This window comes from Telopea speciosissima, chromosome 11 (assembly GCF_018873765.1).
Source record: "Telopea speciosissima isolate NSW1024214 ecotype Mountain lineage chromosome 11, Tspe_v1, whole genome shotgun sequence".
In the NCBI taxonomy this organism is placed as follows: Eukaryota; Viridiplantae; Streptophyta; class Magnoliopsida; order Proteales; family Proteaceae; genus Telopea; species Telopea speciosissima.
In genome coordinates, this window is record NC_057926.1 from 36,636,012 (window position 1) to 36,708,100 (window position 72,089).

Genomic DNA, 72,089 nt, shown 5'->3' on the forward strand with positions numbered 1-72,089 from the left:
GAGTTTGGGTCAATAAGCTCAAGGCCAAACAGACCCTAGGAGGGAGACTTGTTTTACTATCAAAACTTAACCCTCAAACCTCATTACTTCTCTATCTACCCAAAACGTGGAGCTGAGGGAGCATTGAAGGCTTGGAGAATAAGGGGTTTGAGAGGCTGTGGAGGTGGTAAACATCGATTGGTTCAACCTTAAGGTAATGACCTCACCTATCTCTTCCTCTCTTCTATTTCTGGGTTGGAAATCCTATGAAGATCGATTCCGAGCATGAGGGTTCTCTTGAGAGTTCTTGGAACCTCATTGATTTCTCCCTTTTGAACCTCTAGTCCCCATCTTTAGTGCATTTATGACTTTTGAATGACCCAATGATGTTCAAGCATTCTAAACCTAGCATAGGTTTGAAAGAAACCTTGAGAATGGATCTAACCCATTAAACCCTATGTGATTCTTGTTGGATTTCGTGTGGTAGACCACCAACAAAGGTCTGAGCTCACCTTCTTTACCCCAAAACCCTATTGGGTTCATAAATGAAGGGCTGGAAGTGTTGCTCTTCCCTACTGAGCAAAAGAGGAGCAGCGGACGAACGACCCGACTCACTGTCTTGTATCTGTTCGTTAGTCCGTTCAGCCTATTACGGCTTTCCCCTCGGGTAGAGTTACGAGCGGACCCACCTAAGATGAATCTGCTCGAAACCCAGAATCCTAAATTGTTCTCGGGCGTGTCTCAGGGTTGGAACGGATCTACGAGCGGACTCATGTTCTGCATCCGCCCGTGAGTCCGGTCCATACATTTTCTGGGCATGACCTGGGCGGATCCACGAACGGATTCACCCATCTGGCTCCGTTCCTTCATCCGTTCTTGCTGTCTTGGCCCAAATCACATTCTTTGTTGGGATCTTTTGTGGAATCCATCTATACACTCCTAACATTATTTCCACGCATTCTCAGACATTGGATTATATACGCGGTTGCATGCACCTGACCAAACTTCACCAAACAACAATCAAACAATCGGTGAGTGGGCTTTGGGTGATGTTTGGGATTGGCATATACATCTATAGGAATGCATTTATTAAATTTAAATATTGATTTCCATGTTTATACTCATTCTTGCCATATTACATCTTGCATGTGAAATCTGTGATTATGAATTGATGAAATGTGAGCATGATGTTTTATGTTGTGATATTGGATTTCGGTGCCGGCCACGCTGGTATCAGAACCCTATTACTTTTATATAAATATAATGATTCCATGATTGCCATCCTGGTCTGTATGCGCCATGCCGTGCTGGTATCCGGGTACTAGATGGAATGAGACGTTGATGCACCCGGAATACCTCTCGGGACGATAGGAATTGCGTATAGTATAACTATGGTTAGGATGCTTGTTCCCTATGCTACGACCCTTGCCAACAGGGGTCTAGGTATTGGATAGTCAGAGCACCTGTGGTCAGTGGAGGTGGGAGAGGCCAGGACAAGGGTAGTGATGGCTATTTGGGGTCTGCCACTGGGTGGTCATGACGGCTTCTACAGGCGCAGATCCCACGTGATAATTGAGGTTTCACTGGGGCGATAGAATAAGTGACCCTCAGTGTCCCCCGAGTTATCACAGTAGCATATGCCATGACTTAGATTGCTTGTTAAGGGGAAAATATGAATTTAATATTTCATGCATCATGGACTGTGTGTGATTGTATGTATGTATGTGTACTCTCCTTTCCCCTCATTGGCTTAGTGGAGCTAACCCCCTGTGTACACAACTTTTTAGATTTTGATGCAGGCGACAAATACTTAGCCGGCATGGATGTACAACCAATAGAGTATGATTGTATCTGGACAGAGGAACCTGGGTACGTGTCGGAAGGACACGGCGTTGGTTGCCCCTGTGATGACTATGCTTATGGGCACTGATATTTTAGGGATACTTTCCTAACTTTTGATTCTTTTGAGGCATTGTGCCTGTTTCAGACATTTTTTGTATTAACTTATTATAGTTTTGAGTAGTTATGTCATGGTCAGCTGACATCAGTACTATTACTATATTACCACCTAGAAGGCTGAACATACTATAACTGCGTAATTAATGCTTCCGCTCATTATAACTCTGATGATCATTGGAATGGTATTTCCTTTTTCTCAATGTAATTATTGGGTGGGGTCTTGGGTGATTATCATGCGTTAGAATACTGCATCGACGATCCTGGTAGGTTTTGGGGTGACGTGTACATCCCAATCACCCTCTTGACTGTGCTTGTGGCATGGGTTCGGGATAGGGGTGTGACATAACAAGCCTCCACAAATATTAACTTAAAACGAGGATCAAGAACAACAGCAATAATCAAGAAAATGTTGACTTTATCTGTGCTATCCCAATACTTTTTAAACTTTTTCATCATGGCCAATGCCATATTACAACACATGGGATCTTCACTTTTTAACCACTCCATCAATAATGATTCAATTGCATAAACTTAGAAAAATAATAATTTGATGTCATATTAAGAGACTCAGGCATTCTTGTGGTGGCATTGTAAAAAACCTCTAAAAAATTACAGAGAAATTTTTCCTTTTCCCAGTCTTGTTCACTTGAAACCATATGCGTGCAATCCATTACAATACTAAATTCCCTATCTTCTAAGCATTCAAAAGCCTTTTGAAACTCTAAAGCCGTTGGTAACATGAGATGTGTAGAATTTCAATGAGTAGGAACATCTAGACACAAGGCTTTCTTACATTGGATCTTTTCCTGCTCACATCACAATTTAAACTGTTGTGATCTTGCAAGTGAGCTCCTTACATATCTCACTACATAATGGACTTTAATTATGGAATCCCCACAAAATTTCAGACCTTCCTTTACAATTAAATTCAGAACATGTACATAACATCTCACGTGAAAGTAATCACCATTTAACAACAACTCATTTTTCTTAATCAACCTCCTCTTTAAAGTCCTAATTTTCACATCATTGTTACATGCATTATTCATAGTGATAGTACATAATTTCTCTAGCCCCAATCTAACAGATATAATTCAAGAGCATTACCAATAACTTCATCAGAGTGTGGTGATGGGACAACGAAAAAAATAATAATCCGCTTTTGTAACTTCCATTCTTGGTCAATGTAATATGCTGTTATGCACATGTAACCAAGGTTTTGGATTGAAGTCCACATGTCTGTAGTAATGCAAACCCGTTGATTACTTATCTTGAACATATCCTTCAACTTCTTCTTCTCGTCCACATACAATGCAAAACAATCTTTTGTCACAGTGGTAAGTGATAAAAGATTAAACTTAGATTGCAAAACCTTTAAAGACGTTTAAAAACATTCCCGCACTACAAATTTAAAATCCATAATAATCATACGAGCAAGCTCCTTTTGACAAAGTTCTTGGTCAAACTTTCAAGTTGAGAGAGTGAGGATGTTTCTTATCCTTTTGACTAGACGGATAAAGAAAACATCTCTCTAAGTGGCGCCTCAATGCGCTTGTCCCATGTTTAGTAGCACATGAAAATTGTTTATGACAGTAATTGCAAGTATATCTTTTAACTCTTGAAACATTGAAAGGTTTAATTTTGCCAAAGTGAATCCAAACACTGTTTGGTCTAATAAGGTTTGGTGAAATTGTAGCTAAGGTACCTAATGTTTGACATATTATGTTTGGGATACCCAAACCAAGATAACATTAACTAGATTAATCCATTTTTTTATTTCGAATTTTACCCTTATTTATCTTTGCTCTCACAAGCAAACATCCTCATCTCCCTCTTCATCATCCCTACCACTTGCCCTTGTCTCGCTTCCGCTGCTTACCACTGCAACTTCTCGACCATGCCTTGCCCTTGGCCACTGTCTCCACCCCCACCCACACCTACACCCTTGTCCCGCCACCCACACTTGCAATTCTACACCCTTGACCTTTGCCCCTGCAATTGATTTCTGCCTCCACCCCCACCCTCATCCCCAACCGTGCAAGTTGTAACACCCAGCTTTGTCCCTTCGAGCATGCATGTTTGGGGTCTGAATTCAGAAAAGCATTCAAAGTCATATAGTCAATTAAGCACTTAAAGCTACTAAGTAACCTCATTTACATGTATTGGTTTCTAAGATTGATGCCATTAGAATTCAAGATGTGTAGAATTTTCAGAAATTATACACCTAAAATAACAATTTGACCAGTTATGAAGATAAGTCTGGCATTTATAAATACTTACCAAAACTCCAAGTCTTTACAATTAAAACAGAAATAATGCCTCTACCCAGGCCCAATTGGTTTTATAGAACCTAATCTTTCTCTTTACTTTTCTCATCGTCAAGTTACAGTTTTCCACAAATCAAAATGTGGTTAAAGCCATTTACTAGTTCCCATACTGGAGATAAAAACCCATTAATTAAGACCCTCTTATCAATTGGTTCTAAAAACTCAAAGCCAGAGATTTTGCTGCCATGGCAAGACAAGTTTCTTCACAAAAGATCTTCATCGATTCCTCCATTATAATCATCATATCCTATGGATTCCATGTCCTCGACTTCGATTGGGATTCACCTATAAAAAAATGAAAGGAAAAGCAGCTGCAAAAGCTATTTCAAAATGGGAATCATCCATAAACGAATTAGATATGTCTAACATGGGTTTGCTCCTAGATCGAGTGGAGAACTTTACCAAAAAAAATTGAGTGGAGAACCGCCGTTGTTTACTACTCCTCTGTCATAGACTCAATGAGTTTTCTTGTTGACTCAATCCAAGACCCCAAACATGCATGCTCATAGGTGGGATTGGGTGTTACAACTTGCACATGTGGGGAGCGGAGGCAAAAGTCAAGGGCCAAAGGTAGGGGTCAAGGTTGGGGTTGGGGCATGGCTGCGGAATTGTAGGGGTTGGTGGTGGGACAAGGGTGAGAGTAGGAGCGGAGGTAGGGGTCAAGGATGCGACATGGCTGGGAAGTTGCAGTGATGGGCGGCGGAAGCGAGACAGGAACATGTTAGAGTTTATATGTTGTAGGGGTACTTTAGGAACTAGTTAGTTAATTAGTTGCCTTATATTGTATTTCTTCTGTTTTACCTTTTACTTCCCTAGGGAAGTGTATTTAATTTCTTTTTATTCATCAGTGAAGTAATATAGGTGTGGTGGAGTTTATTCTCCAACACACAACATTGCACCATTTTCTCTTCTTCTCTTCTTCTCCTTCTTCAACCTCCACCTCCATCTTTCCTTGTTCACTTGCTGTCTTTAACTTCCAACTGAGCAAGTGGTGAGGGTGGGGCTGGAACTGTGGTAAGTGACCGCAAGGTAGTTGCAGAAACTGGGGTCGGGGGCATGGGACGGGAAAGTGGTGAAGGTGTGGGCCTTGGGAGATTGGAGGGATTCGGCTCCAGAAACTTCCAAAACTGGTACTTCCATCCTACTTTCGTGAGCTCTCAATGTGCCACTTGGCCTAACAACCATCCAACAGTTGATATTAAAAATTTTCAAAATAATTTGAAAAGCACATAAGATCTGTTTGAACCATCTTAAACCCCAAACCAAACCCCACCCGACCGGTTCAAACACATCAAAGAAAAAAAAATTCCAAACCCAAACCCAATGTCGACACCTCATTTTGTCTTTTCCCCAGAGGTTTCCCATAACAATGATGAGCACCCTCCAAGGCCTAGAGTCGGTGTATCTACGGATGTAGCATTAGTGTGCACTGTTCGAATCCGTTCATCGATCATCAATTTTCCCTTACCGGAGCCCGAACCAGAGCCTCCAAGCCCTCCAAGAACCCCTGGGAAGGCTAGCCCAGACCCAAACCACTTGGAACCAGCCTGGCCTAGCATAAAACTTGACCCAAATAGCCCAAACCATCCCTGTCGACAATGAAACCCAGGTCGACAATTAAAGGCCGCGAGTCGACACCAAGACCACCTTCCATCGACATCAACATATTCCCTTTGACTGTCGGACAGAACATCCTTACTGTCTATCTTGCTTCGACATTCAGAAAATAATCTTAGGCATTCAAACACCATCTCTCGATGTCGAGTGCTGTTCATCAACAACCACTCAATATTGACTTTACCCCTTTTCGATGTCGACTCGGGCAATTTCACTATCGAATCTGTGCAAATCTGAGAAGCCAAAACTTGCCATTTTTTACTCCGATTTTCATTTCTTTTGCGACCAAGCCTATTTTGAGCACCTAAGATCCCAATCTTGGCTCCCTTAGGCCCCAATAAACCATTCCTAAGGTAACTAAACACTTATCCAACCCCATTGGCTCGTACCTTGACTTTACACCCTCTATTGATGCAAAGACCCCAACTGTGGATGATCCAGATCAACCTATGCATCCTTACATGAATTTGGGAGTGCATATACCCCTCTACATCTATAAATACGCCCCCCTCACATTAAGGAGGGTCCCTAGCCCAATTACCCATTGTTTGGAGCTTGCTCGCTTCAATCTTAACTCCCCCTATTCAAGAGCCTTGAGTCCTTAGCCCTTGGTCCCTCGTTTGGCCTTAGCCTATTGTCGTTCCCTCCTCTTGAGTGTCACAATCTAACTTGAAACTTCAAAATCAAAGCCTCAAGACATCCATCCGATGATCTCGGCTTGACAACAAAGTGTTGCTTACAAAGAGACAAGAGAAGCCTCCACAAGCGGCGATACTTGCTCAACGTACAAATCTCCTGAGTTACAAAAGAGAAAACTCTATACTTTTGTTTCGATCTTCTTCTACTAGGTAGGTTCTTCTTCATCTTTAAATCTTGTTTAACCTACGTTGTTTTAACTTTTACTTTACTTTGCGTCTTCGGAGGATCCCATCTAGAGAGATGGGTGATCACATATACTCCTTGTTGTCCTTATTGCTTTTATATTGTATCTTATCTCCATGCATGCATCTTTTCATGATCCCCATCCCTTGTAGTCTAAGACTCCCTCATCACGCATACTTGCCATGCACATATGCTTTCATTTTATTTACTCTCAAATTTCCATGCTTCTCCATGCACATGCATCGAATTGCCATCTTTTATTCTATATATTCATCTTATTATCTTGCTTAGCTTAGTGTCAACCATGCCTAGGTCCCATAGGTTTTTGAGTTCTTTCTCGCTTTTTCTGTATACTAACCCTTGCCATGCAGCCGAACCTCCGGGTATGTGTTTCTCCACCTTCCCTTGCATTTTACTTTTTTACAGTCTTTTGTTTTGTATGTTACGTCCTTTTCCAGAGCATGTTGTGACTTTACTCGCTTTTGCCTAGCACTAGAAAGACCGGCAATTTCGGATGGATTGGGGTGCCTGATACCGTCCGCGGACCGTAAGACCAACAGACCATTTGTCCCTAAAAGGACGTAACATGAGAGTCATTACATTTATATTTTCGGGTCCTAGACCCTCCTTTAGGTGGCGACTCCAAACATTCACTTTCGCCCCTCTCTTTTCTCCCCAAAGAAGTAATGAGGTGGAGGACACGTGGCAATCCCCTGCCATGTCATTGTCCTCACACCCAACCCATTTCACTTTCACCTGCGTCCAAGGGATTTTAAATCTTTTTGAAATCCCCCAATTCCCAAAACCTCGACCTTTCATGTCACAGGGACAGATGGGTTAGATTAGGATGGTGGGTTTCTTCATTGGGTCTGAAGAATGTTATTTTGCTCATGAAATTTGACCTGCATTTGTGATTTCATTGCACACTTTTGTCCATCACAGCTTATTTTGTAAGCTGACCCTGAAATGAAGAGGTCTTCAAAATTTTAGATGATGAGTTTTTCTTCATTGGTTCTGTAGAGGTGCCTCTGCATGTCAAACTCGACCTTCATTTGAGACTTGTTTTTTTTTGTTTTTGTTTCTGTCATTGATTAGCTTAAGAACTAAGCCCAGAGAGCAGAAGCTGAATAACCTTTGCACCAGTCTTTTCCATCATGGCTTCATTTTTAAGCTCGTCCTGAAATTGGAATCTTGTCCACTATTTCCCTCAGTCTTCAGATGCTTAGTAATGGTAATGTATGCCATGGAGGAAGAATATGTTAATTTTAAGATGACGGGTTTCCCTGGGTTTTCTTTATTGGCTCTGTAGGTTACTCTGCATTAAACTCAACCTATATTTGGGACTTCTTTTTCCTTTGTGATTTGCTTATTAGCCAAGGCCAGAGATCATTTGAATAGATGGGTTGTGTTGCTTCGAGGATCGATAAGGATGAGAGAGTGCAAAGATGCAAGGAGAGGAAGAGGCTGATGAAGCAATTAGTTGGGTTTCGTGAACAATTTGTTGTTGCCCAGATTGCTTATTTGGAGACTCTGAAGAACAGAAACACTAGGGTTGGAAAACGGCCAAAAAGAAAAACACAAGAAACCAGAAGGGAAGGGAAAGTGCCAAAAGAACAAGGGCCGAGTGAAAATGGGTTTGGTTTGATGATATTGAACCGGTCGGGTGGGCTTTCAAACAGATCTCATGTGGTTTTCAAATTATTTTAAATTTTTAACATCAGTTGTTGGATGGTTGTCAGTGGCACACTGAAAGCTGATGGAAGTACCAGCTTTGGAAGTAGAGGAGCCGAATCCGAGATTGGAGGGTGTTTGAGTAAGGACAAATAAGGGTAAAATTAGAAAAGGGTAAATTACACATCACCCCTTGGTTTTCAAATGAAACTCAGATCACCCCTTGATTTTTGAAAAAACTCAAATCACCATCTCTACAGTAACAGTGTTAGTCTACTATTAGTTATTGGTGTGAAAGGACTATTTTACCCTTGTACTAAAACATTAGAATTAAATTTACAATACTACCCTTCTTTCATCTTCAACATTGGTCAAGGGTAGTTTAGGGATTTAAATTTATTTAACTGGCTGGCATTATCACTTAACAACATAAAACTAACGGTATGGACTAATTTGTTATATCGGGGTCTAAACCAAAGGATGATTGGAGTTTTTTCAAAAACCATGAGATGATTTGAGTATCGTTTGAAAACCAGGGGGTGACGTGTAATTTTTTCAATTAGAAATTATTATTATTATTTTTTATTAATCCGATTAATGTTATCTTGGTTGGTCGTATGGGTACCATAAACATAACATGTCAAACATTAGGTATCTTAGATGTAATTTCACAAAATGTTATCCTAGGCGCCATTTATTCCTTTTTTTGCCAAGAAATTCATAATATCCATATCTTTCACAAAGTCTATTACTAATTTACTATAATAGGATCAACCATTGGATGCAATAATATCTTTTTCTTGGTAAAGTTGGATGGAATAATATCGCATAAGGAAATTCTACCCAAAAAAAAAATATCGCATACGGAAATGAAACAAGTGTTTGAGATCCTCTGCATCTGACTCGTGTCCATATTTCTTGCGCTGTTTCGCTTTTCGAGTACTGAAGAAGACGCAAGGCATACTCCTTGCAACACAACTTAAGTCGTCTGGTCTTTATCGCTGCTCCCTAGAGTCTATCTGAACTTCTGCTGGAAGAATTGAAAACTTGAAATGGGGAAGGAAACCGATATATGGGACGATTCAGCTCTCATCAATGCCTTCAATGACGCCATTTCTAAATACAAGGTTCTCTCCCTCTCTCTCTCACTGAGGCAATAGAAACAGAAAAGTTATTTCTTTAAACAGTTCGTAATCGAAGTTTTGAATTTCTGCAGTTATGGTTTAGTGTGCTTGTGTGTTTCGGCCTTTTTTGAATAAAAGTTATTTTGGGGGGTTGTTGGAAAAAAGTTAGGTTATCAGTAACTGTTCAGTGGTGTATGCGAGATTGGGAGTTTTTTTTGCATTGGTTTCGGTTACCTCTTTATTCACTCAGTTTAGGTTGGTTTTGACCTAATATACACGCCCTTCTCAAATATATTTTTTTTTTTTCGCGCTGTATGATTTTCTTTGTGTACTGGTTAAATTTTAGCGGGAATTTCCATGCAAGAATGCTCTTTGACCTGGCTCTGTTATTTATTTCTAGACGTTGAACCAGGATTTTATTGAACTTCCTTTCTGTGTTACAAGTTGAATGCATTTGTTATTTTCCAGAAATACATTAATGCATAGGTTTTTACTTACTCGCTGTTTGAAGTAGTATATTTATGTGAATTAGTGTCTCTGCTTGGGTTTAACATTTGCTACTCTTCCTTTCCACATGCCTTCTATGTCTCTCTCTGACAACACCCTCAATTTATCCTTCGACTACAACAATAAACAACAACAACTCAGCCTTATCCCAACTTAATGGGGTCTGCTACATGGATCCTTACCCTCCAATCAGCTATGTTTGAGGTCATATTTGATAAAAGGCCTAAGCTATGCATGTCTTTCCTCACCACTTCTCCTAAAGTCATTTATAGTTCTGAATGTATTGCTATTTTACGGATACTGTGCTTTGCTTGGTAACTTTTTGAAGTACTATTCTAATGTCAATTAGCCTTCCACACTTGCATTGCACATTGGCTTCTCCCCCGCCCCCCCCCCCTCCCCCCCTCTTTCATGTATACATCATCCAAGCTTCCCCTCTCACACCTACTGCAGTTTGGTTATTTTGAATAGTCTTCATGTGTGAATAATTTTATCCTTGTTTCCAGAAGATGCATAACAAAGGATATCAGGACAATTCAGCTGAGGGAGAGAAAGAGAGAAACACTGCTGAAAACGTGTCTGATCGAATTGATCAAAGTCATGACGATACTAGGTCAGTGGATTAACTTGTGCAGTTGGTTTGGTCCCACATCGGGTGTGTGAGTGTGGTGTGTGTTGTGTATATCCGCCATTCCACGGTCCTAAAAGTCGGTTAACCTTTTGGGATTGGTGTGTTTTATGTGTGATTACACTTTCATCAATAAAAAAATAAAATAAATAAATAAAAAATAAAATAAAATTGTGCAGTTTCCCTGGCCCAATCTGCACTATAATTCTTATCTTCTTTTGAGCACGTTTATTTTTATCTTAAATTCGTTTACTTCATTTGGAACTGAACAAATAGCATCTGGAACTAGATGTCACACTGTTCTTTTGGCAATGTTTGAGAAAGAGTTATTTTCTGATTCAATTGCTCAAGTCCTGAACTTTCATTTTGGTTAGTGATTGCTGGGAATTAGGCTTTTTTGTACAGATTAATATGGGGGGAAACTCATAAGATTTTCTCCTGACCATAAGAAAGACTCCACCGGAGTGGAAGCTTATTATCTTTAAAGATATATAACCTGAGCCCTTTGAGGAAATTGTTTCTGTTATAAATTTGCTTTCGTCCATTAGCCAAAATACCTGGTAGAGGTTCATAGCAGTACTTTATTGAGATGGTATATACTCTTAGGCATGCATTAGCCAATGAGAGAGAAACAATTTGTCTCTAGACTCTAAAAAATTCTGAGAGGGTGGACCTTGGCGCAACGGTAGGATTGCTCCATTGCGACCTACTAGTCGTGGGTTCTAGTCAGGAAACAGCCTCTCCGCCAAGCTGGGGTAAGGCTAGGTATCTTATGACCCTCCCCAGACCCTACAGTGGCGGGAGCCTCGTGCACTGGGTACGCTCTTTAGTCTAAAAAATTCAGAAGTCTGTAATGTATATATCCACAGAGATGCAGACATGATTATTTTACTCATGTTTTCTAGTTGGTTGTTTATATCTTTCTAGCTTATATCTTAAATTAAATGCATATCTTAAAGAAAGAATTCATACTAAAGATATACAAAGATTTCATCCAATATTTTATTTTATTCTTTATTACTTATGTGAATGGGGTGCACTGCATGGTTGGGACACTTGGCTTCCATTAGGTTAGTAAAAAAATCATGCCACGTGTAACGTCGTCAACAGTCAGAATCCATTCAGTTACCTTAAAGCTTTCAAGACTTGACCAAGAATCAGTTTAAGACCTTGAGTTGGGCATACGTTGGAGACCTAGTTGGAGTTCCCTTGCCTTGTCCTCTTCTTCTAGGGGCAAATTGGGTAACCAGAGCCCATGTCAACTGAATCTTTTGTTTCCTCTCTCTTCCCTATGATTATTTCTGTAATTTTTTATGTTTATACATTAAGATTTAAACTAAAAGATCATGATTTTACTTGTTTTGAGGATCACTTGAGTCAAGTTACAAATCCTGTTTTTCCAATAGAGTAGTTTGTGTTACATAAAGCGATTTAAACTTCAGCATTAACATCAACTGATGAAATGACACTAACTAGGTAGATACCCTTCTCAAAGTCATTGGTATTCTGATCTGTAATCAGTCTTCATAGTTTCTATATTAGATATATTAGATATCCTAATGTATAATTATATTCTAGGTATTCTATCTTCATATTTCACATTATAGGGGTATAATACTAAGCATTTTCTTTTGTCCTGTCTTTTATGTGAAGACAAATAGAGGTGCATGATGATGGCAATGCTGTATCAAACACTGGACCCGAAGCGGGAATAGCTAATGATCTTCCTCAAAGTCAGGAAAGTTATCATGCCAATTCACATGGTCAAGAGGCTTTCATGCAAACATCACATATTCCCCACACACAAAAGGTTCTTGATGGCTTCTCATATTCACAAGATGTAGGAGAGTATAATAAATTACTTAGCCAGTATTATGAACTCGAGGAGCAGCGGCAAAAAGTTCTACAGCAACTTCATGAAGCGGGTTACTGGAATTACCAAGGCATTGGCGAAGGTTCTGGTTCTTCTGCACAGTGGGGTGCATGTTCTACTTTTCAGGAACAACATCAAGTACCTATACATCAATCCTCTCTGCCAGGGGTGGTTTCTTCTTGCTGCCCATACGTTTGCCCTTGTTTGGTGGCTCCATGCTCTTCACTACCTTGTTGTGCTTCAAGTGGAAGTTGCGTCAGTAACATTGGCACTGATGTTAATACTGCTTCATGTATGATGGGTCCTCAAAAGTCCTCATCTTTTGAGGATGACATTGTTGTTAAAACCGGATTGGGAGCTGCAGAAAGAGCAATTTCTTCATTTAAGATGACGAAATCTAGTGCTTCAAATATCCATGAAGGTTAGCAGATATAATTAGTGAGGGAATTTTCATTATTATTTTTTTATTGTTATTACAGTTTATCGGCTCTGTAACATGGGAGAGGTTTTCATTTATATCAAAAAGAAAAATGCACAAGTATGAGAAACAAAAAGTACAAAGCTTTAGAGAAGGAACTGAAGTATAATGATTTTCATTGGACATGTGTTCTTGTGGATCTGATCCAGTTATTAATTGGATGATTTTATATCCAATCATTGATCCGATGGATCTGGACAACCTGATCCAGGTTCAAAACAAATTATTGATTGGATAATTGGGTCCGTATCTGGATCCTGCTTATCTTAGGACACTAATAATTTATAAGCATTATTTCTTTATATTTGTATTTCATTTACTTAAGATTTATTCATAACTAAGCAAATACCCACCTATTTGAATTCAATAAAAATAGTTAAAAAATAAAATTCCAAAAGGATAAAAAGTTAACCCCCAGTCCAAGAACAAAAACTGGATTTTTGGCGGTAGGTAAAATTTTCCACTTTCTAATGCTGGGTTTTTTCTCAAATTTAAAAATTCCATAAATCTTAATATGGTAAAACATTGCTAAAACCCCTAAGTGCGGTAAAATATTCATTTGTTTTGATATTTTAAAAAATATTTTCATTCAGAGTGATTTTGACAGCATTCGCGCACATCAAGTAAGGTTTTACCGGAACATAACTCCATCAATATAAATCAGATTTAAGCAATCTTGGATTTGTTGGAAAGCTGGTTTTGTGTTCTACTTAATACAAAAAGTCTTATGTAAAAATAAAATCATTTGATCAGTCAAACTTCTTAGAGAACAAGAACATTTCTCTAAATCGAGAGTAGTTTAATTACTTATTGATAAGATCATATTTTCTTAAGTTCTGCTGTCTTCTTGTTCTATGTTGTTTTTTGATGACTTTATGTGGTTTAATATTGATTTTCGATTACTTAATGTGACTTAATGTTGATTTTTGATGACTTGATGTTGCTTAATATTGATTTTTTATGATTTGATGTGGCTTAATGTTGATTTTGATGATATAAGGTACATATTGTAGTATATTAAATAATGTTAGAAAAGAGGAGAAATAAAAAATAACACTTGCGCGCCTCTACGGGTGCCTTGTCACCTAAGCGCTTAGGCACCCCTCCACCGCCTTAGGTTGCCTTGACAACTATGAATTTTACCCAAGAATACCCATCTTTTAGAAAAAAATTATATAGTTTTATACTACTGAACAAATAAGTATTGGCTCAGGTTGGAAGGCTAAGATCTGAAATAGATCAGGTTTTGGTTTAGGGGTAGCAAAGGGGTGCTACAGGGATGAGGAAAAATGATGAGTCGGGTGGAAGATGAAAGGTCGAATTCAAGAAGAGAAGAAGAAGATGATAGGTTGAAAGTTAAAAAAGATAAGGGGACGAAAATATGGGAGAGAGAGAGATGGTAGGAGAGAGAAAGAACTCACCAAAACTGAGGGAGGGAGGGGATGCTCAACGCATTACTTAGGCTTGCAAGGCTTCAGTTTCATTTCATCAATTCATTTTCAAGGCTGCTACAAATGTTGGATTACAATAGATATTTAAAGAAAATGTAACTCTTGACTAAATGAATGCCTAGAAACTAACTCCAAGAAAATTAATTCTTAGCACACAACTATTGGACTCCCTAGACTAATAACTCACCTAGAAACTAATATCAATAAAGAATTAAAGACTTAGACTTTAATTCCTAAACTACTAATCTAGGAATTTAAAAAGTTACATTAATACACGTAGGAATATGAAAAGACAAGTACTGAAAGAAAAGAAACGAGGACATAACTAGAGACTCTAAAATTTTGGAAGCTTCAAGGATTGGACCACATGGACCCCACAATCAAGGGAAACGTAGGGGTTGACCCTTAGCTAGCATACACAATGGCTGGGCTTGGTTTTTGGCCTGCGGATCTAGTTTTGATGTGGACCAAATCAGCATGAGGGATCTTCTTCAGGCTTGATACTACATCCATAGTTATCAAGGCGGCAAGGCGTTGGAGAGGGTCCAAAATAAGTCGACACGAACAAGTCGTCAAGGCAGGTGGCCTAGGTGCGCAAGGCGACCAAGGAGCCTGGACGCCTAGGCGTCACCTTGATAACTATGATTGGATCAATTCTCCCGTCATTAGAAAAAAACTAGTCTACGAGTTTGTAATGGAGGAGGTTCAAGATCACATGATTTGCATCGATGATCATGCCATAATCAACTTGTGAAAATTCCTTAATCTAAAGCTTTTTATCAAAGTAACCATCGGGAAGCACATAGTCAATCAGCTCATGGATCAACTTGTAAAAATCCCTTGATTTGAAGCTTTTTATCTAAGTAACCATCGGGAAGCACATAGTCTATCTGCTCATGGAAGAGATCCATTGTCAAGTTCTTCTGATGATTGTCGCCAAACGACGTCTCTGAGTGGAGGTCTTGACATCTTCAATTGGACCTTCAATCAATTTATCAAATTCAATCTCATTTAGCTGAGCTTCATCGTCCGACTCTTCGGGCAACTTCTGTTGTAGGCTCATGCGAGAGGGCTTCCTCTTCATATTGCATAAGAACTTCAAATACCTTCTTGTTGAATTTTTCAAGGCGTCTTCTAAAGTCCTTGCGATCAACACGTAGCTCTTCAATTTGAAAACTCAGACACTCTTGGTATTGAAGTAGTGAGTCATAGAGATGTTGCCTTGCTGCATCCATAGGAGAACTTCAAGCTTAGGCTGATTTGTGACAGCCCTGTCAGGTTAAGCTAACAACAAAGTGTAGGAACTTTCGGTTGTGATACCAATTTGGTGTAGGTTGGAAGGCTAAGATCTGAACATGTTCTGGTTTAGGGGTAGCAAAGGGATGCCGCAGGGATGAGGAAAGATGATGGGTCAAGTGGAAGATGAAGTGGAAGATGAAGGGTCAAATTCAAGAAGAGAAGAAGAAGATGATAGGTTGAAAGTTAAAGACGATAAGAGGGGAATAAAATATGGGAGAGAGAAAGAACTCACTAAAACGTGAGACAGGGAAGGGATGCTCAATACATTACTTGGGCCAGCAAGCAAGGCTTCAATTTCATTTCTTCAATTCATTTTCAAGGCTGCTACAAATGTTGAATTACAATAGGTATTTATTATTTAAACAAAATGTAATCCTTGACTAAATAGAGGGTTGTCGCTTGGTGCGATGGCAAAGTCTCGTTATGGCCAGCGCAGTGGCGCGGGTTCCTGGGAATCAGCCTCTCTATGAAGGGGCAAGGCTGCCTACCATCTACCTCTCCCAGACCCTGCGAATCGTGGGAGCCTTGTGCACTGGGTATGACCCTTTTTAACTCTTGACTAAATTAATGCGTAGAAACTAATTCCAAGAAAATTAATTCTTAGCACACAACTGTTGGACTCCCTAGACAAATAACTCACCTAGAAACTAATACCAATAAAGTATTAAAGACATAGACTTTAATTCTTAAACTCCTAGTCTAGGAATTTAAAAAGTTACATTAATACACCTAGGAATATGAAAAGACAAGTACCCAAAGAAAAGAAAAGACACATCACTTTCTAAAATTCTGGAAGCTTCAAGGATTGGACCACATGGGCCCCACAATCAAGGGAAATGTAGGGTTTGACCCCTGGCCATCACACACCACGGCTAGGCTTGGTTCTTAGCCTGCGGTTTGGGTCTAGTTCGGATGTGGGCCAAAACAGCATGAGGGATCTTCTTTAGGCTTGGCACTGCATCAAATATTGTTATATTTATAGTTATCAAGTATACAAAAAAAAAAACAAAAAATAAAATAAAGGACGTACCCAGTGCACGAGGCTCCCACCACTTTGGGGTTTGGGGAGGGTCATAACGTACGCAGCCTTAACCCTGCTTCGCCAAGAGGCTGTTTTCCGACTCCAACCAGTGACCACTAGGTCGCAATGGAGCAACCTTATCGTTGCGCCAAGGTCTGCCCTCTTGTAGTTATTAAGTATACGTTATATAAAATAGATCATATGAAGATTACATATTTTATATTATTTGTATTTCATATGTTGAGATATTTGTTTCATACATATAAACGGACTTGGATCTTAAACATAGTTGTCATGGCGTCGCCATATCGTCGCCATGGCCCCGCCATGAGTCCTGGCGCTGGAGAAATGTGCATATCGACCTACGCCATGGCGTCCTGTCTCTCTTTCCCTCTTCGATTTCTTCTTCTTTAATTTTTTGTTTCTTCCCCAACCTTAGATCCACTCCTTCTTTCCCTAAATCTCCTATTTTAGCCTTGGTTTTTGAGTTTTTTCTTTAAATAGTGTTATTGCAAGGTTGAAGAAGACATTTTAAGTCTTTGAAATTGCAAGTAAGGACAATTTGTATTAGTTAAACTAATCCCCCTGTATTCTCTATTGCTATTCTGTTTAGCCCATGTAGTGTTCTCTTTAACTCCATTAAATTACAGTTCTGCCACTCCTTTACAACTTCAGATTAATTAAAATTCTGCCATTGCTCTTATAAATCTTGATTTATCTACTAGTTTGCCATTCAACTTTGGATTTAATTACAATTCTGCCATGGTCGACATGTTGCCATGGCGGGCGACGTGTCGATATATCGATCAGACACCCCTTCACCGACTTAGATCGGTGTGACGCCGTGACAACTATGATCTTAAATGGATCAGATCCATCTAGATGCACCTCTTGTTTGACTAATAAATGGATTTGTCAATTGGGCTGGATCTTAAACAATGCTGACTTTATCCAATTCCAATCCACTATAAACGGACTGGATTCGGATAAGATCCTTGTTCAGATCCATTGACAGTTCTGCGGCTAGGTAATGGAGGGTAACAATAGCACTGGCCTTACTTAATGGCTTGTTTGAATTATTGCCTTCTCTTATGAGTGTAGATCCATTTGTAATTATATTTTTCTTTCTAAACCTAATTTTGTCGTAACTTTAGGAAAAAGAAACAGAAAAATGTGTGTTGGTATGTTAAATTTTATAAGAAGCCTCTCTGTTCACAAGGTCTTTAGGAGAAGAAGTTCATGCGCTTTAACTTACCGTTGGTAATACCTGAATTTACAAACATAAACACTTCTACTATGTGGAGGAATTGGAATGAATTTTGTATGAGTAGGGAGTTTATCTAAACTGTATATAGGTCCCCCAGCTGTGCAATGGAGGGGTGCATACTTTGGATGTATATTATGTTCTAAAAGCCTTTGTAATGGTTCAAAATACAATGCATTTAATAACTCTCCGCTCCCCCCCCCCCCCAAAAAAAGAGAGAGAGAGAGAGAGAGAGAGAGATGTGTCTTAGAATTTGATTTATGATATTTTTGCTTGATTGTTCTACTTTACTTGAACACATAAATAATTGTTCATAAATTCAGAACTGAGTTATATTTTTCAGTTTTACAGGCTTTCTTGTATTATTTTAAGATTGATCTTGATGCAGTTCAAAAGAACAAGATGGCCAGCAGCAAACCAGGCTATCAAAACTGGACCAAGAGTTGATTAACATGTTTAATGTTAACCGTTGAATGAGTTATATGGGCCACGGGTTTAATGTTTTTTGGGTTTACTATTTTAGGCCAATTCTGTATTTTTATTTTGAAGAAAACTCAAGTTGTGAGGGATTCTCCTGATCATACATAGGAGTTTCTTATTTTTCTTATTTCCTTGAAGTTATTAATACAGAGTAGGGGACTATACCCACTACCAACGGTAAAGGTTGCTTCATTGTGACCAAGTGGTCACGAGTTCGAGTCTGGAAACAGCCTCTCTGCGAAAGCAGGGGTAAGGCTGCGCACATTATGACCCTTCCCAGACCCTGCAGTGGGGGGCCTCGTGCACTGGGTATGCCCTTTTTCTATGCTTGCTCTTTCTGGTTTCTGTGAGATTCAGAACTTCTTTTGCAGTAAAACCCTTGGTGGGATGCCAAGTTGGACTGGTGAGATGTTAGTCAAGTTCTGGTGGGGGGTAGGTTGGAATAACTCTAAACCCCTCTCGGATAGGATCCCAAGTCAAAAATCCACTCTAATAGAAACCCGAAAACTGACTGAGAACTCAAATCCCTCAGAATAACACCAAACTCTAGGAAACAATAGTTAATAGGAAGAATAAGAACCCTTCAGAAGAATGAGTGGTTTGGGAGTAATTTGAGAGACAGTGATCTCACGGGCAGAGATCCCTGAGATGGAAAAAAGAATTTAAATTCAATCAGACCAACAAAATTCTGGAATCCAAAATTTGCCAGTTTTGGGTGATTTTAGATAGCAATCAAAATACTGATCTGATGCTCACCAAACTAAGGTCGAAGGTCACCTAGGAGATGCTCTTTGAAGTCCCAAAAGTTGGGGCTGAACAGATTACTAAATCTGATTTAATCAACAAATCAAACCAGGCTGAAATAGACAAAAACTAAGCATCTGCTGGTTGATTAAAACTGAAATTAAGTTTTGGTCTGACCTTACTTGATGTTAGAAATCTGATATAGATTGAAGAATAATATCTCCTCTTGAAATCAGAGATCAAATACAATCCAGCAGCCTTGGTAATCGACAGAACTCAAAACAGTATTCAGTTGCAGAAATACAGAGTATAAACAGGAAGAAGAAGGGAAGAAGAAGAAGATACCTATCTCAGGTGGAAAGAACCCTATCACGGCTCAGGGTATCTCACCGAATCTGACTCTCACTGATTCTCAAGGCTAAACAGCACTCAAAACTTCAATTAATCAAATCATGAATGGCTTTAGGAGCCTTACAATGTTTATATAGATTGAAATATAAAACTCCTGTAGAGATGACCCCATTTAGTTGGGATAAGGCTGAGTTTTTGTTGTATAAAACTCCTCTTTTAATTAGGAAAACTGAAAGCAAGCTCCTACTATGAATATGAGTATTAAAAAGCTATTACAACTTTGCTGGAAAAAAAAAAAACAACTAATAGCTAACTATTCCTACTTGAACTAGGAATGAAAATAAGCTACTACTAAGCCTAATCCCGTTGTGCCTACCTTGTACCCACATTTTAGGCCCATTAAAGTGGCCCATTACAAAGAAAACAGATGGGAAGCCTAGGTCATATCCCTCTTCTTTTATCTTCTATCATTTATCATCTATCTTCTTTTCCTTCTCTTCCAAAGGTCATATTTTTTTCTATTCTTCCGTTTAGCATCTTCTTCTCTTTTCCCTATTGATTCCTATCTTTGATAGCAGTATTATGCCATAGTTTAAACCTTGTGGAAACACAATTTTTTGCCTTGTTTCTAGTATTCCTGTTAGTTACTATTTTGCTCAACACTTGCTATTATGTTTGCATTACTTTCTAATTCCTTTCTCTAGTTTCTATATTGGTTCATTTTTGAGTTATTTATGCCGTTCTCTAGTTTCTATTTTCTATATTCATTTTCCATGTTGGTTCGCTAGTTACTAAATCCGTTCACTCACTTCCTATATTGGTTTCTCTTGCTATTCTACCTTCTAATTGCTGTTACACTTGGGGCCTTTTTGGTATCATTTTTCTTTTTGTTTATGTCCTATTTAAAAAAAATCATTAATAAAAATATTTGTTATAAAAAAACACAACTGTTTGTTAACCATTAGATATAACAGAGTATAGAACGAGAAATCGTTTGGTAACTATTTATGCATAAATAATTTTTATAGCTTTTTTTAAGAAATGGACCCAAAGTTTATATATTTTAATTGTTGTGAAGATATTCCCTCTTCACCCATCTTCCGAACTGCCTTTACGATCACTACACTGATGTCGCCAGCAAGCATCCAACCTTCCGTCTTCTCGTTCCCTCCAACAGCGAGCTCTTCGCTACAGATTCTTGAAACGTTGAACACATACTCAAAACAGCAAGGTATCCATCCCACCACCATGAAATCTTAGAAGATCTCTTTGGTCATGGTAACTTTAATGCTGAGGGCGATAAAAATGGTGTCAACAGAGGAAGATTGTGAGTTTCGAGTTCTCAACCAGAGTCCTCAGGTATTTCATCTGTGATGTCTTTAGAAGAAAATCTGCCAAATTGGTTGAGACCATTTTGGAGTTTGGAGATATGAATCAGACATTTGACATTCAACGAAGTATCCAAAAAAGCCATTGTTGCCGATTCATTGAATGGGAATATTGATGAAAACAGATTGTTTTTTCTATTCTTTTTTTTTTGGGTTTAGGACGGGTTAATGAGATGCTTTCTGGAATCCATATTCAAAGCAGGGGGTAGGGGCGGGTGGGGTGGTTTGGGTTGCAGCAAGGGGTAGGGGAGCATGTGGGGTTGTAGCAGAAAGAAGAAGAATAAGAATGAGGAGGCGGGTGGGGTGGTTTGGGTTGCAGCAAGGGATGAGGGTATGTGGGGTTGCAGCAGGAAGGAGGAGGAGGTGGATGATGTAGTTTGGGTTGCAGCAAGGGGTGGGCGGCGGGTGGGGTTGCAGTAAGAAGAAGATCAAACCCTTAGATTTCTAAATCTGATTCCAATTTTCCTGCAAGTTACTATTTTAGTAATCTCCTAATATGCTCAAACCCTTCCATTGGATCTGGTTTACACTTTTAAGGGTTTATTCTCTTTCCTTGTTAGGCCAGTCGACCCAGAATTCTGGCCACATCAGACTTGTCTTTTCTATATTTAATTAAATCTCAGTTGCTGGTTTTGGTTCCTACTCCCTACAATTCTGGATTTACATGAGGTTTTCTAGCCCTAATAGTTGATTAGAATACACCATTAGATTCTACTTATGATAAATAAGCATCTTGTTGGTTTGACCTAGTAAGAGTTCAAATTGTAGTTCTGATCTCCAGATAGTTCAAATGGTGTATACTTTAAAAAATTCCTGTCATCATTTTTGCACTGAATCGTATTACTACCTCTTGGAACCTATTTTGAAGTTGAGAATCTTCTCCACACAAAGCCTCTATGTAATTTGAAGGATGTGTAATTGAGATCCTTCCCGACTAATTTTAACACAATACCTTTCAGTATTGCTTATGTTTCTTGTGACTGAATGGGTTAATGGAATTATTGTCAGACTTGGCCAGTAGAGCTGTAGAATAACCATCTATAGATAGAAAATGAATGTTTTCTTTTCAGAGTTCAGACACTCACGTAGTCACGTTAGTTATTTTTTGTTAGGGTATATTTCCACAAGATTTTCTCATGGGGAAGAGGTTGAACTCTGGATGAAAAAGTGAACTTTGGAAACATACCCTGTTGGTAAGCATCTGAAGCATTTGAGAGGAAAGATTTTATAGGGCTGGAATATATAATTGGGAAATGCTCAAAATGGCCTCTTGAGTTAAAGGGAACACTAGTTATCTTCATGTGCATGTCATTTGACTATTGTTTAAAGAAGTGGAATAGGATCTGGAGTGTCTCCCTATCTACCAGTGGTGCAGCACTCATGGTTTGCCTCCTACCCCAAGAGGAACAAATTAGTGTGAATACTGCCGTTTTCAAATAGTTAGAGATTGTTTATTAAACTAATGTGTGTTTTAAGAAAGGTAAAATATCCTGATGGTCCAGTCTAGATAAGCTTTTCTTGGTGGTCTGCCTAGTTCTACCACGTGGACAGGATGATGTGGCGATTCTCACAATTGGATGATAGAGCAGTGTCTCGATTGGTCATGTGTTGGTACCTAAAATTTAGCCCATATCTTTTTCCTTTGTTTAAATATGGGTTACTGGGATGCAGATGATTAAACCCTGTGTAATATGTTTCCAGAAGATATAGCTTTGATCTTTGAGACTGAAGGGTTGAATGCAAATCATACGTATCACTCAGAATCAAATGGTCTGAAAATATGTCAGACCAAGATAATAAATACAACCTTAAATTTTGAAACTAGACAACAACAACAACAACAACGACAACAACCGTAGCCTTATTCCAACTAAATGGAGTCGACTACATGGATCCAATAGATGCTAAGCCAATAAAGGATGCAAGAGAGATAAAAAGGAAAAAAGGAAAATAAGTAAAGGTAGAAGTCGAAGCAATAGTCAAAGCAGCATCCGAGGAACATCCCCCTACAAAGGGTTGGCTATACGGATCCTTGACCTCCAAACAACTCTATCCGCAGTCATACTAGGGTCGAGCCCTACCACATGCATATCCTTTCTTACCACTTCACCAATAGTCATCTTAGGCCTGCCCCTACCCCTTTTAGCTCCATTAAGCTGAATCTGGTCACTTTTCCTTATTGGTGCGTCCATGGGTCTCCGTTGGACATGACCATACCACCGCAGGCGGCTCTCCCGGAGCTTGTCTTGGATTGGTGCAACTCCCAAACCAGTTTTAATACAATCGTTCTTTACTCTATCTCTCCTGGTCTTGCCGCACATCCACCTCAACATCCTCATCTCGGCTACACATCTTATTTAACTGCCCTACATTCCGCCCCATAAGTCATAGCTGGTCTTATAACTGTCTTGTAGAATTTTCCTTTAAGTTTAACAAGCATGCGTTTGTCACATAACACTCTCGATGCGCCTCTCCACTTCATCCATCCTACTTTAATTCTGTGGGAAACATCATCCTTTATATCACCCTCTTTGTTAATGATTGACCCCAGGTCTCGAAAGCGTTCACTTTGTGGTAGCTCTTGCTCCTCAAGTTTCACCACTTCATCCCCCCTCCTGGTCTGACTGAAGTTACACATCATATATTCTGTCTTTGTTCTGCTTAACTTAAACCCTCTTGATTCCAAGCTTGATCTCCATTATTCCAATTTTGCATTAATCCCTTCCACTGTCTCGTCTATCAAAACAATATCATCAACGAAAAGCATACACCAAGGAACCTCATTTTGAAACTAGACATAGAATAGAAATAAGGAATGCCTAAAAGCTAAAGGCTAATTTGAGTGACTTCTTGTTATGTTGGTTCTGTTCTTTCTAGGAGAGGAGAGGTGGAAGTGGCCATTGTCCATATGATTAGAGAACGGTGCTTAAGTGGAGAGGTGGTTTTGAAGTGTTGTATGACTGACATATTCTGTTCAAGTTGACTGAGAAAGTTTTATTAGTGGTTTAAATATGCCATCGTATGGGAAAGCCAACTTAAATGGTTTTTTCAGATGCAACAAAGACCAGTGCGTATGCATCAGTGAGGATTGACATGGTGGAAGTTGACATAAAAGATGAGGTAAAGTAGGCTGTGAATCTGATAAATATCTGATGGGCAACAGATCGCTGCTTGGTCGTGTCGCCCCTGCACCAGTGCTGGGCCAACGAGAGCACGCACAGGGTTATCTACATGGATGGGTTTTTGATTTCACAGGGGGCGGGATGGTAAAATTGCGCACTCCTGTGTTTAGGAGTAGGAACCATGCAAGCAGTGTTCTTTTTCCCATATCTGATGGATCAAAAGTTGGTGGATCTGTATTTGAATCTGTTCAGGTTTCAGATTGTCAAATTGGACTGATAGCTGATCAGTCCATTCAAAGTGTAAACTGTATAACTTTTTTTGAAAAAAAAGGGGAAGAAATCAAACAGATCATAAATGTACTTCCTGTCATTATCTCTCTGTGCCCCATCATTCTTCTACTCTTTTTATATCGTTCCTGTAATCTGAATTACTCTTTAACACTGTTCACCCATCCGCTTCTATTTTACCATGGCAGCCTAAGCTAATTTCTGTTGTGTCTTATTCCATAGCCCAGGTCCTTGCTGTCCCTAATCGAGTACCAAATTATAGAAGTGTAAACCTTAACTGAGTTTGATAATTCCATGAAACTACTTTGTTCTGACTGTATGCCTTGCACCCAAACACTTTGGTTCTTAACTCCTAGTATTTTTTGTTTTAAATCCATAAACAGTTCAGATTGCTTCTTTTAGCTCATGCTCAATGTAAATTATGTTTTTTCCCCCTCTGCAGAGAATTAAGTAATGCAATCTTGTCTTTTGAGGCAAACAACAGTTTTCTAGCCTGTTAAAATAAGTTTTGACCTGATTTTGGTCATATTAAATCCCTAACTAAATTCTTACTTGAAGTCTAAGAATTACTTATACCAGCAATGAACTTCCAGTTAATAATTAGCAATTTAACAGTAACCTGCAACAAGCTATAACCAATGGGGCTTCATCGAATGCATCCACGCAAGAGGGTCTGAGTGACCTCATCTAAGTATTTACTGTTTCCTGTGGTTTCTCAGTCATTAATAGGAGTGTGAGGTCAGATAGTTTAAGACTAGATCCATTGGTCTGTCGATTGGGAAGATAATGGGAGAAAGGTGTGTTCCTCGGTAGTTTATATATTTTAAGATATTTATAACAACAACAACTCAGCCTTATCCCAACTGAATGGGGTCGGCTACATGGATCCTTTCAAACCAGAGTTAAAAAAAAAAAGGCGAAATGAGAAAAGAAAAGAAAGTAAGAGGAAAGAGGCAGAATCCAAGAAGTCAGGAAAATCTCAGCTAGGTCGGGTCGGCAACATGGATCCTTGCCCTTCAATAGGCTCTATCTGAGTTTATACTTGGTACAAGACCCAAGTCACTCCTGTCATTCCTCACAACCTCTCCTATGGTCATTTTAGGCCGACCCTTGCTCTTCTAGCTCCTTCAATCGGGATCAAATCACTCCTCCATACTAAGGCATCCTCAGGCTGCCGTTGAACATGGCCATACCACCTCAAAGGACATTCTCGAAGTTTGTCATTGATTGGGGCAATTCCCATATCAGCTCTTATACGATCATTCCTTACTTTATTTTTCCTAGTTTTTCCGCACCTCCATCTTAACATCCTCATCTCTGCTACACATAGCTTTTCTATATGACACTTTTTAACTGCCCAACACTCTGCCCCATACATCATAGTCAGTTGAACAACAGTCTTATAGAACTTTCCTTAAGTTTAAAAGGAATACGTCGGTCACACAGTACTCCAGTTGCGCTTCTCCACTTCATCCATTCCCACTTTAATTCTCTTTGAAACATCATCATCTATGTCACCTTCCTTGTTTATGGGAATGAGCTGGGCTTACACAAGACGGGTGAACGATTATTGCTGGCCTGAGTCGCCTGACTACTCTTCTAAACTCCTCGCTCATCGGTGTACAAGCAAGAAAGGCTAAAAGTTTCAGCTTATCGGGCTTCTCTTCTCTTCTTGTTTATCATGTAGGGAGGGTCACTATCTTAGACGATTAATAAAAGAAAAGTACAAGCAACAAAATCAACAACTTCTTCGGAGCCTGATGTGAACAGTCGAAAGAAGAAACTGAAAATGCAAGGGTTTAATTATCACTCTCCACCTCACATTTGATAACCACTTCTAAGAGCAAGATCTATTACGAAAGAGAAGTGTAGGCCCTCTCCAATCCAAATAATATTGTTGAAAGGTTTAAGAAAAAAGATCGAATACTTTTGAAAAGGACAAGAGGTATATATTTTCCTGTTAAATCTATTGGTGGCTTGTTAATAATATATTATTCATTTATTCTTATCTATTTTTGATTGCATAGACATATTATGTCATTCCTTTAACATTATTTGTTGTCCAAGTTATTGATTTGATTGATAAGGTATAAAATTTTACTTATATCTTGTAATGTAGGGCGCACCTATGGAGTCATATTGGAATTCTTGTTGTGATTTCTTAGATTTATGACCTTTGCCTTCTTCGTTATGAAAAGCAGAAAGAGAGAAAGACGTGAAAAGCGGTTCAAGTTTGTCAGAAGATAAAATGGTGCAATGTATGAATTCGGATACAGATCTTGGTGTAGTTTTGCATGCTTGGTACTCTGCAGGCTTCTATACGGGAAAGTAAGGATCTCTTCATGCTTCTACTCTTAAGCATGCATAACTATTTATGATTCCTAGAAACATTAATAATTCATGCAACCTGTTTTTGTGTATTGAGCTCCTTCCTCTGAACTACAGCCTTCAAAATATCTTAATTTAACTTTCAAATAACATGGAGTAGAAAAGAGGTCTTATCTTGCCACATCTTGGATGGGAATTGGGTTGGAAGTTGTGAAAGAGATGATGAGGCTGGGGTAATTGTTGCATTCCAGCAGAAGAGATGAAGAAAATCTCCTGTGGTTTGGGTTGGTCTGGTTCAATATTGAACCATTTTTCTGGTTCAGAACCTGACCCATGGTGTAATATCTGGTTCACACCAGGCAGCCAAATCATGTGCTAGTTTTTAGGACTTTAATTACTTTATTTTATTTCTGTTTAGTTTGTCTAGACTAGCTCAGTAGCTGGGAAAGTAATAATTTAATTCTGGACCTGATTTAAATTTAGTTTCCTAATCTATTTCAGTTCCCTAGTCAGTGAGGAAAACTCCATCTTAGACCACACAAGGGGGAGATTTTTTTTTGTTTTTTTGGGCTTTATCTTTCAGTAATAGCAATCTTCTAAAAGCATGTACAGGCCATTGACCTCCCAAGATTTGATGAATAGATGATGGCTTTTGCCTTCTTTTTGGTTCTGTGAGATTCGAAGCAGCAGTACTGTGAGATGCAGTAAACCTTGGTGAGATTCCAAGGGTCGACTTTGGTGGGATGCCTGGTATATCCTGAATCACCTATCTTCTTCTTCTTCTTCCATCGAATCAGGTAAGTTCTGAAAGTTTCCTTTTCTTTCCTGCGCATGCTCTACTCTCCTTATATATTTGCTTGCTATACCTGTTACTAGGTTTCTATGTTATTGTTAGGGTTAAATATGCATGCACCCCCTAAGTCGTTCAAAAATTCCACATGCACCCCCTGCTCTTCTGACAATTCCACACGTACCCCGTAATAATTCCACGCGCATTCCCTGCTTTTCAAATTAATCTATATTTAAGTCCCTGCTGTTAATATCAGGCATTAAATGCTAACTGATCCGAAATTGTAGAATGTAATGTACAATTATACCCTCGTTTAGGGTTTGAAACTCATCTTCCCCAAATCGTTTCCCCAAAACCTGCAAGATGGATTTACCCTTTTCAGATGTCCTTAGTTTGTTTCCTGAGTTATCTTAAATCTGTTTTGGGTTCCTACCTCATGCGATTCTGGTTATAAGAGATTCTCTGAAGCCTAAACCCTTGGGTCTTTTAGAGTGCCATTAGTAATGCTTCCCTTTTGATAGATCCATCTTAGATCTGGCTTGGACTGTAGCATTCCATAAATCAGACTTGGGCTTGTTTCTACGTCCTGGCAAATGAAGGGGCTGACGTGGGCTTGGAGTTGGCTTTTATCAGTTATTAAGTTCAAGCCTGGTCCCTGAATAAGTGAAAATACGAATCTGAACTATGGAGTTAATGATCTGATTGACACGTTACTGTCCATGAGAACCTGAAGGAGGGGAATAGTTCAAGGAAAGAATAACATGGATATGGTACTAGCGATGACAGTTCCATAGCAATAAATGGCTATAGAGTACTTGTTTAATTTGACTTGAGTTGCATGTTAGACTGTCTTGTGTTTTTCACACCGGCAAATGCACTTGTAACGTGTTGATTCTTTTCTCTGTTAATATTAGGTATCTTGTAGAGCAGTCGATGAAGGGAAAGCAAGGGTAGCTGTTGTTTTCATCAATTCCATTAAACTGTGTACTCAAAATGGATTCACCGTGAACTGGAACAGTGGAGCACTACTACCTTGTGGCTTTTGTTTATGGAAACAGCACTTGGACTCCACAAACATAGAAGTTAGTTGGAAGTGATCCATGAGCGCCTCTACAGGGGCTGAAGTTATTCTTTGTCTTACCAGTGCATGGAATTTTTGGTTTTAGGCATTTTGTCATGACTCATGCAGTTGGCATCTATGGTTGAATGGAATTACCATTCAACTGAAAGTTAAATTTCAGGAGGTAGGCTTCACATTTATCACTTTGAGTAAAGAAATACATTTGTTGCTTGCTTGGTCATGTTAGATATGTGTGTTCGTCAAATCCAATTTAAAGTATGTTAAATAATATTAGGGAAAAAGATCTCTGTCTCGGAGTGTGGGCTATGCCAGCACTCCCATGAATCTATCTCTTTCCTCCCCATATGAAAAGACACCTCTGCCCCTTTGTTTTAAGGAGGAGAGAGATAGACACATGGGAATGCTGGCGTAGGCCACACTCTCGGATAGAAAACTGCTTCCCATAATATAAATTTGTATTTGAGTAAACTTCTTGTAGACCCCCAGAGGATTGTCCACCTATCATGTAGCCCCCAAATTTTTTAAAACCTTACAGACCCATAAAACGGATGGAATACATGTTTTCTTAGAGTCAATGGTTTAGTGCTGATGTCAGCAAGCCATAAATCAATAAATAGCAAAAATACCTTTTACATCGTTAATGAAATAACCAAAATGGAATTTACACTATTACCCTTATTGCATCCCCCAACCTTGAAATGGAGATATCGATCGTTGGAAAGAAGACTGTTGAAGTTGCAGAAGATGGAGCTCCAACACCATTAAAACTCCAGATCTTACCCTAAACAGGTCCATATCTTCCTCCCCTTTTGAAACGGAAGCTCCTGCACCTCTATGTTAGCCGATTGATAACTCCAGCTTCTCTCTCTACTTTCCGGCCACTGAAATTCCGGCGATTGAAGATCCTGTAAATTTAAGGTGAGTAAACTCCTGCAAATCTCACTCTTTTGCTTTTTTTTTTTTCTTCTGGTCATCAACCGTAAGGGAACCCTAGGTTATGATGCGTAACCAATATTAGTATACTGTAATGTGATTAGGTATTGTACTGAGTATTATGAAGAATTCTCCACCTTGAGTGTTTTTTTCCGATTTACTTTCTTCCCCTGTTTCCGATTTACTTTCTTTAGTTTCAACCTTTGTTTTCGACCCTATCTTCCTTCTTGCTGAGCACTTCTTCCAATATCAATCCTGGTTTTTAATGGCATCCGATTTCCCACCTGAACCAGGGAACATGCTATTAACCCTTCCACCACCCAACCCCATTCTGAACCATCTTTACCCCCACCACCCTTGGATGAAACACATCATCTCCAGATAACCCCTCTGACGTTTCTCTGATGAAGATTTCATTATCGACGAAGAGAAAGAGAGGAAAATAGCCTGGGAGACTATTCTGGTTGGCTACGTTCTTGAAGGCCGACCGTTTCGCAGGCAAGCTATTTCTGAGGATCTTCTGGCGGCATGGAACACTGGGCATAAAGTTGAATCCTCCCCCTTTGGTGAACGGCGTTTCCTCTTTCACTTTCACCATTCCATGGTATTGTCCATGTCATAGACTTAAATGTATTTAATGGGTTCCATCTTTGAGATCTGGCCAGCACACATGGTCTTATTTATTAGGCACAATCGAATTAAACCAGAAAGTCAACAGGACCTGCAAGATTAATGGATGCTTTCCCATTAACAGAACCTGCAAGTTGCAACATTAGAGGAAGAGAGAGACGCTCCTCCATTAATGGATATTTTCCCATTACCAGAAAGTTGAAACTTAAGCAAGTCTAATTTTTTTTCCACCTCACGGCAATGGCGGTGGTCCTTCATCACGGCAATGGCGACACTTGCGAGATGATGGCGGCAGAGGGTTGTTTGAGATGAAGAAGAGGAAAGAGGAAAGAGGAAAGAGGATCGATTTTGGTTTGATTTTAATAAGGGTACTTTTGATATTTCCTCATTTATGGCTTGCTGACCCATTTCCATCCGTTTTATGGGTCTGTATATAAGTAAGGTTTTAAAAAATTTGGGGGCTACACGAGAGGTGAATAAACCTCATGGGGTCTACAAGATGTTTACTCTTTGTATTATCATTTTATATGATGTGAACATTCATATTTTATGTGTTGGACGTGATCACAGTGAATCTTGTATGGATCAACGTTAGTTGATTATGCAACAAAGTTTTTTGATAGTCATTTTTGTCCACATACATGATAGGTCCTTACCATTTAAGTTATACTTCGTACGTCTTAGAGTTTTAATAGTTGATGCCTATACTGCTTATATATAGGTATGCTTGATTCACAATATGTTTTATAAATGGAGGAGATGCTCAACATGGAATCTATTTCCAGTTTTGCTTACTTTTGATTTGATTAAATTTCGAGTTTGGTGGTAGTTTTGTAAATTGTTTATAAATATATTTAAATATTTATATTGTTGTTATTCTTTAATAATGGATGGTTTTTATACACGATCGTGTATAAGAGGAATCTTTTACATTGGCTTTTAGTAACCGTCAGATTGAATTGTTTAATCTGAACCGTTCAAGAATAAAGTAATGATAGATACTTCTCCTATACTATACAGTTACCTTTCAGTTACTCTTTCATACGTCTGCAAGACTTTGTATTTATCAACAATGAATAAAAAAAAAGGAACAACAATGATTAGAAAAAACAAAAAACGAAACAACTTCCTTGTTTTGTTCTCGGCAACTCTTTTTTTTCAAATACTTTTGGCCTGCAACTCCCTTTTTCAAATAAATTCTCTCTTACACAGAACACTCTCTCTTCTTCAAACACCGGTTTCTTTCAGCAGTTACTACCATTAAAAAAAAATGAGAAAGCAATCACAAACCCAAATTGAGAGAAGAGAAAGAAATACTAAGAGAAGAGGTTAACATGGATGAGGATAGGAACCCAATATGAATGAACCACAATTACCACAAGCAAAAGTAGGAAAAGGGGAGGGGTTGGGGGAAGAGGCAAACCTCTCTGTGATTTATCTTTTCCCGTTGATTCTCCCTCTTCTTGCCACAGGTTTCCTCCTTTCAATGCAATCAATAGGGTTAGCATCGGTGACGAAATATATCCTCGGAGAGCACCAAACATCAGAAACAACAGCAACAGACATGGTGTTCGTCACCGTGGTGGGCGTCGTCAAGCCCTGCTGGTTCTTCTTCGTGTGTGGGTTCCGCTGCTTCAACCTTCCTCACCTTCTTAGCTTGCATCTTCATAGTAACTCAAGTCCAATAAATTATTTTTATCTATGCTTTATTTTCATGGATTCCTCCACGTATTTGAAAAAGGGGGATTCCTCCACGTCTTTGAAAAAGGGAGTTGCAGACGAAACAAAAGGAAGTTGTTTGAAGAGAGAACGTATTTGAAAAAGGGAGTTGCAGAGAACGAAACAAAGGAAGAAGGGAGTTGTTTCGGTTTTTTTTTTTTTTTTTTTTAAATTATTGTATTTTTTAATCATTGTTGATAAATACAAAAGTCTTTTACACGTATTTGAGAAAGTATTGAAAGGTAACCGTATAGGAGTTATCTACCATTACTTTATTCTTGGACGGTTCAAATTAAAACACTTTAATCTGACGGTTACTAAAAACCAGTGTAAAAGATTTCTCTTATACACGATCGTGCATGAAACTTTTAGCGTAATTATATTCTAGAAAGTTTTGCAAATATTTTTTGGAAAACAGTTTTCTGTCCGGGAGTGTGGCCTACGCCAGCACTCCCATATGTCTATCTCTCTTCTCCTTAAAACAAGGGGGTAGAGGTGTTTTTTCACAAGGAGAGGAGAGAGATAGACTCATGGAAGTGCTGGCGTAGGCCACACTCCCGGACAGTGATCTTTTTCCCATATTTTTTTTTTCGAATCTATGGTCGAAATCCTCTATTTTGGCTGTGATAACATATTAGAGCTTATGACAGTATCGCTTTCCATACCAGTAAATCTGTTATGCGATGTTGTTAAAAGTGGATGAACTTAAATGTAATAAATTTCACCTTTTTCTCCTTTGATCGTTCATGTATCTTGAAAGGGCCATTAACCTTATCATTAGTGGATGGTTCTCCTTCAAGGTCTGTCAAGGCAAGCTTACCTGTGAGAGAGAGAGAGAGAGAGAGAGAGAGAGCCGTGCAAGCTTGCAGGGTCGCTCAAGACCCTTGGATGAGAGTCGAAATGACCAAACCCCAGTATTCGAGGCACATCTTTTTTGGTTTCAAAAGTCATCTGTTTAAGGTGCTTATTAGAGTTTTTTCGTTCTCCTTGAATTAATTAAAAAGAAAAAAAAAAAGGATTTATTAGTTCATAGAAGAATATTATCAATCAATATTAGAAAAGATAGATAGATCAACACTAGCTTAATCAATCAATATAACTATGTAGAAGAAGAGTTCCTATTGCATGCATTTTGCAGAGTGATTGGTGGGTCTGTATATTTGCCGGTCGCAATTTGATCAACTACAAATTTATTAGCTGCCTCAGTGAAATGGCTTCCATCCCAACTAACTCGAACAGAAGGGTCTGCGCATGACCCTATGAATACAGGTTTGCCATCCACAACAACTGTTTGCCCACACCGTGCGGTATTGCTGTAGTTATACTTGCCTCCGAAGCCACAACAAGCTACGAGCGGTTGCTGAAATCCTACAAGAAGTAAGAATTCAGAAGAGCATCATTAATCATCTAATGGCACAATACATTTATTTACTAGTCTAACAAAGAATCTCTCTCTCTCTCTTTCAAATATTAGATGACTTTACCAAACTCTTGAGCTTGGCTTATGAGAAGATACTTGATTGAGTAAATGTCCACATAAGTGATGGCAGCCAAGGGAAGTTGCTTTCGCAGTTCAACAACAGCTTCCTTCAACTTCTGATTGAAGTATTGTGATACCTCATTATAAGGAGTAGCACAACCAGCTTTATCTATTTCAGATTCATTCACTGGAAAGTTTGTAAGAATATATGCAAGACAACCAATGGGAGCTGTGTTATGGATCCAGATTGATCTCCCTCGCAAATTGTACACTGCCTGCAAAATTAAAACCAAATCCATATGCTTAGCTCATGACAATCATAATATCTGAATTTGGCTTTTATTAATTAAGAAGGATTAATTAATATTAATTACCTGAACATTCTTGGAGAATTTGGTAATTACATCAGGAATGACAGCCTTAACTTCCTCTGGAGACTGGTTGGTGAAGAAACCCAAACCAATATCATTTTGACCCATATCAAATGTGTACAAAGCTTGATCAAATGACTCTTCCTTTGGTAGCAAATTTGAGTAGATCCCTCCTATTAAATAAACAACATACATGAGCCACTTAGATGAACCAGTATTTCTGAGTGTTTTTAATTAAGTAATTACCTTTGTTCCTGATCAACTGTGATCTGGTTTTGAATTGTTGGAATTGGGAGAGTTGCACATCCAAGTAGAAGGGGCTGGGCCCACCCCCGGTTCGGCTTTTATTCGACGGTCTGATTGTCGCCCCTGATACCGCAAAATTAGCACCGTGGACGAAGTTGGTGCCCAATGAATCGAGATACGCGCTGAGATAAGGTAATCCGATTCTTTCCGCTGATCAAAAAATATTTAGAGTCAATAATTGTCCCATTGATTTGGATTAACAGTAAGAATTGACTGGCAAAATAGGATTCATGTAGTCAATCCCATTTAATTGGATTAAGATGATATAGTTTAGTCATTAGGGAAGTTGAGTTGACTCAGTAATCAACAATAGTTGGATGGTTACCTACATGGAAACATCATGATACAATATCAATATCACAAAAGAAGAAAAAATGTTCCTTTAAGCCCATTATACCCATAACTCTGTTAAGAAAACAACGCCCAGATTGGCGATTTGCAGAAGAAAACGAAAAATAGAAAGAGTATACATAACGCACAAAACAAAGATTTACGTGGTTCATCTCTAAAATGGAAACTACGTCCACGGCCGAGCAGTAGAACAGGTTTCACTATTTCTCTAAAATGTTACAAAACCCTCATTAACCCTATCTCAAAGAGATCATAACAAATATATAAGAAAACCCTAACCCCAAAAAGTACACAAATGCCCCTAGCCCAAAAAATGCCAAAACACCTAGGCCAGACCAAAACATTACACATGGCCCAAAAGAACTCATTTCTAAGATCTTGACAAGCCCAACACATCTCTAGCCTTTGGCATAGAGCCCCGTCATTTTTCGGCATTCCAAGGTCGTTTCGAGGCCGAAACTGCCCTCCAAAGGCTTCAACTGCACCTTCTGGACCAAATCAGGCTTCACCAACAACAAACTCATACTATCTGATCTATCCAAATACTCTTTAAATCTTAAGCCCATAGCCCATAGCCCATAGCCCATTTGAATCCCCCAACCCAAATGGCTGAAAAAAAGAACTACAAGTTTGAAGGGCAAATGAGGGTCGAATCGGGCAGTGCCGAGTCCAATCCAAATCAGCCAGAATCGTTCAGAATCAGCCAGAAACATAGAAGAATCAGCGAGGAGCAATCACTTCCTATACTGATCCGAATCGTCCGATTTACCAGTCCGATTCCCGATCCTTGACACCATGGGATCTTAGGAATGGCAATGGGGTGGGTTAAATGAGAGACCCAACCCTCCCAACCTTTAATCATATCAGATTTTTAAAACCCTGATCTATAGGCCTCCACCCTATTGCCTTGTAAAATTAAAATTAGTACACTCATATTTGTGACTTAGAAACCAAAGCAAAAACTAAGTTAATAATCAATCAAACAAAAATTTGAATATTTTCTTTCTACCCATGAAATCAATGGTGAGCCTTCCATCTGAAGGCCTTCCAGCCGGCATGTGAAAAAAGGTCTCCCCATTGGGTTGGGTGATAAGAGAGAAGGCAGCAGAATCAGCTCCTGTATCAGTATTTGAGTCCCCAAAGTTGAAGATTGCAGGAAAATTGCAACTTGTATTTAAAGCCATGGCCGGAAGACTTAAAATCAGAATGGAAGACAACAAGCCAATACAGAAAGGAAAGCCATGAGAACCCATCATAGAAAAGAGAGAGAAAGACAGAGAGACTTATAAAAGAAAGATAAACAGTAGATGAGAAGAGTATATACTGTTGAGAAACTAGAAGAGTTATATATACACAGAAGACAAACAGAAGTACTTAACTGCTTACTACATAAAATTCTAAATGCAGTAAGTAAAACACTTAAGTTTAGATAAAATTTTGAAAACAGTTTTTTTTATGGTCAAACAGTTTCTCTGTTTTAATTAACAGAATTAAACAGAATCTTTACTAAAATTAATGTTTGGTTTTCTTTCTACCTTTTTTGTTTGCAAAAGAATAATTCAGTGAGAAGGACAATGATGTGAGTAGAAGAATATGGTCATCAAATCTGATTTGATTCAGTGATGCTGGACATCCAGGATACAAGAGCTGAAATTTTACACATGTTTGAAATTTTCTTAATTAATTTAGTATCCAATTAATTGATTTGAAAATCTAATTAGATTCTATAATCCTCAAGTGTATCAAATTTGATTTCCAGCATTTATTACCTATGGATTAGCCTGGGGCTAGGCCATTTGGTTTTTCTCTTTTGCTTAAGCTTAGATCTTTAATTTGAATCCTCAGAATTGCTTGCTAAGGAGGAAAAAGGTCAGTTATGTGATCATGTATTGGTATTAATATGGTTTCCTTAATGGCCTATGAAGAGAAGCTCCTTTGAACACCCAAATATCTGCTATGTGACACTTGCTTTATGCTTAGATTCTGTAGCCATATTGTCAATGTCCTCATCCATCAGTAAGGGTGTAAATTGGTCTGGAACCATGTATTCGGTTCAGTTTCGGTTTGGTTGTTGAGAGTGTTGGTATGATCCAGATTCAGAGCAAGTCCTGTCTCGGTTCTGAAATTCAGTTTCGATTCGTACACGGTTCGGTTTTAGTTCATGTACGTGGTTTATAATATATTATACAATAATATAATAGCATTATAAAATCTAATACTAACGTTAGTAATATATATTATAATAGAGAAGTAGTTTTCTGTCTGGGAGTGTGGCCTAAGCCGGCACTCTCATGTATCTATCTCTCTCTTCCTCAAAACAAGGGGATAGATTTGTCTTTTCATATGGGGAGGAGAGAGATAAAATCATGGGAGTGTTGGCGTAGGCCACACTCTCGGACAGAGTTCTTTTTCCCATTATAATATATCGGTATTATATTGTATTAATATCCTATAATATATTTTCTACAAAAAAAAAAAATCCTATAATATATTAATATTATACTATATCAAGAAACTAAATTATATTGCTACTGAAATTCAGTTCATTTCGGTTATAACACTTGGTTCCTATGTTGGATCCAAAAAGTAACCAAGACCCACCTCGGCTCTGTTTCCTAGTTCTGGATTGTAACCAAATTCTATTCGGTTTGATTCTGATTATTTGATCCGGATCCGATTTTAGTTTTCGGTTCTAGTCCCAATTTGACACCCTTATTCATCGGTGTCATGTCAACACAATTTTTCCACATATTAGAATAGTATTTGGAAAATTGGTTTTAAAGTCAACCATGGGATTGTCCCAATGACATCTCTGTAGGAGTCTTCTTTTGATTGCCCCTTGTCTTATTGCCAAAAGTTCTTTAAATCATTGCTAAAAAAAAATTCAAAAAGGTCCTTCTAGGGTCACTATGCCTAGTGAAGTATAATTTTTCACTATTTGACAGTTGGTTGTACATGGGTTCGTCCATGTGATAGAGTACCCCACATAAATCTCAATGGCCAAATTTTAGTCAAAAGTAAACAAGAAAAGTTTCTCAAACTCTGATTCCAAGCTTTAGTGAAATTACCAAAATACCATCAAATGAGGATAAATATAAAATACAAAATGGCATTTTTTGTAATTTTAACAACTTCAATTCCTCCACTTGTTTTAATATGAAATTGTATCAATGAGATGTTTGTTTGGCCTTCTATCACATGGGCTAATCCATGTAGTGTCATGTGGTAAATAGTGAAGCATTATACTTGCTTGGCCTACTTCCTCTACGCTTTGGAAGTTTTTAAACTCTTTTTTTTTTTTTTATGTTTTTTGCTTTGACTCTTGTTATATGCTACAAATGGTAACTGAGATATGTTGTATGTATTGCGTTGATGGTTTTGTTTACTTTTTATTTTTAAGTAAATACATAAAATAACATGAGGTTTGGTTTTATGTGATTTTTTTTTTACTTTGTTAAAAACTAAGAATAAAAACATATATGGAATTCGATGTTGATTTTTGAGTATGATGTTAATCATTTTGAGATCCACATTTTTCACCTTAGGAGGAACAACGAAGGGTGGGAAAGTGAGAGATGCATAGGCAGGTAGGGATGGGGCAAGAAGGTGGGGGCGACAACAGAGGGTGGGGGTGGACACACAGGGAAGAGAAGGGGATGGGGGTGTGAGGTTGCAGCAAGGGTGGGGCGGGGTTGCATGGTAGGGAGGGGGTAGGGGATGGAGAGTGAGAGTGGGAGAGGGAGGGGTGTTACAAGTGGTGGCGGTGGTGGCGATGGGTGGAGGTGGTGATGGATGTGGTGTTGGTGGCGAAGGTGGAAGCAGAAGTGGAGATGATCTACAAATGGGTAAGGGCGAGGGTGAGAGTGGGGTTGAGAGGGTTAAACTTGGAAATTTGTTTATTTTATAGTAAGACTATGTTCAAAGGAACTCTAATTAAGCGTCACTTTTAAACCTGAGGTACAACAAACCTACTTTTATCAAAGATTGGGCACCTCAAGTATAATTTATCTAACAATTTATGATAATATATATTGACTTTGATGTTGATCTCTCAGTTGTAGATTAGACTGAGAACTATATGTTTGATTTTGTGTTTTGTTAGATTTTTTTTTTTTGGTAATATGTGTTTTGTTAGATTAATACTACAAGAAAAGGGAGCAATTGTGACACAATGGCTGGTTATTTAGTGGCGATAATTTAAAAACTGCTACTATATAACTTTAGGGAAGCAGTTTTCTATACGGGAGTGTGGCCTACGCCAGCACTCCCATGTGTCTATCTCTCTCCTCCTTAAAACAAGGGGGTAGAGGTGTCTTTTCACATAGGAAGGAGAGAGATAGACTCATGGGAGTGCTGGCGTAGGCCACACTCCCGGACACAGAATTTTTTCCCATAACTTTATTTTGCAGTGTTATTTCTATAACTGCCGCTACTTACCTTTTAGCATGTCTTATTTGATGGTGGTTTTCTCTAGAACTGCTACGGGTTTACTAGAAAAAAGTTGCCAAATAGTTATTGGGAAAAAGATCTCTACTTGGTGGTGTTTCCAACACCCTCTGTCAGGCATCGTGAAGTAATGCCTATGCTCCTTGGGTAGTTAGGGTAGATACCCAGGCGTGCTCCCCCATTGGTCCAGACACTTGTGTAGAGACCATGCGACCAAGTAGAGATCTCTTGTCAATAGTTATTATTTTATCCACTAATAAAGAAAAATTTGTGTACTTTTTTCTATTATGTCTAAAATATTGCATCAGAGTGGAATTGATCTAGATCAGTCCAAATCGACCCAAAATTGAAATATTCCAGGCATCTAGGGTTTTCCGGTGTAGAATCAGCTCGAATTGGATCAGGTGGAATCGAGATCAGCCCAGCCGATCATATCCGATTTTTAAAACCCTGATTTGTGGGTAGGGATGTAAATGAATAGCCGAAATCCGTTTCCGTATCTGTGTCTGTATCCATTTAGCACTATCCGAATCCGTTCGAAAGCTAAACGGATACAGAAACGGATAGGCTATAGCTATCCGAAAAGCTATATTTACATGTAAACGGATAAAATATTCGATCCGAGTTCGTGTCCGTATCCGTTGAGCACTATCCAAATCCGTTCGAAAGCTAATCGGATGCGGATGCGGATATAGCACTATCCGCGCCGAATCCGATCCGTTTACATCCCTATTTGTTGGCCTCTACTAATTGCCATGTAAAATTAAAATTAGTACACTTCACACCTCATGTTTGTCTAAGTTGTCTCACAAATAACCAGACTTGACTTGAAAACCAAAACAAAAGCTAAGTAAATAATTAATCAAAGAAAATTTGAACCTTTCTACCCATGAAATCAATGGTGAGCCTTAAAAAGATAAAAGAGATCAAACCTGTAAACAAATAAAAAAACGAAAAGATTAAAATAGAGCATACAATTGGATGGGCTAAAATATGGGTCTGAGTTTGTTCCATGTTCTGCTTAATCCTTCAAAGCTGGGATCGATGGACCAACTATTAGGCTGGATTGGGCTTAAAATTGCCGCTCCCAGGAGAAGTTTGTGGATAGTAGTGCATCCCAAATTCCCAATAACTCATATCTGTCCTCTCTATTACACTTAATTAGTCCCATAACTTTGATAGAAATCCTCATAATTGATATCAAATCTGGCCACATAATTGTCTATTTCATGAAATTGAAATTGAAATCATACAAAATCTGGCCTAAATAAGAGTAAAAACTGAAAACTGAAAAACAATTAAGGAAGAAATAATTTTCTTGGTTATTAACCTTTACCCGTACTGCACGCTGTAGTAGTAGTAGGACGAGGTAAGCATTGATTGAATCAACATAGTCTTGGAAGATCTCTGCTACACTCTTGCATGACTTGACCTGTTGTTGGTGCTTATTGACAATTAAACTGGTAATTACCAATTCTAGTAAATACCAACAACAACAAGGTATGCAACTGCAACATTAGGAATTGCAGGAGATCGAAAGATATTAAACATATATGTCGGAGGCTAGGAGTCTTTATATGTGTATATATATATATATATACTAGTAAACGTGCACGTGTGGACCTTTGTTACGTGGAATAAAAATAGAGAGAGAGAGAGAGAGAGAGAGAGAGAAGCTTTAACATGTAACTTAGGCCTGATTTGGTATGATTTTTATTTCAATTTCAGGGGGTGATTTCTATTTCTGAAATTGTTTGGTTTGATTTTTGCACCTTATTTCAGTGAAATAGAAATTCTAAAACAGTTGAGGAGCTGTTTTAGAATTTCTATTTCATTTGATTTAGCACTCTTGCTCTTGAATGAACACATGATTCATTTCAAGGGCAAAGTAGTAATTTCAAGTTAAAAATAAAACACCACCCTTCTCCTAATGGTCTCACCATCACCATCCCACTCCCACCATTGCCACCGCCACCACCACCACCACCACTACTACCCCGCTACCACCACCACCACCACCACCACCACCCTGCCATCACCACCACCGCCACCTCTGCCACCACCACCACCACCACCATCATTGCCATCGCCACTACAACCACCCCCACTACTGCCAAGTCACCACTACCCTGTCACCACCGTCACCACCACCACTACCCTGCCATCACCACCACCATCCTTACCAAAGAAATATAGAGAATCTATTCTTAGAATTTGAACTATCAAATGGATTTTTTTATTCTTGAAATATTTCATATTGATACAACCAAAACAATTTCAATTTTTTGACCAAAAAGCTATTTGTTGACTATTTCAAGAAATCAATCCAAAATTGAAATAGAAATCATACCAAATCAGGCCTAACCTTCCCTTCAATACCAAGTTTTCCATTCTGTGCTTGGACATTGAAGCTTTAACATCTAACCCATGTTAGATATTACATGTGTTAATGTTTCTACAAACTAGAACTTAACAGTTACAACTATATATAGCTAATTATGGATAATTAACATACGCGTTTCAACAACACTGTTCTTGACTTGAATATTAGAGGATGTACTTTCCATTAACAAAAGGAACCCATTTTGGTGTTTTCCATTGACAAAGCCAAAAAATTAATGTGTACAGAATGACATAAAAATCAAGAAAAAGAGGGAAGAGGAGGAGGGGGGCAGAGAAGCATTCTAATTCCGGTTTTCTTTTCCTTTGGATAAAATTATCGTGATCTATATTCTCATCCAACCAGGATCGCAAATAAATTAAATTCACTTATATCCGTGTCTTATTTGAACTCCGTTAGGTATGTGAGAAAAAAATGTTTTAGAAATAAATCATTAGAAATCAGATGGATCACATTGTATCCAACATTACACTCTCTCTTAAAGAAAATATTGTTAAAGAAAACAATCCTTGTTCTAATTGAATTGGTTTGCTATGGAATGGATGGATTTGAACCTCCGAGTAGCGGGAGCAAAACCCGATGCCTTACCACTTGGTCACACCCCATTTCAATTTCTATTCAACACTAACAAATATTACTATTGATGACGGTTGTTCGTCAATTCCATAATACCTTTACAGATATCATTTATCTTCTCAAAACCATAATTATGTGCACTTGGTAATAGAAATTTAAAAAAAAAAAAAAAAGATTAGATTCACTCACATCCGTGTCTTATTTGAACTCTGTTTAGTTTGTGAAAAACAAAAATAATTTGCAAATAAATCATTAGAAATCAGAAAAATGGATCACATTGTATCCAATATTACACTCTCTTAGAGAAAATATTGTTAAAGAAAGCAATCCATATTCTAATTGAATTGGTCTACTATGGGACAGAAGGATTTGAATCCCCCAGTAGAGGGAACAAAACCCAATGTCTTACCGCTTGGCCACGCCCAATTTCAGTTTCTATTTGACACTAATATATATTACGATCGATGACGGTTATTCGTCAATTCCATAACACCTTTACAGATATCATTTGTCTTCTCAAAACCCTAATTATGTGCACTTGGTAATGAAAATATAAAAAAAAAAGTTCAAACAAAAAAAAAAAAAAAATCAGGTAAAGAAGGATGAAGAGGAGAGGGAAAGAAGAGAAGCATCCTAATTCCTAAATGCAATTATCTTCCATTAGAAAAATAAGGAGAACAAAGTACCTGGCAACAAACACCTTTATAGATATCATTTGTCTTCTCAGAACCATAATAACTTCCATCAGGCACCAAGAACACCGAATTGAAGGGAAAAAATAGTTTTTTTTTATTTCTCTATAAATGCTTAGTCCAAACGCATTTGCATCTCTCTTGAGAGGTTTAAATATGGAGCAAACTCTGAATCTGGTAAAAGGGTAGAGAACTCACTTCAGAATCTAGGCATAGAGTGTGTTCTTCAATACATTGCTTCCTATGGGATTCCTAAACATTGATTGAATCAACATAGTCTTGGAAGATTTCTGCTACACTGTTGCATGACTTGTACTGTTGTTGGTGCTTATTGACAATTAAACTGGTAATTACCAATTCTAGTAAACACCAACAACAACAAGAAGTTATGCAACTGCAACATCTGGAATTGCAGGAGATCAGAAGGTATTAAACATATATGTCGGAGGCTAGGAGTCTTTATATGTATGTATGTGTATATATATATATATATATATATATAGAGAGAGAGAGAGAGAGAGAGAGAGAGAGAGAGAGAGAGAGAGAGAGAGGGTTGGTTTTAATAATCCATTTAATTATAGGGTAAAGTATACGTACCCCCTATAATGCACTCAATATTCCTCGTACCCCCTAAGTGGCTCAATATTCCACGTACCATCCCTGTTTTACACCCCAAATGACAGATAGGTCCAATCTATTAAATACCACCGTTAGATGCCAAAATTTTGACCATTTTACCCTTTGTTCCATTTTCTTAAATCTGAAAAGACTTAATTACTCTCACTTATTTGTTGCCTTAAACTAATTGAAAATGACCATTTTACCCTTTGTTTTATTTTTATAATGAAAAGACCTAATTGCCCTCATTTATGTATTACCCTAACCAAATTTGAAAAGACTATTTTACCCCTAAATACTTGTTCCTAAAAACCCCAAAATGCCCTCATCTTCCCCCAATCACCATCTTCTTTTACATACCCACCACCACCACTGCCACCCAACTCGACAATCGACAATCGATAATCGCCGCCGCCTATGCCGCTGCTGCCACCGTGAACTGAATGGAACCCTTTTTTGAATAAAATCTAGAACCCTGCAAGCCTGCTTCTCCTCGATCCGACACTTGCAACAACCGATCACTGAGACGAAGAACACCTTTGCTGAGAAGATGAGTGGAGACCCACGTTCGATTGCAGAAATTTCAAGTAACAGCGACTGAGGATGATTACAGACATATTAATACTTAAAATAAAAAAGGGGTGAAGAATATGAGAGAAGGGAGAAGATGGGACGATGGAGTTCTGGTTATGGGATTGGGGGAATCAAAGAGAAAATAAAAAAGGTTTCCGGTGTTAGATTTGGGTTTGGTTGAGTAGAAAGAGAAAAGAGATGGGTGGGGTTTGATATGGAATAAAAACTAGAAAATAGGAATTGAAGATAAAGAAGTGGGTTCGGTGGAGACTAGAAGAGGGATTTCATCTCTCGGAGATGGGTTTTTAGATGGAGAAGCGAGAATAGGGTATTGGAGATTGGGGTTTAAAGATGGGAAAACAAAAAACAAATGGATTTGGTAGGTCTCAGAAATGCGATGGAGATGGTAAGAAAAGAAATCAAAATAAAAGAAGGAAAAGTGGAGAAGAAGAAGACGATGTCGGACGAGAGTCTTCTACCCCGGCTCAGGGAAGCTTCGAGCTTTCTCGTCTCAGTGCTCCTTTTTTTCTTTTACTCCCTCACTCTGTTGCTCTCTGTTTCTCTCATTTGTCTTAGAACCCAAAGCCAATGGTGGGTGTTTTTTGCAGTGGTGGTGGTGGCGGTGGTGGTGGTGGTGGGTATGTAAAAGAAGATGATGATTTGTGGAAGATGAGGGCATTTTGGGGTTTTTAGGAACAAGTATTTAGGGGTAAAATAGTCTTTTCAAATTAGGTTAGAGTAATACATAAATGAGGGCAATTAGATCTTTTCATTTATAAAAATAAAACAAAGGATAAAATGATCATTTTCAATTAGTTTAGGACAACAAATAAGTGAGGGTAATTAAGTCTTTTCAGATTTAAGAAAATGGAGCAAAAAGTAAAATGGTCAAAATTTTGGCATCTAATGGTGGTATTTAACGGATTGGACCTATCTGACATTTGGGGTATAAAGTAGGGGTGGTATGTGGAATATTGAAAGGTGGTACGTGGAATATTGAATCGCTTAGGGGGGTATGAGGAATATTGGGTGCATTATAAGGGGGTATGTGTACTTTACCCTTAATTATAAGAAGAATATGTTAGAGGAGGAACGAATTTGATGAATCGACTGGGGGGTAGCAGGCTATCTGAATGACAAAACTTGTAATTTCGTGGTAAGTTGTTGGGCACAACAATCCCGAAGCTTGTAATTTTTGACTTATTTTTAATATTTTTATTTATTTTGGGGGCAAATTCATTGGTAGCTTGCTGGTAAATAGAAAGACAACTAGCTAAGTTAGCTAGCAATTCTTGTTCTCATTGCCTAATATAAATATATAATTCAAGGGTGAGAGATCTCTATTTGGTTGCATCTCGCATGGTCTTACACAAGCATCTGGGCTCGTGGGTGAGCACGTATGGGTTTCTACCAGGGGGCAGAGACATCATTTCACGGTGTCCTATGAGAGGGCATAGCAAACCAATACACAAATGGTACTCAATCAACCAAACCACTAGGCTGAGACCAAGCTTAAGAAACAGCAAGCATATAAAGAGCAAAAAAAAATTGCATAACTTAAACCAAATTCTTCTAGCAGCAAAGAACCTTTAGTTCCTAACACCCAATAAGTGCATCAAGATGCAAAGCATTCCATTCTCAATCACATTCAGTCATCCAATACAGCAAGCCTCAAAGAAGGCAAAAAACAGAGCAACCGATACCTGTATAGCAGCAAGGACTAATTGTGACTTGCATCTTATTTTATTAAGCTCATTTGAAGCAATATTATAACTCTTTTCTTATCTTTGAATCAATATGGGAATGTTTCTGCATATATTCACTTTTAGTGTAGTCTGTTCCCGTATATTATGGCTTAACTCCCTTTTAAGTTCTTCATGATGACGTCTACAAAATAATCTAACAATTGCTTATACAGCATATGAACATTTATGTTGCATAATATAACAATTAACACTTACTCTTGATAGGTCTTAATGGCATCATAATGGATAAGAAAATATCAATATGTCTAGTTCTCTCTTACGAGTCTAATCTAATCATCTGAACCTTCACCAATGATCTACCAGTGCATGACAACATAGAGTAATCGTCTATTTTCATTTCTCTATTATCTTCATTTCTTATTAGCCGGTTAAACCTTGACTCTACACCGTCCAAATACTTTGAACAAAAGATCAAGCATATATATGCAATAGAGCCTTCCAAACGACTTTGATTAGGCACATAATCCTTTAATGTTTTATTAAATCTGTTAACATAAAAAAATATAAGCATAATTTATTCCATATTCCCCCAAAAGGTCATTAGTATTAGACAAATGAAAGAATACACACATAGTCCTTAAATATTTAAATAGGTTTGTTTGTATGTACATAATAAACTAATCTTTCAAAATGATACATCCACCTGTAATGTACTGGTCCAACTAACAATTTTTCTCGTGGTAAATGGATGAAGAGATGAACTATAATATCAAAGAATGTTGGTGGGAAGATCCTCTCAAGCTAACAAAGGGTTTTTACAATACTTGATTCAAGTTTTTAAAAATCTTCCGCTTTAGCAACTTTACCACATAAACACAGAAAGAACTTGTGTAATGCAATCAACACCACCCTAACATGCTTTGCTAATACACACCGTAGTGCCAAGGGAAGTAGTTGTTACAATAAACCATTGCAATCATGGCTCTTTAGTCAAAAATTATTTCTCTCTTTGACTTGCACACAACGTGAAATATTGCCAGGATAATTATCAAGGAGCTTCAACTCCTTTAAAGCATTGTAAAATAATTCTTTATCCTTCTTCGACAATGTGTACCATGTAGAAGATATTATAATTTTATTATTCCTCCCCTCAGTCATATGTGGATGGAGAGCTGGACGAATTCTCATGTCTTTCAAGTCTAGACGTGCTTTGATGTTATCCTTTGTTTTATCATTTAATTCCAACACATATTTTTTCTATATGCATTATGTCTAGATTGTGATAGAGTAGATTATCTTTCCAATAGGGCAAATCAAATAATATACTTTTCTTCTTCCAATTAGTGATAGTGAATGTCGTAGCTCCAACTCTTTTCCTTTTTCTAACATTGTTTTTGGGAGCATCGATCCTTACCATATGTTGGGAACTCAACACCTTCCAATTGTCCTAGCACATTAGTGCTTGAAAAGGGTTGTAGTGCATCTCCAAACTCTACATATCCATTAAATCATCTCTTATCTCTTTGAAATTTATGGGCTTTGCTAAGGAACTAACGATGGCCTAGGTAGCAATGTTTGCCACTTAACGCGGTATTTTTGTTGCAACAAGGACACAAAAAGGCACCCTTAGTGTGTTGGGAAACAACCGGATTATCCGAATGCATAGCGGAATCAGATTGGGTATTAGCTTTTGCATTCAAGTTTTAGATCTTTTCCAATAACAAACATAAACGAGAAACATAGATTATCTTAGAACCGCAAGTGCAATCAGAAGAAAGACAAAAAACAATAAAATACAATCATAGATAGGCAATTGTATGTACGTGCATACTCGTAATAGTAGTAGTAGTAGGGTACGGTTTATGATTCAATGCTTACCTACTACTAGTACTATAGTATGTACTCTGTGCATATTGAAGTAATAGTAGTTGGTAGGCATTGAACCATATTCATATATAGAGAGTCTGCTAGATCTGTTGTTATTGTTAAATGTGCAATTTCTTGAAGGAATTGTATCTACTGTTGTTGGTGCTTTTTTAATTAATTACTACAACATTTACGACCTTGATACCCCCTACAAATGAGATGTATGCTGTTGGCATGTTACCCAAGAAGATCTAGAGAGATTATTGATAGAGAGGTGGAGGAGGTGGGAATATTTACATAGAGAAGAGAGGGTTTAATTTCATTCCGGCATTTTGTAAGAATTTACAACATGCAGGAGTGATGTTGTTGAAGATAATGTTCAAACATACCAACGTATGTCTCTTCAAAATAGTCATTTGATGGAAGAACAAGTGGTTGAAGGTGATTCCAATCTAAGTTGGACAAGATAAACATTAAGGGGACAATAGTTGACATCCCATTGGAGCTAGACACATTGGAGGAACAATAGTTAATACAAAATTCTCAGATTTTTATTTATTTTTCGGTTTATATTTGACCATTAGAAAGTGGTTAATTGTGCACAACCTTTTATTTATGCGGTATACAATAACCATCAATTTGTAGTTTTTCCATCTTGAGTGTTGTTTTATCCTTACAGGTTTTAGCAATGGCTGACAACCCATCTACTTCCGGCAATGTGAGTACCAGTAGTACAGATGCGACAGGTACGACCTATTACTGACTTTGTTTTTAGTTATATGTTGATAGTTATCCGTCAACTATATAATTGTTAAAGAAACACTATAACAAAGTCTGATTTTAGAGGCATTCGTGAAATGAACATAGGTGTATCAGATGACAAAAACAGATTGACACTTTCTTAGTTGATTTAATATTAATTGAAACTTTTACTTGTTACTTATCTCACATCTTCTACTTCCATATCCAGTAGAAGCTAAACTTGATGAAGTTAAATATCCATCCATCTGTTGAAACAAGATCGACAAAACATGGATCAAACTTGATGATTACATAGGAATATATATAATGCAACCTGTTAAAATAAGTTACTTTATCTGATAAGGGTAGTTCAGTCCTATAGTTTTATCTCTTTTTCTGTATTTTTTTTCCCTCAGCCGATCTCTATTTGAAATTCTTAGTAGGAATAGGAATTCCTAATAGGAATAGGCAAGGGTGGCATTCCTACTTTGAGTATGACTAGTTGTAATTCTATTATTATAAATAAAGGGGTTGGGTGATCGATTTAACTCACTCAAGCATTCAAATTTAAGGTTGTTTACGTGATATCAAAGCCACCTCTGATCTAACAAGCAACTTTCTCGGTTTTTTTTTGGTTTTTCTTTTCCAACTCTCTCGACTTCTGGTTTCCTTCTTCTCTACCACTCTCGGACTCTCTATCTCATTTAGGACAACAACTTTGAGGTGATCCAATGAAGATTTAGCTATTGCCCTCAATGACACCTCACTGAAGATCATACAAACCCAAGTGAGATTAGAATCTGCCGTAGGTTTCCTCCAAACCTTGGAGATCGAGCTACTGCCTTTTTCAAGCTGGATTTCTATCTTATTTTTGGAGATTGATCCCTGCCTTTATTGGTCTGCACCTTACTTAATTTTAGACAGCTTTGAATCCAAACTACATCAGATTCAAACTTGCGATTGCTTTGCATTCAACTATTCCTAAATTTATGGATTCTTATTGGATCATCAGAAGGGGCCAATTTTTTGAGGACTTATTCCCCATCACCTATAGGGAATTCGATCCTCCTTTGAGCCAATTCTGACAACTAAATTTGTGAAAATTTAAAAATCCGTGTCTTCTACACTTACATGATGTCTGACATCACCTCAGCTGTCTCTGATAGATCTTCTTGACCAGAGTATCTTCCTTTTACTTCTTCCACCAAACTAGATGGGACAGATTATCTAATGTGGTCAAGATCTACTTATCTTACGATTGCTGGCCATGGCTACACAGGACATCTTACAAGCACTACTCCCATCCCTACTGAAGAAGGAGCTGCTCTGTCTAAATGGTTATCTGCTGACTCTATGATCATGTCCTATCTTATTCATTCTATGCATTCTTCAATTGCACCGGGTTATCTTCTCCTAGACACTGCTGCCCAGATATGGAAGGCTGCCAAAGACACCTAGTCACAGGTAGGGAATGATTCTCAGGTATATGAATTAAGGGAAAAAATCCATGACACCAAGCAAAATGATTTATCCATCCCTCAATACTATGCTGAACTCCGCAAGTGCTGGCAAGAAATTGATCATTACTCTGATTATCAGCCCACTAATGCCACTAACACTGCTGCCTACAGAAAGCATGTCGATAAAATTAGGGTTTATGATTTTTTGGCTGGCCTTAATGTGGAATACGACCCAGTTAAGGTTTAGATTCTAGGCAAGGATCCTTTCCCTACATTGGAACAATCCTATGCTTTGGTTAATAGTGAAGATCGAGGACGAATAGCTATGCTTAACACTACACCTCCTGATCGATCAGTTTTAAACACTGGGGCTGGTTCTACTCCTTCGGTTGCTGATACTTCTAGAGCTTAAAAAGCAACGGTTAAATGTGAGCATTGTGGCAAAATTATGGCACACTAAGGGAACCTGTTGGAAGATACATGGCAAACTAGCCGATTTTAATGCTAAACGTGTTGCTCAGAAATTGAAAAATAAAGCTAATCATACTAAGGCTGTCACTCCTTCTCCTCCTAATGACACTGGACTATCCAAGGATGCACTTCAGGCTTTCCGGTGTATGTTACAGGCTTCTATTGCTTCTACTATATCAATACCTACTAGTTCTTCCACTCCTGGTTCACATTTAGCCCACTCAGGTATTTATTTTGCTGGTCATTGTGTATCAGTAGTCTCTTCTCCCTGGATCATAGACGGTGCCACTAATCATATGACTAGATCCTCCAGCCTTTTTACTCGTTACTCTCCTACATCTGGTAAAGATAAAGTACGAGTGGTTGATGGATCTCTCTCTTCTATCTCTGGGAAGGGCTCTATCAGTTGCTTTCCTTCCTTATCTTTATCCTCTATTTTACATATTCCTAACTTTACGACTAATCTTCTTTCCATCAGTAGTCTTACCCATGATTTAAATTGCAAAGTAACTTTTTTTTCATCTCAATGTGTGTTCCAGGATCTAGCAACAGGGTGGCGATTGGATGTGGTAAGATGCATGGTGGATTGTACCTGCTTGATAATGGGAGTCCTACTTCACCACCACCTGTAGCTTCTCCTAAACATCAAAGCTCAGTAGTTTCTTCTGAACTTCAACAATGGTATAATAGACTAGGTCACCCCCTTTTAGGAACATTATCCCTTTTATTTCTAGCATTAGCTAAAGAATGTCATAGAAACAATTTTTTTTGTGAAGCTTGTGTTTTGGCTAAACAATATCATTATACTTATTCTATTTCTAATAAAAGAAGTTCTTTTTCTTTTAATCTTATTCATTCTGATGTTTGGGGTCCTAGTCGAAAACCATCTCTCAAAGGCCATCGTTGGTTGTTTCTTTTATTGATTGTTATTGATGAGCACATTTATGTGTGAAATTTTAGGGCATAAATTATATATTTTACCACATTGGACAGAGTTACTCGGTGCTTTCTTGTGCTTTTCAGGGTTTAGGTGAATTCTTGTGAAAATGAAGGAGATGATGCTAAGGAGATGTTTTTAATCTTTTTAGAAGTGTAAATGGATACATAGCCCATCGAGTCAGCTTCGCAATGGTTCAAACGGCACTTAATTCCGAGTTGAAACGAAGAAGTTATGGCCGTTTCCATAACGACGCGTGAAAATGGTCTGTAGGGGTTTATTGATAATTATTGACAGTCGGATGGGGACAAAGTGAAACGGAAGTTCGGATTTTAGGGGCCTTAATGAAATTATCAGAAGTTACTTTATTGTACCCGAAAGATTCCATTTGGAAGGCTCTGGACAGTCCAACTTCAACTTGAGATATCTTGGGCTCCCCAACTCCGAATTGGATGAAATTTGGGTCTATTTTGTGTGATTTTTCGCAAGGAACACAATGGTGAGACCTATATAAGCACTCCATGCTCCACGTTTTCTGAAGGACAGAATGGGTATTTTATTTATTCTTGAAGGAATCTTAATCATCACCCTTACTCTCTCTCTCCTCCAACTTCTCAAGGGCACTTCTGAAATTCTACTTGGGATAGATTTATATTTTCTCATCTATGGAAGGTTGAAAAATCAAAGATGCTTTGATTTTATTGCTTGGAGAAGATATCTGAAAAGAAAGGAAGACTTGTTAAAATTGGAAGTTTATTTTTCTAGTAAATAGAAGTCTACATGTAAACAATCTTCTTCTTCTTCTTCTTTCTATTTTTTTCTTTTTCTTAGGATTCAAGGCATTGTAAAAGAGGAAAGAGAAGAGAATATTCTCTTTTCTTAGGGAATATTTCTCCTACACTTCCATCTTCTCTCTTCTCCTCTCTTCCACCTATAAATACCCCCTACCTCTCTTGTAAAAATTTGCTCATTCACTTAGTGAAATTTCTTCTCTTCTTCTCCTTCTAATTTGTGATTTTTGGCTTTTCTAAGTTCTAGTTTGCTTTTATAATTTTTAGTTAATGGTTATAATAGGTTTAGTTTATGCTTTAATTTCAATTTAAGTCTTCAATTGGGTTGTAATTTCTTAATTCTAGTTTAGGTTTTAAGCCTTCTAGTCTAAGTTCTTAAGTTGATGACAAGACTTGAAGATTTAGAAGAGGAGGCCATGGTAAGTTTATGCAAGTATTCAAGCTTTTCATTTACATTCATGCAAGCACATCCAGGTTTTACTATCTAAACTCTCAATCTCATTCTCCATCTCCTCTATCTCTCTCTATCTTCTTCTTCTTCCCCCTCTATTTCTTTTATTTTAATTTTATATGGTTGTGGTTTATGGATGCATTTTTATTCCCTTATTTCTTTTTATGTGATTAGTATGTGTGGCTGCATTTTTATTCCTTTCAATTCGCTTTAGTTTGATAGGTTAGATGCTCATGTGTTAGGATGCCGATTTAATCCCTTAATTTTGTTAGATGCTTATGAGTTAGGATGCATTGATTTTCGTTAGTTTAATTAGTTTAATTTAACACTTTAATTTGGTTCATTTTGCATTACTTTTAAGTTAGTTAAATAGAGTGGCGTATATCTCCTCGTGTTCGACCCGTAGCTACGATTGACCCGTAGCTACGATTCCCCAGGGGGAGAACTTAGACCGGGATTTTCCCCAGGGGGAGAACTTAGATGACGCTGGAAATCTTATTGGTGACAATTCCCTTCAGGGGGACATGACTCCAGTCTAACAAACCATTAAAAAATTTCAGAAGAAAATAAATGACTCTAATCTCAAAAACTATCATAGGGGACATTCCAAATACAAGCAGCTCCCATCCACTGCAGCACCAGCACCACTCCAGTTGTCGGCCCTGGAACCAGATCAATCTCCAGGTAAGATATCTTCTCCTGATTTACCTATTGCTCATCGTAAAGGTATACGGGCTTATACCCAGCATCCTATTTCTCATGTAGTCTCTTATGATTCCCTTTCTCCATCCTTTCATACATTTATCTCTTCTCTTTCTTCTGTTAGTATTCCCCAAAATTGGCAGGAAGCTTTTACAGATGGAAAGTGGAAAGCAGCAATGATGGAAGAAATGAAAGCTTTAAAAAAGAATGATACATGGGATGTTACGCCCGTGCCCGGACCCTGACCCGAACTCCAAATGTAGGTCCGGAACCCGATGGATCCTGGGTCTTACCCACTAAAAACCTGTGGTGCACCGACCCGATGCTCGTTTTTTTTAGGAGAATCTCTGGTAATATCATACCTACCGATCCGGAGGCAACTACCAGACCTGTGTTGTTGTTCCATACACTAATTGATAGATGACCTAAGGTACAACCCCTGCTTAACCAAAATAAGAATAAATTCGTTCTTAAATGTTTAAACAGGGTTTGAACGGCCACAAAATTACAAAAGAACAATGCCCTAGGCGCCCTAGGCATGGCATAGGCCTCAGTGGGACCCAAATACAAAAACAATAGGGTTTTACCTACTAGTCCATCCCTACTGGTCTATTGGATCAACTAGTTGGATCGAACAGTACAACTATACTGTATAAAATGCATCTCAGAAGCATGGGGCCAGTGTCTCGCACCCCGAATCATCTCCCCGTGCCTAGAATGACTTGTGGGGATGTTACCCTAACACTGTGATCATATGGGGCCCACTTTGAAGCCAATTGCATTAAAGAATGAGTTTCAAGAATGCATTTTTCACAAAACAGCATTAGGCAAACAGGCCTTAGTGGCTGAGCCTATATAAACTAGCCTTCAGCCCAAAAGAACCCTCCTATTCATTTCGTTGGAGAGAAGGAAGAGAGAAAGAGAAGGAGAAGGAGAAAGAGAAGAGAAGAAGAGGAAGGAGAAGGCTTGGAGCCATCCTTGTGCTTGGACTCTTCATGGTAAGTTCAAACCCAGCCCTTTCCCACTGTTTCTTGCCATTACCATGGCTGTAATCCATTAATCTTCTCTGTTTATGGTTGTGCAACCATGTTCTCTTGTATCTACCATATTAGTCATACTATACAAGCTTGATCTTGCATGCATGTTAGAGACTGTCATTTAAGACCCATCAACTACCTTCCAGCTAGAAAATACCTGCTGTAACTGTAGTTTTCAGCCTTTAAAAGTTGATTCTTAAGTCATAACAAGCTGCGGTCATATGCTATGGTGTAAAAGCTTGTATTTCCTTGAATGCATGCTTTAATGCAAGGTTCTAGTTTCTGAAAAATCAGAACTACTATAGCACAGAGATGACCTATTTGCATGTGTGTTTTACTGTTCTTTCATACAAGACATGCATGCTTTCCATATCAGCCCAACAGCCCAAATCCTTATGCATGTAGAAATTTTCCTTGGAATCATGTTAAATACCCTTACTGTAACCTGCTGGTACCTCCTGATCATCCATGCATGCTTCTAATCTGTAGATCTAAGAAAAACAGATTTATCTTTTAAATTTTCAAGCTGCTCATGTACTGGTCGACTGGATCAACCACTGTGAATCAACCAGTGCAGGAAATTGAAACCTGTATTACCCCTAGCCTGCCTATGGGTCTGTGATGCGCTGCATAGGGTCCTACATGAAACCCAACTAAAAATAATGCCCTGTAACCCTGTTTAGAGCCAATCTGACACCCTGGGATGGGTTTCGGGTAACCAAACTCGTAATTAGCATAGAACCATGACTCAAACCACTGTTGGAATCACTGCAGGGCCATCTAAAGCTCGTAGTGGGAACCCTCTCCAATTCTGTGATTGAAACCCCCACTGATCCATTACATCCAATGGACCAGTACCAATCGACCAATACCAGATACCTTGTCCAATTTCAAGCCTGATCAGCCCATGGCCTATGAAACACTGTGAAAGACCTTTTGTGAAGAAACCCTAGCCATCCCAGCTCTATACCTTCTATTTGGAGTCAGTCTGACATCCCGGGACATGGCTCAAGCAACCAAACCTTGTTTAAATGGAACCAAGGCCAAGAACCTATGTTGGTACCACTGGAATAACACCTAGGGACCTCTTATATGAAGGCAAAACCATTACCCTGGAAGCCCCTACACTTTTAGCAACTAACCCTACTGGTCCATTGGATGGACCAGTACCAATTAACCACTGCAGAGAACCTAACCCTGTGTTGTCTCAGACCTACCCCAAGGTCTGAAACACCATTTTTAGAGCCATTGGTATAAACCCCAATACAAAACACATCACTACAGCCCTATTCCTACACTTGGAGTAATGGGTTGATTGTCACTGGCCCATTGGATGGACCAATCTAATCAACCAATGTAAACCATTAATGAAGGACATGACCCTAACCCCTGTAGTTACTTAAAACAGTACTTGGACACTCCTTTGGATCTAAAACCATAAACCCCTTTTGGACTTTTGGCCACAGCAGCCTACTGGTCCATTGCCACTGGTCCATTGGATGGACCAGTACCAATTGACCACTGCTGCTGTCATGGCAGTTTTGTGTCCTGCTTTGGTTTGAAGGCTCGACCAAGGTCACCCCTAGTTTCCTAGGATAATTTGGTGAATATTAATGTGATATTTCTAATTTATTTACTTAGACTTTGACTATTTTCCTGGTGACGCGTGTCCGAGCACCTTTGTGGACCGACAGTCTTCGGAACGAGCGGAGTATAGTCAAGGTGAGTGGATATTGGATCATCCTTGTAGGTGTGACCTTGTGAACACGTCAAAGATAACAAAATTACTTTTCATTATTGATATCTGTGCTATATTATTATTTATTTGCTTTTAGACATTGAAATTATAGATGTAACTGTGGATTGTGATTATGAGCATGTTGATAAAATGATTGATGACTAAAATGCATGCTATGTGAACTGTTAGATCAGATGTTGTAATAGACGGCTTGAAAATGAAAGGTATGGTGAGCCGTAGTATGGGCTGCGGGAGTACCGTACATTTTATACTGGAAATGAGGTTTGTGGTAGCCCGTAGAATGGGATACGGTTGACACCACTCAACTCATACTTATCATGTAGATCATTGGGCTAGGCGAACATACCCTTATGCTACAGCCCTTCCCAATAGGGGTGCACGTGTTGGGTGATCGTGGCCTCCTGAATGCCGAGGATAGCAGAAGTTGGGTCAGGTTGTCATGGTTAACTAGGGGTCTGCCAAGGGAGGAGTCGGTGCTCACTGCCCCGCGTGGGTTTCACCCGCAATGATTAAGGTGGCATCTGAAGATCGAAATAGAAGCGACTGAGATTGTTGCCCGAGTCATTGCAAGTAGCATATACCTAGTGACTTAGTTGTAATGTCAAGTGGACTAGAGTAATTAAATTGAACCCAGCATATAGATTGATGATGATGATGGTTGTACCTGCTTGTATGATTTATTATTCATTCGTTGGGCTCGGTGGAGCTCATCCCTCGTGGATTGTTTCTTTTAGATGATTTTGCAGGTACCGATTCACTTACCAATGCATGATAAAGCTGTTGATGAAGCTATAGAACTTTCGTACTTTGCTGCACCATGAAGATCTTGTAGTTTTATTGCTTCCATCCTTTCGGAAGCATAATTTTCTTGTGTACTGTATCTTCGAACATAAAAGGATACGTATATGATATAATATAGGTACTTGGGATTTTACTGTAATAAATATAATCTGTCTTTTGAGTAGTTTTTCTTTTGTCTTCCATGACACTCTGATATTCATTTATTATCTTTTATCCTTCATTGTGTGGTTTGTGACATGTAAATACTGCTTCTGGATCCTTGGGGTTTGGCGGATGTGGTTCGACATCAGGGTCACCTGCCCGATCCTCCCAGGGGGTGGTTTGGGGTATGACATGGGAGCTTATGGTTCTTCTTCCAGGAAAGAAACTAGTTGGATGTAAGTGGGTGTTTATGGTGAAACAGAATATAGATGGAATTGTGGATCGATATAAAGCACGTTTGGTTGCAAAGGGATTTACTCAGATTTATGGGATCGATTATCAGGAGACTTTTGCACTAATTGCAAAACTAAAGAGTGCTACTTTCTTGTGCAGTGAATTTGGGCTGGGAAGTACAACAATTAGATGTGAAGAATGCCTTCCTCCATGGAAAACTTGATGAGAAAGTGAATATGGACATTCCACCTGGTTTCTCTTGTGATAAAACCAGCGGAAAAGTTTGTAATTGAAACGTACTTTATATGAGCTGAAATAGTCCCCCAGTGCTGGGTTTGGATGATTTCACAAGGCAATGGTCTCTGCGAGTTAAAAGCAGAGTAATGCCGATCATACCTTGTTTATCAAGAAGAATGGTGAAAAGATAACCATCCTCATAGTTTATATGGATGATATTGTGACAAGGTATTTATGAGATGTTATAGCTCAAAGGTTTATTACAAGATATTGGTACTCCTGTTCATCTTCCCATGATGTTATATTGTGATCACAAGGCTGCCATTAGCATTGCTTACAATCCTGTTTAGCACGATTGTACCAAGCATGTGGAGGTTGATAGGCATTTTATTAAAGAGAAGTTGGAAGGAGGGCTGGTGTGTGTTCCTTTTGTGCAATCTGCTGACCAGCTCACTGATGTGTTTACTAAAGGCTTAAGTGGGAAGAATTTTCGTCCTATTCTTGTCAAGTTGGGCATGGTTGATATTTATGTTCCAACTTAAGGGGGAATGTTAAAATAAGCTACTTTACCCGATAGGGGTAGTTTAATCCTGTAGTTTTATCTCTTTTTCTATATTTTTCCCCCTCAGCCGATCTCTATTTGGAATTCTTAGTAGGAATAGAAATTTCTAATAGGAATAGGCAAGGCTGGTATTTCTACTTTGAGTATGACTAGTTTTAATTCTGTTATTATAAACAAAGGGGCTGGTTGATCGATTTAACTCATTCAAGCATTCAAATTCAAGGCTGTTTACACAACCTAATGAGCAGACCTTTATATGAGTGCACACAAAATTTTATCAAAACAAAAAACAAGACCAGTAGTCACCAATAGTGCCTCACCTACGAAAAGATAAGAGAATTATTTATGCAAACAGAAAACAAGAAGCATTTCAATGCAAGTACACTGATAAGAGGTGCATCCACCAACAAACTGACCAATGACAAGTTGATGGTTTCACAGAACTAACAAAAAAGTTAGACACAATCAATAACTATCCATTATCTGTGTGGGCTTGTCACATAGCCCAATTGATCAACATGGATCTTGCCTCTCTCCCATCTGAGCCATCCCCTCTCCTTCTACTCCTAGCTTCCTCAAGCCAAATACTACGCCATAGAACCTAGAAGAGCAATTCCCTATTGATTTGACATGGACCTGACAGGAGATGAGTGTTGGGTTGCCCCAGATCCTTGAGTAGAATAGTTGCAAGTTGAGATGGTAGAAATGAAGTAGGTGATGACCCAACCACTTCAACTTGCTCAAGCTTAGGTCAAGACTAATGTGGCACCATCATTAGGGGACCATGAATAGGATGGACCCACTACACCAAGGGCACCCTTTTCTATGCTCTGTCCCTCCCAGGTTGGTGTTGGAAGAGGAGGATGACGATGTCATGATACATGCCCCTCATGAACCACCATAGACTAAAAAGGGAAAAGATAATAAGGGAGAAGCTTGAGAAGTTAGAGCTTGCCTTTCGAAGCACAAGGGGTTTAGAAACCAAATGATAGACACAAAGGGAATGTGCTTAGTCCTTGATTTCAGAATTCCAAAAGGATTCAAATGGCAGTCAGATAAATGTGATGGATCTAGTGATCTTAGGACCCACCTGAGAGATTATGTGAGCCTGATGAAGATACATGGGCTTTTCAACAATCAAATGGGACATGCATTTCATTTCACACTCTCGGGGTTTGCCTTGCAACTAGACACCTCCTAAATCTGGACCTGGGGAGATATGCCAAGGCCTTCACGAAGTAGTACTCATACAAGACAAAAAGTGGATGTGACCTGTCGTCAATTAGAGACCTAAGGCATGATCTCGGAGAAGGCTTCTCCAAGTATGTAGCAAGTTACAAAGAAACAATGACGAAGATGTGGAATTGTCTTTCAGAGCAATAGTAAGTGGATATGATCATCAGAATCTTCTACCTAATACTTGAACCTCTTATACTTTCAGCACATTGAGTCCAATTCTCTCATACGAGTGGACAGAAGAATTGAAGATAAGCTATATCATGATACATAGTGTGTAGACACTATTATATTACCCTAAAAGACCCTCTGTACAATGTTGAATTGAGTCTGCCATTGTTCTCAGACATCGCAAGACAAAAAATGGTCGTTTTGCCCCCAAGATGACTTGGACAACATAACCTTATCACAATTGTACAGAACTTTTAGGATAACTTTATTTTATTATTTTCTATGAATCTAGCATTAGGTACGAAGACAACACTATTTTGTGGGTTTCTAATTTGGATGAAATTGATGCATTACTTGTAGAATTTGCGATCAATCTTCACATCGTTGGATAGTACCCAAAAAGAACTTTCTCACGATATGTGGATCGTCAAAATTCAACGATCGGATCTCTAGAAACCGTCGTTCGAAAATCAGCTAATAAAATAAATTTTTAGCGCATTGGGATTTTTCCGGTCAATGAAGGCTTACAACGTGGAAAGACCGATGGGGTCATCACCATATAGGCTTGGCGATGCTGCCAATCCTCTATAGTGGTGTCCCCTTTCTAAAAAGTATGAAAACTGCCTGTCCCTCGAGCTTCTCTGCTCCTTCACACTTTGCAAATCCTGGAATAATTCTTGTATCTCAAACCATGCAAGCCACAATAAATTGAGAGTTAATGAGAAAGATAGAAGCCCAACCAACATTGTCTGAACATTGTTCAAAACTACCATCACATATGAGACTACAAGAGGCCCCATCTGATAGCTTTTGGTAATCCTCAGTAGTTGGAAGAACATTTGATTTATGGGACACATTAACCTCAAAAGAAAGAAGTAGCAGCTTCACATCATATGCCCATTTATATATTAATTGGACTAACAAAATAGGGTTGGGACTTATATGTCGAAATAAAACAACATTTTTAAGCATCCAAATAAAATAGAATGTAACAAGAAGGATTGAAATAATGCTTTATTTATCAAATTTAAATAAAGAAAAATTATAAAAAAGAGATTCAACCAAACTATAAAGACATGTTGATGTGAGTTGTTCAGTCGTTAGGCCCAATGGTATATTTGCCTTGTTTTATGATCATGATTTTTCAATGGTTTTTTGGTCACTTGGCCAATCCTACTTGGGATGAAACAACATGGGCATGGGACTAGGGATGCAATAGGGTCGGGTTAGGTCGGGCCTTTTAAAACCCCAACCCAACCCTCAGTCCCTTTAACTAGACCCAGGTCCGATCTAGTCCTAACTCAAGGCCAGGAAAATCCAACTTTGACCCACCCTCAGGGTCGGGCTGGGGTGACCCTGATTAGCCCTGACCATTGGGTGGGGGGAAGGGAGATGCTTGGGTTGGCCAAGCTAGGAAGAAGAAGAAGAAAGATAGAAGTAGAAAAAGAAGACGAAGAAGAACCCAAAAAAAGAAAAAAAAAAGAAAAAAAGGAGAAGAAGAAGAAGGATAACCAACAAAAAGAAAGAACATGAAGAAGAAGACATGGTTGGGTTGGACCGTGTCGGACCGGGCTTAGCGCTAGGCCTTAACCCTGACCTGGCCCGGCCTTGACTCAGGGTCAGACATTCCCCTGATCCCGCCCTCAAGGCCAGGGTATCTCAACCCAGACCCTGTTCGGGCTTAGGGCGGGCCAAGACGGGCTCGGATGTTAGGGCCACCCCTACATGGGACTGACACTACGAAATTTTTGTCATATGATAGTTTTTATCAAAAAAAAAAAAAAAAAAAAAAAAAAAAAAAGGAAGAGTGAAAATTACTCCCTTCTCCCCTCAATTATGCTCGAATGACGCTCCACCCCTGGATATTGAGTAATAACTCTCCCCTCTCCTGAAATCAAAAGATTCTATCAACCGTATCCTTTCCGTCAAAAACCACTGTCAAGTATTTGAAAAAGACTGTATTACCCTCTCATAATTTGTCTTACAGCATGCAACTTCTCTCTCCTTGCTCTATTGTCTCCAACCATTGGAAAAGAGAAGCTCGAAGATGAGGAGTTGAAACCGCCATTGCCGCTTCAAGTACACTCATCTCTCTTGGACCTGCAACTCCCATATGGAGAAGGAAATTTTTTTTAAAACAAAATGAAGTTGTCGTGGAAGAGGGACAGACGACTTCGACTGGGAGTCTCCTGACTTCGAACCAGAGGAACAACGAGAAAGGGGTAACTGTCTTTGACAAGGAGTCCTTCCACACAAGATATTACTCTGGATTCTTCTGCTACGGAACCCTGAAACCAGGTATGCTCAATGAAACTCTTCTCTTCTTCTCGATTTTTTTTTTCTGTTTCTGGTTCACTCTTTCTCGCTATTTCTCTTCAACTTTTTTTTTTTTTTCTCGGCTCTGGCGGAAACAAGAAGGGGGTGATGGGTTGGGGTTTTGGTAAGGGAATCGAAAGAGATGGGATTGGGGGTTTTCAGTGAGAATAATAGCAGGGGTGGAGTGGGTAGCTGAAATCGACGGAAGGAGTGAGTCTCTTTTTTTTTTAAAACTCGGTGGAGGCCTTAGAGGGAAGGGAAGAAGGTGGGGGAGGTTCGATGGGAGTTGCAGTTGGACCCATAAAAATTGGGTGCGACCTATCAGGAAGAGAGAGAAGGGGGGGGGGGGGGTTGGGGGAATTGGTGATGATACAGTGATACCTCCTCTCTTATGCATGTTTAACCCTTTTAATCTTGTTCTGCCTTCGGTGACCCTTTCCTGGGGTGGGGATTTGGTGCTTTTCAATGTTACATCTGTTAGTATGCACTGTGAATTTGGTTGTCTTTATTGCATTTGTTGCACCTTTAGCAGAACAACAAACAAATTCACCATTAAAGGTATGAAAATGGTTGCAGAATACAAGACTCAAAGGAAGAAAAATGATGACCAGGATCAGCTTCCTGAACCTGTCGAAAGAAAACAACAGCTTTCTATAGAAAGGGTAACTCATTCTGCAATTGCATTTTTTGTTCTTCCTCATTCACCATCCATTTTTCTATTTCTTTCTCCTGACTTTCAACCACGACAACATTCTGCTGCATATGTTCCAGGTTCTAAGCGTTCTGAAGAGGATAAGCGCTGGAGACTCTATAAAATTAGGTCTAAATCCTGAATATGCTTGCTCAGATTGGATGATTTTCTCTCGTTCAACATCCTTAAACTCGGTGGAGGCCTTAGATTTTCTCTTGTTCTCTCCTCTTCTATCCCAACTGTTTTTTATGGGTTCTCTGGCGGAACACGAGGTCGAGGGTTTCAGGAAACCTTACCTTCAGTTTCATTGGAGAGTTTGAATGTTTAAAAATAGCGCCGAAGTGTTTGAACGAAAGGAGGAAGAAGTTTTCTGGTTCCACCGGAGTGTTCGAACAAAAGGAAGAAGAACACATCAATTCTCTTTTTCATTTACTCTAGGGTTAGTATGGGGTATTATTGAAATATCATAAAAATAAGGGCATTTTAGGATTTAATTGAATATATTTAAGGTGATGTCATCATTTAACAACGATTTTTTACGGAATGGATATAGTTGATAGAATCTTTTAATTTCAAAGAAGGAGAGAACTATTACTCAATACCTAGGGGTGGGGCTTGTCATTCGGACATAATCGAGGGGAGGGTGGAGTGATTTAGTTATAAAAAAAAAAAAAAGGAATGTCAATGTATCATATCAAAGCACCAGTGCTTTCGGATCGTCCGGTCCGGCTTCTAAATCTGGTTCGATTTTGGTAGTTAAAAACCATGGTTTTGAAGAAAGAAGTAAAGTTCTTACCAAAAAAAAATAAAAAAGAAGAAAGAAGTAAAATTAGGTGGGTTGGGTTTGCATCTTTCGTCAGAGATCACAGAGAAAGAATGGCGAGGTCAACAACAAAGGATGCTCAAGCCCTCATTCAGTCCCTTCGTTCTGCTTACGCCGCCACTCCCACAAATCTGAAGGTCTCTCTCTCTCTCTCTCTCTCTCTCTCTCTCTTGTTTAACGTGAAAGGAAGCCGAAATCGAAAAACTAATCTTTTCTATCTTATTGCAGATCATTGATCTCTATGTGATTTTTGCAATCTTTACAGCTCTGATTCAGGTAATGCATTCGTCTAGCTGTTACTCGGTGCATCTCACTGGATCTGCAACATTGATAACTTTATAAATTTTTTTTTTGGTTTCTTTTCATTGCTTCCTTTCTTTGTCCTTTTAACCTGATATCCAGAATCCCAGTATCAGTTACTTAAAATTCTCCAAACTCTCGTATACCCCCTCCCCAAAAAATTAGTAATTTGATCTGAACTGGTGTTGCTTAGAGACTGGATCGATCTATTTGTTGATTTCTTCCTCTTCGCGTTCTGGTCGTTGGGTTTTTTCTGTCAATAGACTTTGCATAGACTATAATATTTTGTCTAATAACTTCTGTTCCAGTGCGTGTGTTTAATACGTGCTCTCTGTTAGTCACGGTTGTGTAAATTTGAAACCCCCACAAGGAAGCATTTCCTGAAAAGGAAGTAGAATAAGGTGGGTTGGGAAGACTAAAAGCAGAGTTTAACATTTGTTGGGACTGGAATCTACCATTTTGGGTACTTGTATTCATTATGTGGTGATCCCTTTAATTTTATTTGTTATTGGTTTTTGATATGGTTTTAGTAGGGTTTTGATCTGTTCGTGTGCTGTGATATAGTTGCGTAAATCTATTTTGTTATTGGTTTCAGTAGAAATTGACAGTTATGTCACCATTAGGCTGCTCCTCCGTCAGGATCAAGTTCTTAGGCTGTGTTTGGTAACGGTCTGAACAAAGAACGCCCGTTCTTGACTAGAAACGTTCTTTGCGTTTCTGGTCTGGAACGGCGTTCTGAGACAAAAAATGACCGTTTGGTAACGGCCTCAAGAACGCCGTTCAGAACGAAAATGGTGTTTGGTAAAACCTGTTCTTCCCTATTTGATATTATATACAATAATGCCATTTCTTTGTCAATTATACCAAAAAAAGACTTATAAAATCCTTTTCTCATACCAATCTTAGCATAAAATTAAAATATCTCATTAACATAACCAAAGTAAGTATAAAAATATGTCAAATTTCAAAGATGCCATTAAAATTGGTTCTTGTGTGGATTAGTGGCATAATTGACTATGCTATGAACAGTTGAATAAAGAGGGCCTTGGTGGACTCGAACCACCATCCTCTTGGAACATGCTCATGTTCCAAGTGCTCTACGAATTTGAGCTAAAGACCCATCAAGTTATGAATGAATTAACACAACAGATTAAACCAAAATTATATTCTCCATTCTTTTTTTGAATTAATTTGCAATGAACGAATTTTAGTGGCCCAAGAAGCACCAAAAGAAATCACTCAACGAAGCTATGGAAAGGGAAAACGTTTTTACCCCATCAAGCTGATGAGAGAACCACCAGATAAGGCAATGGCAAAGAACCCCCTCGCCTTCATTGATATCTCACATAATTCAGCTATATAGTCAGCCAAATCAGTGGCAAGTTCCTCCACATTTTCATGAACTCTCAACTCCTCTCCCTCCTTGGGACCCCAGACATTGCCATTGTGCTTCAGGAGTCTATGGAAAAAGGGCCAAAACGTACTATAGTCTGATCTCTTTTCTTCTCCCATCCTTAACATTTCTTAAACCAGAATAACAACTACAGAAAGTTCAAAGTTCAAACTGGCTCCAACAAATAGAAAGAGATAACAGGTAACAGTTCAATTGTTACCCCAACTCAGAAAAGTTTAAACCACAACAAATTGAAGTGCATTACATTTGATTAACTGAACACAGAGAATTGGAAACAACTACCCTGTTGAAGACTAGAGCTCAGTTCTTGCTAGAATTTTAGATAAAGTGCCTTTTTCTTATCTCACCTTGTTCTATTATACAAAGATGTGAAATTTAGCTAGACTTAAGGAAATAATGTTTCAGTTTGTGGTGCCATTAGCCAAGTGTGGCATTATCCTCAGGTTGTGAACAAGGGCCAGCCAAGCACTGCCCCTCAATTGAGGCAGAATTGAACTAGTTGAGTGTTTGATGATAAAGAAACATAGTTGATGTCTTTTACTCACAAACCAATTCTAGCCTGCTAAAGGAGAAACCTGGGAGAAAAATTTGTGGTTGGAGGAACATTCAATTCCCATTTATACCCTATATGTGTGGCCTGTAATCTCCAATCTATACAATCTTTGTCTTCACTGGAGAGCTTCTTATTGAACAGTTGAAATTACCTATCCAATATATACTTATAAGAGGACAGAAAACAAATACAAACTCACATACATACAAGCAATTTATGGAACCAAACTACCCTTGTACTCTGTTTAGCTATATTATAATGAATCAATCTCATGTGCAAGAAGGAAATAAGGATCTGAGTCTCAATTCAGTCTAAAGTTGGTGCTTTCTTGAGTTTAGAGAAACAGCTTACTTGATAAAATAAAATAAAAAAAGACAGATTTTAGTCATTTAGAGAGGTGTATCTTCTCAGAAGGAAATTTAGCTTTCTAGTTGCTCTTCCATTTTCAGGCTTGCCACTACTGTTAATGCCTAATTTGCAACTGTCCATCACCTTCTCCAGCATGTAGAGGATGTTTGAGGCTTGTTTCAGATTTCTCTTCCATCAGTTAAAGATAATTCACTGTTTTAGGGTTCTAAATTTTATTCTGTTGTTTTTGGCATTCTGGCACAAACCAGACTAATTTGGGGGGCTTTATAATCGAATTTTCAGTTCTGATTTCCCAAGTGATTGTTGCTCAATTACCTTGAGCAAAAACTGTTCATACACTCTGATGGTTTAATTTGTTGTTTGAAGCCTGCAAGTTGTTCCCTAAATTCAAGAACAGAATTGGGAAATGGATTATCACTTATCACAGCCTCCTAAAATAAGTAAAGTCAATTTTTCTACTACCACATGGTGCATAGGGTCTATAGAACCTACCTACGAAAGTTCTGCTAAGTTAGAACATTCTTGATTCAGACACAACAATTTTCACCCATCCCCTGTTTCAATGTTATTGAGGATTACACCTTCCACTGGTGCCTTTTGAGTTTTAGATCTGAGATATAATATTAACCTAGACATTCACTCGCTCAAAATAATTTCACAAAAATCCTTGCAAAGGAACAGACTTGCCCAGAACGGAGAAATAGTGAGGGGGGGGGGCAGTGGAGCATGAGAATCCAATTGGCAATCCTAGCTTGAACTCACCCACAAACACCGAATCCAGACACAAAAGACAGCACAAAAAATTAATACCTACAACAGAGAATAAACACCGAATCCATACCTTTTCGGTTGAGGGGTGCTGATCCAATTCCTGAGACAAAATGGGAAACAAATTGCATAAATTGTCAAAGGGGGCATATCGAGCATCGATATGGAGAAGTGGGCATATCGACCATCGATATGGATGATGTAAGAATATTGACCGATTTTCTCCCTGCTTTTCTACATCCAGGGTTTCTCTTTTATGTATTATACTATGTGAGCATGTCAACATTACAGCCAGCTAGTTGGGCAGTTTGGAACACCCTTTCAAATTGGAATAACGAGGATGGGAAACTAAAGACTATTTTTTCCCTCTATTTGATCTCCCAAGTGACTATGATATGTCATCCTTTTAACTAACAAATACCATGATTTATTTCAAGCCTAGTGCAGACATATGGGATGGCTACGTTACTTGGGCACTTCAAATTATGAGCCATACTCTCCTCCCCCCCCCCCCCCATCTCTTGCACTTCATGTAAACCAATGAGAATTCTGCAGTGTGTTTGCTTGGACAGAGACATATGGGAAAGCAGTGATAAGAAGAGAAATTGGACAGACAGACAAATTCTCATGGTAAAGAAAATAGCATTGAAGTCCTCTTGGAGAGAGAAGAGGAGACTAGGTGTGAGCACACTTCCCAGCACTGAGGTGCACTCCGGTGCACTTGGAGAGGGGGAGCACATCAAATTCTATGTATGTGCCGCCAAGTGGACTCTAGGTAAGAGCAGTTGGAGTCCATGTGAGAGGTGGTTGGAGTCATCATTAGATGAGGAGATTTGAATATCATGCAGAGGGGAGAGCTATGGTATGATCAGAGGTGCAGTGACGAGGTGTGGTGTGATGGAATCAGCTAGAGTTGGAGAAGAGTTGAAGCCTTGCTCTCATGTGGACTGAGAAGTGTTTTGCCTCTATCGGGTATAGCCATCAAAATGTGGACCCTATTATGTAAAGGAGAGATATCATACTCATGTTGGAGTAATATTTTTGACATTGTTGTTATGCGCAAAGGGGGAGCATTTTGAAGAAAAGAAGTTCGGGAGGGGCAATGTGAACAATAACCTCTATGTCAAGCTTCAGCACAACAACAATATCACGGTGGTAGTGTGTGCAGATGATGTCATATTTGGAGGCCATAGTGATGAGTTGTTTGAGATTTTGCAGAGAGTATGAAGAGGAGTTTGAGATGTCCATGATAGGTTCACTGTCATATGTTCTTGGTTTGCAAAGTGTCGACTGATAAATGATATTTGCATTTCTTAGGAGGTGAAAAAAGGTTCACCATGAAGGACTATAAGTCTGTGAGCACCTTTATGATGTCTGGATGCAAGGATGTTGTAAATGGGTACAAGGCTAGAATTGTCTTATTGCCTTATAGGGGTAATTTGGTCTTGTATTCATTCTAGAATAGTCTCCTCCATTTTATAAATAAAGAGGGCCTGTCACATCAGACACAAGTCATATTTTTCCCAATCTCGAATATGGTACCCAAGCGGGATCTCCCTAGGGATCCACAACTCTAATTGATTCTCCTTCCTCTCTCTCTCCCTAGCGCCACCATCACCGCCACCCTCGGTGGTTCTCTTTTAGGCCAACGAGGGCTTTTTTCCCTCTATATTGTTCGACTAGCTTTGCCATGATGAATTAAGAGAGCTGCTCCGATTTTTTTTTTCTTTGTTCTTCATGGGATTGGTTCGTGAATTGGTTCTTCATCCCCTTGTGTTGGTTTCTCAGGGCCAATCTCTGCTCGTATGTTGGTGACTTTCGAGGCCAATCCCTGTTTGTTTGATATTTGTGGAGACCTCTACCATTCTTTTTGTCTCGCTTGTGATTAAAAGCCACACGCTCTATTATGCCAGGGACATCTGATATCTCTTCTTCATCTACTGGGATGGAAGTCATTCCTTAGCGAAATTATTTTTCCAACCCAGTATGTTTTGTTAAATTGGATGGCACGAATTATTTGATGTGGTCATGCTCGTGCTGTATTCCTATTCGCTCCTGTGGGTTTTATGGGTACCTTATTGGAGATGCAACAAAGCCTATTTCTGCTGGTTCGACTTTTGATAAATGGGAATGTGAGAATTCCTTTGGTATGGCTTTTCTTATCAATTCCATGCAACCTCAAATTGTCCGGGGTTATCTCCTTGATTCGGCTGCCAAGATTTGGAAAGCTGCCCAAGACACATACTGCCAGGTTGGGAATGATGCCCAGGTCTATGACCTCCACAAGAAAGTCCATGAACTGAAACAAAAGGAACTTAATCTGTCACAATATTATGTTGAGTTACGAAGCCTATGGCAGGAGTTGGATTTTTATGAAGAGTTTCAGGCTACCACAACAGTTGACACAACCAATTTCAAGAAATGTGAGGACAAGCTGCGGATTTATGACTTCTTGGCGGGCCTTAATATTGAGTATGACCAGCTTCGAGCACAAGTGCTAAGTCATGCCCCCTTCCCTACCGTTGAGTAGGCTTATTCTATGATCCAGCTGGAGGACAACCGACATTTTGTTATGCTACCACAACCCATATCGGCCACCCCAAAGTAATCAGCCTTTTTTTTTTTTGGTAACCAGGCCTCAAGAACTAGTGGTTCTTCATCTGAGAAGGTTCCTGTAAAGTGTGAATACTATGGCAAGGAACGCCACACTAAAGAATTTTGTTGGAAATTACCTGGTCGGCCTACTGATGCTTCTGGTCGTGTTCGTGGTCGTTCCAACCCAACCAGGCCAATCACACCAAGATAGCCGATCCTGCTTCTCTTGCTCCTGCTCCTACTGCTCCTAGCTCCTCATTGTCTCCGGATGAACTTACTGCCTTCAGGCATCTTCTCTCTCGTATGGATCAGCCTGCATCTACTTCGTTTGCTTCTATTGCTGCCCCTGTTGCTCTTCACAGTGCCTGTTCAAGTATTTATTTTGCCGATCGTAGTACGTCCTTTGCATCCACTCCTTAGATCATTAACTCCGGCTCGTCTGATCACATGACTAGTTCGAGTAGCTGATGGGTCCCTCTCCCCTATCTCTTGAAAGGGCTCAATCAAATGCTCTCCCTCATTGTACATGTTCCCAATTTTTCTACTAACCTTTTGTCCATTAGTAGTCTTACTTCCAATCTCCATTGCAAAGTCACTTTTTTTCCTTCTCATTGTGTGTTTCAAGATCTGGTGACAAGGGCAACAGTTGGCTCTGGTAGGGTACAAAATGATCTATATATGCTTGATGAAGACTCTTCTCCAATCTATAGTCAGGCTCTTTAGACCGTGTCTCTTGCTTGGATTTACTTTAGTGGCATAGGCGTTTGGGTCATCCCCCTTTAAGAACATTAACTCATATTTTTTCTTCTTTCAAGCATTGTAAATCGAGTGATGTTTTCTGTGAGGCTTGTGTTTTGGCCAAACAAACTCGATCAGTTTTTTCTAGTCCAAATAATAAAAGTGCCAATTTCCCCCCCCCCCCCTTAATACACTGATATTTGGGGCCCTTCTCGTTGTACTTTTATTACTGGTTTCTGTTGGTTTGTCACTTTTTTTGATTGTCACTCTAGAACTACTTGGATTTATTTGATGCGGACCAAGGGTGAAGTTATTTTTTGTTTCCAACACTTCCATTGTATGGTTCAGACTTAGTTCACTGCCACGATTAAGGTGCTTCACAGTAGCAATGGCCATGTGGAGGGCTCCTTTCAGTCATACCTTGTTGCCCATGGAATCCTACATCAAACCAATTGTTTTGACACACCTGCTTAGAATGGGGTTGCAGAAAGAAAGAATCGACATTTTTTATTGCTCGCTCCCTTATGTTCGAAATGCATGTACCTCCCCAATATTTGAGTGATGCAATAATGATAGCAGCGTTCTTCATTAATTGCATGCCATTTTGTGCCCTTAATTTTCGTTTTCCTCTTGATGTTCTTCAAGGGTCTTCTGCATTTCCTATACCCATGAAGGTCTTTGGCTGCGTTTGCTATGTTCGAAATCATCTTCCTCATGGGAAACTTGATAATCATGGTCTCCGTTGCATTTTTTTGGGATACTCTGCTACCCAGAAGGGCTACAAGTATTACCATCCTCTTAGTCAACAATGGTTTGTGACAATGGATGTGATCTTTCATGAGTCCGTGGCCTACTACTATGCGACTCCTCTTAAGAGGGAGTCTTCTATTTCTCTAGAAGATGAGTCACCTTTACCTTTGCTGCCACCATTAGTTCCAGATTCTTACACACAGGGGAGATTGCTCTACAAGATACTACTCGGCTTAGATCAGAGATCCATGTCTATGTTCGAAACCAGCAGAAACAACCCATTGCACCTACCCTACCTAGTCAACTACTGCCCCTTGATCCTGATCCAGGTCTTACTCTGGAAGGTAATTTTTCTCCCTCTCCTGTAGTTGATTCTTTGGTTGATCCCACACGTGATTTATCTATTGTTGTCCGCTAAGGTACTCATCTTGCACTATTAACCCCATTGCTCTAGTTGTTTCTTATAATTCCCTTTCTCCTTCCTACTTCATTTTTGTATCTTCCCTTTCATTTGTTTAAATTTCCAAGGACTGGCAAGATGCTTTTAAGGAGTTACAGTGGAAGGCAACTATGGTGGAAGAGATGCAGGCTCTTAACAAAATGATACATGGGATCTTGTTAGCCTTCCTCCTAATAAGAAGACTGTTGGTTGTAAGTGGGTCTTCACAGTGAAGCAGAAGCTTGATAATACGATTGACCGGTATAAGGTGAGACTTGTTGCCAAGGGCTTCGCACAAATATATGGGATAGATTATCAGGAGACCTTTGCTCTAGTGAAAAAGCTTAATACTATCCGTGTTCTTCTATCCATAGCTGTGAATATGGGTTGGGACCTACAACAGTTAGATGTAAAAAATCTCTTTCTTCATAGGGAAATTGAAGAAGAGGCATATATGGATGCCCCTCCAGGTTTTGATTCTCATAGGACTCAGGGAAAGATGTGCAAGCTGAAACATGCCATCTATGGATTGAAGCAATCACCTCAGGCCTGGTTTGGAAGGTTTGGCACCTTTGGGTGGGTGGTAATTTAGTTACTTGGAGAAGCAAGAAGTAGGCGGTTGTGGCTCATTCTAGTGCTGAAGCAGAGTTTCGTGCTATGGTACATGACATTTGTGAGCTTTATGGCTTCATGGGCTTCTGCTTGATCTGGCTGTCCATGTTACTCTTCCTATGATGCTCTACTGCGATAGTAAATCCGCCATCAGCATTGCCCATAATCTAGTTCAGCATGATAGGACTAAACATATGGAGATTGACCATCTCTTCATCAAGGAGAAGCTATAGTCTGATCTCATTTATGTTCCCTTTGTCCCTTCTCATGATCAGTTGGCTGATGTATTTACTAAGAGACTTAGTGGTAGGATTTTTCATTTTATTGTTTCCTAGTTGGCATGCATGATATCTATGCACCAACTTGAGGGGGAGTGTTGTAAATGAGTACAAGAGTAGAATTGTCTTATATGGGTAATTTGGTCATGTATTCATTCTAGAATATTTTCCTCATTATTATAAATAAAGAGGGCCTATGTCACATTAGACACAAGTCATATTTTCCCAATCTCGATCAAAGGGGGAGAATTGTATTGAGTGAACGTAGAGCAATCTCAACAATCAAGAGAGAATGAGTAGTAGTGGAGCCCTTTGTTATTGTTGTCAAAGGGGAGAGATGTATTAGCAATGAGGTCCATTTGACATTGTTTATCGTGTGTTGACAAGAATTC

General features: G+C 38.9%; 3 protein-coding genes across 4 annotated transcripts in view; 2 read left to right on the plus strand and 1 right to left on the minus strand.

Moving 5' to 3' along the window:
• Positions 1 to 9,429: 9,429 nt before the first annotated feature.
• On the plus strand, positions 9,430 to 28,553 carry LOC122646708. 2 transcript variants are annotated; one of them, XM_043840308.1, is made up of 5 exons: positions 9,430 to 9,562; positions 10,573 to 10,679; positions 12,348 to 12,988; positions 26,655 to 26,781; positions 28,486 to 28,553. In XM_043840308.1, the coding sequence occupies exons 1-5, from the start codon at positions 9,488 to 9,490 to the stop codon at positions 28,523 to 28,525; spliced, it is 990 nt and encodes a 329-aa protein (XP_043696243.1). In that variant the 5' UTR covers positions 9,430 to 9,487; the 3' UTR covers positions 28,526 to 28,553. The 2 variants fall into 2 exon arrangements, with proteins under 2 accessions (XP_043696243.1, XP_043696244.1); XM_043840309.1 differs by having other exon boundaries at positions 9,432 to 9,562; positions 10,576 to 10,679.
• A 4,479-nt stretch (positions 28,554 to 33,032) lies between these two features.
• On the minus strand, positions 33,033 to 35,685 carry LOC122646464 (GDSL esterase/lipase At3g26430-like). The gene is made up of 5 exons (XM_043840025.1): positions 35,452 to 35,685; positions 34,032 to 34,241; positions 33,789 to 33,958; positions 33,419 to 33,689; positions 33,033 to 33,302 (listed from the first exon to the last, which is right to left on the minus strand). Exons 1-5 carry the CDS (start codon positions 35,624 to 35,626, stop codon positions 33,034 to 33,036), a joined length of 1,095 nt encoding a protein of 364 aa, XP_043695960.1. The 5' UTR covers positions 35,627 to 35,685; the 3' UTR covers position 33,033.
• A 27,200-nt stretch (positions 35,686 to 62,885) lies between these two features.
• The window catches only part of LOC122645584 (dolichyl-diphosphooligosaccharide--protein glycosyltransferase subunit DAD1), a 13,160-nt gene continuing 3,956 nt past the window's right edge, over positions 62,886 to 72,089 (plus strand). The window contains exons 1-2 of the mRNA XM_043838888.1: positions 62,886 to 63,018; positions 63,110 to 63,157. Coding sequence (XP_043694823.1) covers positions 62,935 to 63,018; positions 63,110 to 63,157 — 132 coding nt within the window. The 5' untranslated portion in view covers positions 62,886 to 62,934. The remainder of the gene's footprint in view (positions 63,019 to 63,109; positions 63,158 to 72,089) is intronic.

Coding starts and splice junctions, on each gene's coding strand:
- LOC122646708 (XM_043840308.1), top strand. CDS start 9,488: ATGGGGAAGGAAACCGATATATGGGACGATTCAGCTCTCATCAATGCC. Junction 9,563..10,572: donor ACGCCATTTCTAAATACAAG/GTTCTCTCCCTC, acceptor CCTTGTTTCCAG/AAGATGCATAACAAAGGATA. Junction 26,782..28,485: donor GCAGGCTTCTATACGGGAAA/GTAAGGATCTCT, acceptor TGTTAATATTAG/GTATCTTGTAGAGCAGTCGA.
- LOC122646464 (XM_043840025.1), bottom strand. CDS start 35,626: ATGGCTTTAAATACAAGTTGCAATTTTCCTGCAATCTTCAACTTTGGG. Junction 34,242..35,451: donor GCTCACCATTGATTTCATGG/GTAGAAAGAAAA, acceptor TTTTTTGATCAG/CGGAAAGAATCGGATTACCT. Junction 33,959..34,031: donor ACAGTTGATCAGGAACAAAG/GTAATTACTTAA, acceptor TTTATTTAATAG/GAGGGATCTACTCAAATTTG.